The 72,089-nt window shown below is 36.9% G+C and overlaps 5 protein-coding genes and 1 pseudogene across 6 annotated transcripts; 3 read left to right on the forward strand and 3 right to left on the reverse strand.

The window, feature by feature from the left end:
- The first annotated feature begins 2,791 nt into the window (after positions 1 to 2,791).
- Positions 2,792 to 7,085, forward strand: LOC132049374 (5-methyltetrahydropteroyltriglutamate--homocysteine methyltransferase-like). Its single transcript, XM_059440137.1, has 11 exons — positions 2,792 to 3,145; positions 3,239 to 3,326; positions 4,144 to 4,271; positions 4,341 to 4,732; positions 4,828 to 4,991; positions 5,098 to 5,178; positions 5,271 to 5,437; positions 5,518 to 5,623; positions 5,706 to 5,956; positions 6,156 to 6,357; positions 6,447 to 7,085. Exons 1-11 carry the CDS (start codon positions 2,796 to 2,798, stop codon positions 6,813 to 6,815), a joined length of 2,298 nt encoding a protein of 765 aa, XP_059296120.1. The 5' UTR covers positions 2,792 to 2,795; the 3' UTR covers positions 6,816 to 7,085.
- Positions 7,086 to 7,783: 698 nt separating this feature from the next.
- LOC132049376 (blue copper protein-like) lies at positions 7,784 to 13,860 on the forward strand. The gene is made up of 4 exons (XM_059440140.1): positions 7,784 to 8,140; positions 9,453 to 9,527; positions 11,292 to 11,564; positions 12,748 to 13,860. The coding sequence occupies exons 1-4, from the start codon at positions 8,035 to 8,037 to the stop codon at positions 13,095 to 13,097; spliced, it is 804 nt and encodes a 267-aa protein (XP_059296123.1). The 5' UTR covers positions 7,784 to 8,034; the 3' UTR covers positions 13,098 to 13,860.
- A 132-nt stretch (positions 13,861 to 13,992) lies between these two features.
- On the reverse strand, positions 13,993 to 33,647 carry LOC132049375 (V-type proton ATPase subunit d2). 2 transcript variants are annotated; one of them, XM_059440139.1, is made up of 10 exons: positions 33,420 to 33,647; positions 31,155 to 31,275; positions 29,578 to 29,685; positions 29,398 to 29,500; positions 28,916 to 28,996; positions 28,736 to 28,821; positions 28,583 to 28,642; positions 28,450 to 28,498; positions 27,816 to 27,950; positions 13,993 to 14,231 (listed from the first exon to the last, which is right to left on the reverse strand). In XM_059440139.1, the coding sequence occupies exons 1-10, from the start codon at positions 33,598 to 33,600 to the stop codon at positions 14,100 to 14,102; spliced, it is 1,056 nt and encodes a 351-aa protein (XP_059296122.1). In that variant the 5' UTR covers positions 33,601 to 33,647; the 3' UTR covers positions 13,993 to 14,099. The 2 variants fall into 2 exon arrangements, with proteins under 2 accessions (XP_059296122.1, XP_059296121.1); XM_059440138.1 differs by lacking the exon at positions 13,993 to 14,231 and adding an exon at positions 27,169 to 27,628.
- Positions 16,933 to 26,759, forward strand: LOC132050693 (blue copper protein-like; annotated as a pseudogene).
- An 843-nt stretch (positions 33,648 to 34,490) lies between the features above and the next one.
- On the reverse strand, positions 34,491 to 41,171 carry LOC132049378 (uncharacterized). The gene is made up of 10 exons (XM_059440141.1): positions 40,957 to 41,171; positions 39,783 to 40,006; positions 39,560 to 39,668; positions 38,269 to 38,608; positions 37,700 to 37,769; positions 37,522 to 37,589; positions 37,305 to 37,420; positions 37,114 to 37,220; positions 35,663 to 35,799; positions 34,491 to 35,101 (listed from the first exon to the last, which is right to left on the reverse strand). The coding sequence occupies exons 1-10, from the start codon at positions 41,035 to 41,037 to the stop codon at positions 34,863 to 34,865; spliced, it is 1,491 nt and encodes a 496-aa protein (XP_059296124.1). The 5' UTR covers positions 41,038 to 41,171; the 3' UTR covers positions 34,491 to 34,862.
- Positions 41,172 to 49,638: 8,467 nt separating this feature from the next.
- Positions 49,639 to 52,390, reverse strand: LOC132050846 (nicotine N-demethylase CYP82E3-like). The gene is made up of 2 exons (XM_059442193.1): positions 51,398 to 52,390; positions 49,639 to 50,446 (listed from the first exon to the last, which is right to left on the reverse strand). The coding sequence occupies exons 1-2, from the start codon at positions 52,319 to 52,321 to the stop codon at positions 49,820 to 49,822; spliced, it is 1,551 nt and encodes a 516-aa protein (XP_059298176.1). The 5' UTR covers positions 52,322 to 52,390; the 3' UTR covers positions 49,639 to 49,819.
- Positions 52,391 to 72,089: the final 19,699 nt, after the last annotated feature.

A 72,089-nucleotide genomic window follows, 5' to 3' on the forward strand; every position in this document is an offset into this window, starting at 1 on the left:
AATTAACAGTTAATTGATTGAGATCGATCTTATACATATTAAACAATTTAAAGAAAAATCTAAAATCAAAATATTATTTTCCCTCACCTTTTACAACTATTTTTTTGATGAGAACTCACATTTAGATTATGTACATGATTATGACAAATTTTTAAAAATTATTTCAAACCAAGGAGAACGTTATCTTCAATTAAGAGTGAATAAACCGGAAAACATGCGTAATGTCGAGACATATATAGTGTATATGCCTAAAAGAAAAACAAAAGATTAAGGGACCTGTTTGGCCATGAGAATAATTCAATTGTTTTCGGAATTTTTTTTCACTTTATTTGAAAACGCGCCATGAAAACTTCAAATACAGTTTCAATTGTAATTTTGAATATAACATTAGGTCGCCGGAACTAAATTTTTAAAAATTGTCAAAATATAAAAAAGTAAATATTCGACAAAATGAATGGAAACACATTGTATATACACAAAAAAGTTATTTTTTCAATTTTTTTTTTTATTGTCGACACCTTTTTATGTGGCTGCACGCCTGGACTCTGTCACTTCGATTATTATTCAAGGAAAATGCGCGAAAACCATTTTTTTAAAAAAGAATAAAGTGAAAATATTTGATTTCCATGTCCAAACGCCTTTTAATCTTCTTTTCTTTGTGATTTTAGATTTCGTAACTTAAGAATTCTAACAAGTATAACATCACTGTAAAATTTTCAAAGGAATTTTATTTATTTCTTTTTTAGACTTTTGTTATTTGATTTTTTTTTTTTTTTTTTGTGATTTTTCTGCCTTTCGTTGCAAAAGTCTAAAAACAAATAAACAAAAAGTCTTTGTGATTTTCACAAAAATATATAAAAAAAAAAGTTATTTTCTATAATCCTACCTTTCATTTCAGAAAAAGTGTATTAATACTACGATTATATATCTTATGTCTTCACAAATCCACTTATTTGACTCTTGTTTCCCATTAATTCTTGTACCCCAGGGGAAAAAAGTTAATTGGATATTTGAAAGTTCTATTTCACATATCAAGAAAATAAGTCCAAAAGAACGTCAAAAAAATAAATTTTGAATGATAAATAAATAAATAAACAAAATAAAAGCACACCATAGGTATTCTACAACCTCACTTGTTGCTGTCAAACTTGAAAACAAATAAATAAAATTAGTTTAATAATTTTATAGTGATGTTATTAAACTTGTTAAAAAATTTTCTACCACACGATACCAACTTTTGTACAACCCTTGGTTCTATATAAACCAACCAAAGTCGCGCTTCAAACTCGCGTCCTCCAATAATCTCTTCTTTCATTCATCAACAATCAAGAACCAGTCCTTCACCCTTTTCCTAAAGGTACGCTTTGCCGTTACAAACCCCCACTCTCATTTCTCTTATTTCTGTTCCCAAAACACTTCATTTCTAGCATTCTCTTCAAGATTCTCTGTTTTTTGTTACTTCCCCGTTAATTTAATACTATTGGTATGAACTCATCTTTTATACTCCCTCCGGATCCAAAATAAGAGTCTGCTTAGCCATTTGTACACCCCTTTGAGAAAACACTAATTTCTAGACAAAAATAATTAATTTGATTAAATTATTCCTGATTAAATAGGCATTAGGATTTGATCATATAACACTTAATAGGGCAAATATGAAAAAATAAGGTTAATTCTTTCTTGATTTCCTAAGTGGATTCTTTTTTTGATACAAGAAAAAAAAGCTAAGTGGACTCTTTTTTTGATCCGGAGGGAGTAATATTTAGTCTGTGATTTTGTATTAATTCTTTCACACCAATTATGGATCTTTTTTGGGTTTTTAGTACTATGGTTATGGACCCATTTGATGTTAAGTTATACTTAAAAATACTGTTTTTGAATCTGGGGTGTTAATGTTTATGCATGGGAATTGAGTTTTAGATCTGTAATTTGGAGATATGTGGAGTTGTAGATCTGTAGTGAGGTTCTTGTTCTTTTATTAGATCTGGTATTGGGTGTTTGTGATCCAATTTTTATTGCTTTTTGCATCTCAGATCTGGTGTTTTTAAGTTCGTATATGTGATATATAGTTGCATTATTCAACTGGATGATGATTTTTTGTTTGGAATCTAGGATTTTGTACTACTAAGTTTTAGTTCTCTGTTAGTTGTACTAGGAAAGGACAAGCTCTGCTTTTTGTAATTGTGTACTTTCTAATTCTTTCTATATTTAATACAACACATCAAAATGCTCAACCACCTTTCAAAAGTTAAAAGAAAAAAAGAAAAAAATCAATCTTGGAGCCTTTTAAGTATCTCCTTCTACCATCTAATATCACCTTGATCTCACACCTGCGTTGTTTGGACTCTCCAAAAATATTGCCGCATCCGTGTCAGATCCTCCAAAGATGCACTACCGTTGGAGGATCCTACACGCAGCCGTAGATTTTTTTGAAGAGTCGGAACAACATAGTCTCGGACTGATTGGGGTCAGCTATATGAATCCTTTATATCCATTCTGTTCTATTTGAGCCTGATTTAGAAAAGGAGAAGAAAAGGAAATCAATCTTGAAACTCAAACTGATTGCGTTAGCCATATGTAGTGGGCGGAGCACTAATGGGATTCAACATCTATTATATATACATAAAATAGCTTTGCTCTTTGTATATAAAGTGTAATTTTCCGGCTTGCACCCCCCTTAGATCCGCCCCTGGCTATATGAATCCTTTATATGTATTGTGTTCTATTCAAGGATGAGTTTTGTTTATAATAAATGAATTTCATTTCTGATTGAGTGTTTTTGGTGAACCAGAAAAATGGCATCTCACATTGTTGGATATCCCCGTATGGGCCCAAAGAGAGAGCTGAAATTCGCTCTCGAGTCTTTCTGGGATGGAAAGAGCAGCGCCGAGGACTTGAAAAAGGTGTCTGCAGACCTCAGGTCATCCATCTGGAAACAGATGTCTGATGCTGGCATTAAGTACATCCCCAGCAACACATTTTCTTACTATGATCAGGTGCTCGACACAACCGCAATGCTTGGGGCCGTCCCATCTAGGTACAACTGGACCGGTGGTGAGATTGAGTTTGGTACTTTCTTCTCCATGGCCAGAGGAAATGCCTCTGTCCCTGCTATGGAAATGACCAAGTGGTTCGATACCAACTAGTAAGTGGCACATCATTTATTTATACTTTCCTTTTTACTGGTGTGATTATCTTGTTTGCTTACTGATTTATTGTAATTCTTTGTTTGATCCAGCCACTTCATTGTCCCTGAGTTGGGACCTGATGTTAACTTTTCGTATGCTTCCCACAAGGCAGTAAATGAGTACAAAGAGGCCAAGGCGGTATGTTATTCTTGCTTATGTATTCTTTTCATTTCACAATGCACGTTTGATATGTGAACTATTGGAAGGAAATATAATGTATGTGATCATTCATGTAATTTACTAAGATGGTAGATACAAATTGTGATTTGTGGTTTAGAGTGACATGAAATCAAAATATTTTACTCCCCGTCCCAATTTATGTGGCACTTTCTGTTTTTCAAGAAGCAAACTATATAAAGTTTGACCAACATTTTAAAATGTATTTTTTTTCCATCATATTGATATTAAAAGAATTGTATTTTAAGGCACTTTTCGTGTAGTTTTTGAATATCCCAATCTTAATTTTAAAATATTGAGTTGATCTAATCTAATTTAGCTTCAAAGAATAGTCAAATTGACTCTCGGGAACGAAAAGTGCCACATAAATTGGGACGGAAAGAGTATCTAATCTTCATTTTATGTTGGTGCAGGGGTGGGTTTGACCAACATTTTAAAGTGTATTTTTTTCGTCATATTGACACTAAAAGAATTGCATTTTAAGGCACTTTTCGTGTAGTTTTTGAATATCTTAATCTTAATTTTAAAAGATTGAGTTGATCTAATCTAATTTAGCTTCAAAGAATAGTCAAATTGACTCTCAGGAACGAAAAGTTCCACGTAAATTGGGACGGAAAGAGTATCTAATTTTCATTTTATGTTGGTGCAGGGGTGGGTTCTGTCTCTCATTGCTATTTAGTTACACCAATTACATTGTCTTGTTAAATCTTATTGTTCTTACGCATGGAATTAGAAGATTAGATAATTGATTGTTGATCTTATCTTCTTGCTCGTGCAGCTTGGAGTAGATACTGTTCCAGTACTTGTTGGTCCAGTTTCATACTTGTTGCTATCCAAACCTGCTAAGGGTGTTGAGAAATCTTTCCCCCTTTTGTCACTTCTGGACAAAATCCTTCCAATTTACAAGTGAGTATTTTTTCCCCTCAGTCCGCTTTATCTGAATGGACAGACTCTAACTTAAAATTGTCAATATAGGGAAGTTATTGCTGAGTTGAAGGCAGCTGGTGCTTCTTGGATTCAGTTTGATGAGCCCACACTTGTGTTGGATCTAGAGGCTCACAAATTGGAAGCATTCACTAAGGCCTATGCTGAGCTGGAGTCATCTCTATCTGGCCTTAATGTTCTCGTTGAGACCTACTTTGCCGATGTTCCTGCTGAGGCATTCAAAACCCTCACTGCTTTGAAGGGAGTTACCGCCTTTGGCTTTGACTTGGTCCGTGGAAGTAAAACCCTCGATTTAATCAAGGGTGGCTTCCCTTCGGGCAAGTACTTGTTTGCAGGAGTGGTTGATGGGAGAAACATCTGGGCAAATGATCTTGCTGCATCTCTTGTGCTCCTGCAATCTCTTGAGGGCGTTGTAGGAAAAGGTAATGTATTTGCCACCTCATCACTTGATAGTTGGTAGTGATCCATTGGTGATTTTATTGCAGAAGATGATTCCTTGTCTTGTTGAATTATGCAGACAAGCTTGTTGTTTCTACATCTTGCTCCCTACTCCACACTGCTGTTGATCTGATCAACGAGACAAAACTAGATGATGAAATCAAATCATGGTTGGCATTTGCTGCCCAAAAAGTTGTTGAAGTGAATGCTTTGGCCAAGGCATTGGCTGGTGCCAAGGATGAGGTATAGTTCATTTCGTTTTTAACTAAAGGTCTTCAAAGGATGACTTTGGAAAATGTTTGACAAAGTTTTTGCATATCACGGCTAAATGTGTTTGTTGTACTTTCAGGCATTTTTATCTGCTAATGCTGCTGCTCAAGCTTCCAGGAAGTCCTCCCCAAGAGTGACAAATGAAGCTGTTCAAAAGGCTGTAAGTGCTGAACTGAAGGACCGTCTTCTCTTTCTAATTAATGACTTTGTATTATATTTTACTTACTACCTTTTACTCTTGTGATATCTCAGTCTGCTGCTCTTCAAGGATCTGACCACCGCCGTGCTACAAATGTCAGTGCTAGACTTGATGCCCAACAAAAGAAACTTAACCTACCAATTCTGCCTACAACCACCATTGGATCCTTCCCTCAGACAGTGGAGCTTAGAAGAGTTCGTCGTGAATACAAGGCCAAGAAGTCCGTGTTATAATACTTGTTTTCTGCTTGTTAGTGTTGATGTTGTTGAACATCTCTTCTCATAATTCATTTATTTCCAGGATCTCTGAAGAGGAGTATGTTAAAACCATGAAGGAGGAGATCAAGAAGGTTGTCGATCTCCAGGAAGAACTTGACATTGATGTCTTGGTTCACGGAGAGCCTGAGGTATGGCAATTACCTACTTATATTATACACACTTGCATGCGTCTGTTGTGGATTGTTAAGCTTGAATGCTTGATGTATGCAGAGGAACGATATGGTTGAGTACTTCGGAGAGCAGCTCTCTGGTTTTGCTTTCACTGCTAATGGATGGGTTCAATCTTATGGATCTCGATGTGTGAAGCCACCAATCATCTATGGTGATGTGAGCCGCCCTAACCCAATGACCGTCTTCTGGTCCTCAACAGCTCAAAGCATGACCAAGAGGCCAATGAAGGGTATGCTTACCGGCCCCGTCACCATTCTCAACTGGTCTTTTGTCAGAAATGACCAGCCAAGGTAACTTTTATACCGTCCTCCTAATTTGAGTATCAAAATATTCTCCAATCATGTGTAATGAACTCAATGTTAATTTAACAACCAAGGGTTATTGTTGGGCGGGTTGGGTCATGACCTGATTATTGACTGCCCAAATTTAACCCAAACCCGCCCATTTGCCACCTCGAAATTTGTTAACCGCCATCATCACTTTTTCTAGGTTTGAGACCTGCTACCAGATTGCTTTGGCCATTAAGGATGAAGTGGAGGATTTGGAGAAGGCAGGCATCACCGTGATCCAAATTGATGAAGCTGCTTTGAGAGAGGGTTTGCCTCTGAGGAAGTCTGAACACGCGTTCTACTTGGAATGGGCTGTCCACTCCTTCAGAATCACCAACGTCGGCATCCAGGACACTACACAGGTCCCTTTCTCATCTTATTGTTTTAACTTTTTGAACTTCTTTTAACTGATACCTGCTTGTTAACGAGCTTATTTTTGGTGGCTTTGCAGATCCACACCCACATGTGCTACTCCAACTTCAATGACATTATCCACTCCATCATCGACATGGATGCTGATGTCATCACTATTGAGAACTCACGTTCCGATGAGAAGCTCCTCTCAGTTTTCAGGGAGGGAGTGAAGTATGGAGCTGGCATTGGCCCTGGTGTCTATGACATCCACTCTCCAAGAATACCATCCACCGAGGAGATAGTTGATAGAGTTAACAAGATGCTTGCAGTTCTCGACACCAACGTCTTGTGGGTGAACCCCGACTGTGGTCTCAAGACTCGCAAGTACATCGAGGTTAAACCAGCCTTGCAAAACATGGTGTCTGCAGCCAAGGCCATCCGCACTCAGCTTGCCAGCGCCAAGTGAAGTTGAACAAGCCAGAGGAGGATTCTTGAATCAACTATGCATGGTGGTGTTCTTTGAACTTGAATGAGAAATTTCTGTTGATTTTAATAATTTGTGCTGGTGATGAAATATTGTTGTGTAGATTAGTCTGCCCTCTGGGCCATTTGCTGATTTTTTTCGAGCTTTCCTTTTTATTGATGGTTTTGGGATTTCCTTATTACTACAATACTAGCAAGCGGATTGATGTATTCTGGAGAAGAAATCAGAGAAATGTTAGTTCGTTTATGCTCACTCTTTTTGCATTCCTTGTGTTTACTTTTATAGTGCACCTGTTTAAATCTTTACTAGAAGAAAAACTCTTAGTTGCCAAACCAAATGTCAAATTTCTTCCAAACCGTCATTTACTTAGGTGTATTCTATTATGTCTTTTGGGGTTAAAGATAAAACACATAACAACAAATCAGTATCAAATTTTACCTGTATAACAGTAGTAAATAAGTTCTGTGTAGTGTCTAGATGTATACAAGTGAAAAAACAAAAACAAAAAAAACAGTAATGGCAAGCCTGACTCGCTGAAGAAATTAGTATGTAATGGCAAGCCTATGCTCCACATTTTAAGGTGGATACATTAGTTCAAAGGTTGATAATCTATGTTTAAGTGATAATTATGTATGTTCAAACATATTAAATATTCATTAGTTAGATGTAAACATCAAATATAAGTAAATTATTATCTTAGTGCATATTTGTTACCTATTTTTGCTTTAAATTTGATTGTGGGAAAGGTTTCTTGTAAACACCAAGATGAATTTATTCTTTTTTTCTTTCTTTTAAATTTACTATCATTACAGTTAAACTGAGTGTTAACTAAAAGTGGGACATTTAAGAGAGATAAATAATCTAATCAGTATTATTAAGGCTGTTAAACGTCTTCATGAAGAAGCACACAAAAGTTGCAAAAGACAAATGGTATGGACCAAAAAAAATGTCTCAAAAGACAAACGGTATGGACCAAAAAAAATGTCTACTTACAATACTTAGTTACTTTACGAGAATATCAATGGAATATATCCCTTAGTTTACTCATTGGGGTTCACGTACTTAGAATTCAACGGAACCACTTCGTCATCCTCTATGAATTTTGTTGTTAAGTATAAGCTATAAATGGCCACACCAATTTTTCTTACTGCAAGGCATTCTAAAAGTTTTCTTTTAAAAAAGCTCCTAGGACAATTTTTCCATGGCTTCCAAGATTATTTTCTGTTTTATGATTGGGCTTGCAGGATTTTTGCCTACAATCACAATGGCAACTGAGCATTGGGTTGGGGGTGAGAAAGGCTGGACCCGTGATGTTGATTATCATTTTTTTGCACGGATTGCCCTTCTTTTGGGGTGGTCTTTAAATTTTCTTTTTTCATATTTGTGTTCTTTAAGTTTTGCCCTTCGCTTGGATACGAGGTTTCGGGTTCGAACCCCGCTCGGGCATAAAATAAAAAAATAATTTCGCAAGACAGTATTTCGGGGGAGAGTGTATGCCGGATCCAGATACAATCCTTAAGGAAAAACCAAAGTTATCGGAGGCGGACTTTGCCTTGAGACATTTTTTTTTTTTTTTTTTAAACTTTTCAAGCGCACACTTTTAGTTAAAGGCATACTTTTTGGTTATGCCTTAATTAAAAGTATGCCCCATAAGGCATAGTTCCTTAAGGAAAAATTTTGCCCCATAAGGCAAAACTAAATTATGCCTTGAGGAAAAGTTATGCCCCCTAAGCATAACTTTAGTTTTCCTTAAGGAAGTTATCCGGAGGGCAGACTTTGCCTTGAGACTTTTTTTTTTTTTTTTAACTTTTCAAGGCACACTTTTAGTTAAGGCATACTTTTGGTTATACCTTAATTAAAAGTCTGCTATAAGGCATAATTCCTTAAGGAAAAGTTTTGCCCAATAAGGCAAAACTAAATTATTCCTTGAGAAAAGTTATGCCCCTCCGCATAACTTTAGTTTTTCCTTAAGGAAGTTATCTTGAGGAGGGCGAGACTTTGCCTTGAGACATTTTTTTTTTTAAAAAAAAACTTTTCAAGGCACACTTTTAGTTAAGGCATACTTTTGGTTATACCTTAATTAAAAGTACGCCCCATAAGGCATAATTCCTTAAGGAAAAGTTTTGCCCCATAAAGGCAAAACTAAATTATGCCTTGAGGAAAAGTTATGCCCCCTCCGCATAACTTTAGTTTTTCCTTGGAAGTTATGCGGAGGGCAGACTTTGCCTTGAGACATTTTTTTTTTTAAAACTTTTCAAGGCACACTTTTAGTTAAGGCATACTTTTGGTTATGCCTTAATTAAAAGTCTGCCCCATAAGGCATAGTTCCTTAAGGAAAAGTTTTGCTCCATAAGGCATAACTAAACTATGTCTTGAGGAAAAAGTTATGCCCCTCCGGAATAACTTTAGTTTTTCTTAAGGAAGTTATGCGGAGGGGCGGACACTCCCTCCGCCCCCGCCTTGCGAAATTATTTCTTTATTTTATGCTTGAGCGGGGGTTCGAACCCAAAACCTCGGGTATCCAAGCTAAGGGCAAAACTTAAAGACCACAAATATGAGGGGCAAAATTTAAAGACCGCAAATATGAGGGGCAAAATTTAGAGACCACCCCAAAAGAAGGGCAATTCTGCGAATTGCCCGTTGATTATCAAGATTGGGCCAAGGATAAAACTTTCAAGATTGGAGACACCTTAGGTATGATAATTGATTTAAGTTATATACACTTTATTTCTTTACTAATTTACCAATTACACTACACTTATCAAGATATTTACTTGTAATAAGTGACTGACACAATCTGCATCAGCACACATAAGTTAAGCTCATGATATGATATAACAACTCGATTATCTAATATGTCACTTACCTTTTCAGTTTTAGTTCATCAAATGTTGAAAATAGGGGTGTCAAATGGGCGGGTTGGGCTAAAATTGGCCCAATTAAAATGGGCTGAGGTGATAAATGTGTTGGGCTAACATTGACCCGAAAGTTACTTGGGCTGAAATGGGCTAAAAATGGGTTGGGTCATGACCCGCCCAACTTGATCCAATTTTTTTGAAGGGTCTATTTTCTAGAAAAACATTTTCGTGGAAATATTTTCTAGAAATACATTTTTCGCGAAAAATATTTTTGCGGATTTTTCGAAAATATTTTTGAGGAAAACATTTTCCGTGGTAAATATTTTCGAGCAAAACTTTTTTCATGAAAAATATTTCCCTTCATATCAAACACACTACAAACTTATAAGATACATGATACAAGAAAAGTGTATACATAAAAAAAAATAATAAAAAAAAGAGTAAACTCAAGCAATAAAATTTAAGTAAATCTTAAAAACCGGCTAGAATTGGGATAGTATTGAGCTAAGTTGGAGATCACTTCAAAATGGTTTATATTGGGTTGGGCTAAAATCAGCCCAATGTAAAATTATCTTGAGCTCAACCTATAAAATTTTGGGCTGGTTAGACGGGCAATCACCTTTTGGGCCAAATTTGACACCCCTAGTTGAAAAGGTGGGACTGGAAAGAAAAAATATGTGTCCTTGAGAATTTCAACTATTTAATTAGCTGCACCATATTATTGCAACTATCAAACCTTCTTAGGCATAGGATCAGACATGAAATCTTTTCACTTTCTCGATTTATTACCATCTTTGGTACGTGAGATCAGTCCAACACAATCTGCTTGTTTGGTGGTGAGGCTGGACTGAATTCATTCAACCCAATTTAACCTAGCGTTTGGTCATAAATTTTGGATGCTTTTTGAAAACTTATCTTTAGATATCTGTTTAGACATAGGTTTAGGATAAGATTTTCGTTAAAAAAATTAAGTTCCAAAAACTCGTCCAGACCAGTTTTTGGGACTTTCATTCACAAAACTTCAAAAAAAATTCAATTAAAATGCATGTTTAAACACAACTTGAAGTTCTAAAATCACAACTTCAATTTTCAAGTTTCAAGTTTCAACTTCAAAATCTATGACCAAATCGGACCTAAATAATAAATGTGTGGCAACCTTAAACATTTGAAATGGATCGAAGGTACTCTCTCCGGTTCAAAATAAGTGTCTAATAAGCTTTTATCACACCCCTTAAGAAAATAATAACTCCTAGAAAAGAATAGATATTTTGACTAAACTACCCTTAATTAATAAGACTCTTGATATTTATTGTCTTGAGTAAATAAGGGTACATCTGAAAAAATAAAGTTAATTCCTTTTTGATCATGTAAGTGAACCCTAATTTTGAACCAAAATAAAAAGGCTAAGTGGACACTTACTTTGAACAGGAGGGAGTAGTATATAACTTTAAAAATTAAACAAGATACAACCAATTAAATGGTGACTATTATCTAAACTATTTTCCATCTTTTTTTTTTTCTCTAATTGCAGTTTTTAAGTATCCCCAAGGGAGTCATAATGTGTTCAAAGTGAACCAAACAGCTTTCAAGGACTGCAAAGTCCCTCCACCAAGTGAAGGACTTACTACAGGCCATGATGTGATTACATTGGCTAGCCCTGGTAAAAAATGGTACATTTGTGGTTTTCCTACACATTGCTCTGACCATAACCAAAAGCTTGTCATCAACGTCGAGGACGGAGCTCCGGCACCAGCACCTGCAGCTCCGGCACCACCAATGAAGTATTGGGTTGGAGGTGATAAGGGATGGACCATTGATGTAGATTATCAAGCTTGGGCCAAGGACAAAACTTTTAAGGTTGGAGACACCTTAGGTACGTATGATATGACCATTGTAGTAGTAGCTTTTTTCTATAATCATTTGTTATTCAGAATTCACTTGCTCAATTAACCTGAATTAGTGCTGTGCAAGATAAATTAAAAAGAGAAATGCTCCCTATTAGAATTTTCTTTCATTTTCGAAGTTTGAAATCAAAACCTTTGTTTAAGGGTGAAGGAATCATATTCTTCCCATTTAACTCTCGGTGGTGTATGAACATTCTATTAGTCTTATATTATGTATCACTATAAATAAACTAAATATTAGTGATTTGAAGAATTAAAATTTTATTTTCAATACGAAAGTGGATTCTATCCTACTATTTGTAATTTGGATATTAGTTGTTTCAGCAAATTGAATCATTTTTAGATGCATGACCGTTTTAGAGAAAGAAGAAATCATTTACTGTCATTATATAAGGCGCTTATAAAAAGAGACAAATGACAGTTTAGACAAGAACTCTTATGATTAAGGTTATTAGAGTGTGCAAGAATCTTAAATGACAAATAATAGGAACTGGATATGTAGTACTTTCTCCGGATCAAAAATAGTGTTCACTTACCATTTGCACACCCTTTAAGAAAATACTAATTTCTAGATAAAATAGGTAATTTGACTAAATTGCTCCTAATTAAATAGGTATTGAGGATTGAGCACGTATCACTTAATAGGGGCAAATATAAAAAAATAAGATTAATTCTTTATTAATTTAATAAATGAACACTCTTTTTTACCCAAAAAGAAAAAGCTAAGTGAACACTCTTCTTTTTTATCCTGAGAGAGTAATAGAATATCAAGAACTTATTGTAGAGTGTGGAAAGTAATCTCTCCTTTATTGACTTTTGTGTAAAATCTCTGTCCTATTTCTTATCAGTAGTAAACAACAATAACATACCCAATATAATTTTATAATTGGGGTCTGGGGAGAGTGGAGTATATGCAGGCTTTACCCTACCTTAAAGGTAGAGAGGCAGTTTCTCTGTCCTATTTCTCATCATTAGTCGATAGGCAGAATGTAATATCCACTTCTTTTCTTCTTTTCTTTCCTTTTCTGAATTAGCCAATAAGAAGAGTTATTACTTACAAATTGTAACACTTAAAAGGAAGCTACGTTTCACTAGTTAAAGAGTGCCTGTTACTTGAACTAATTCCTATGTTTTTATGTTTCTTTGATGCAGTTTTTAAGTATACCAAAGGGCATCATAACGTGTTAAAAGTAAACCAAACAGCTTTCAAAGACTGCATAGCTACTGCACCAAGTGAAGCTTTAACTTCTGGTAATGATGCAATCACTTTGACATCTCCTGGTAAAAAATGGTACATTTGTGGTATTCCAACACATTGCTCCGACCATAACCAAAAGCTTGTCATCACTGTGGAAGCCGGAGCTCCGACACAGGCACCGGCACCGGCACCGGGACCAGCCACTAAAGATGATTCAAACAATTCATACAAGTTTACTACATCTGCAAACAAGATTTTTGTTGGTGGTCTGGTTTTAATTTGGACAATTCTAACATTAGTTTAATCCAAGTTGAGTGAACTTTGGAATGTTACATTTGTGTTGGAACATAGGACTTTTGCCTTCTTCTAGGCAGGAATAAATGAATAATTTGGTTATCTTTTGAGGAGAGATTTTTATTTTGTGAGGGATGCGAGGGTGCTAATAATGCTAAGTCTTTTCATTGACTGTAACGATATTTCTACCTGTATGTGTACCTGGAATAATAACTTTTTATCCCCTTCTTTCATATAACTCTCTTAACATGTATTTATACTTGTCAGTATCTTTCTTCTACTATATATTTTGTCCAAGGAAAGAGAAAGAAGAAGGTGATGACAAAGAAAAATAATGTAGCTATTGTTTATCTTTTTATTGTTTGGTTCAACTATAAATAGAATAAATGAGCAACGCAGAAGGAACTCTTTAACCATATAACAAGAGTATTAATGTGAGAAAAAAAAACCTACTCTAAATTTTCTCCAATCCTCTTCCTTTCAGTGTCTTACACATGAACTTATCAGAAGAAATTTTTGACCCTACCTAGTCAAATATCTAAATAAAGTAGAACTTCAACATGATTTGAAACTGAAAGAAAAAAATAATAATCTGGAATGAATATATCAACACCAATACGAATTCTTTGTTCCCTTGATGTAAAGGTTTACTTATTGATTCAAAACAGCCATACAATTGACACTCAGGCATTCAGGTAGATGACAGCAGCAAAACTCAATAAATAGCGATACATTGATACACATCAATCCAAGTATCGTTCCAGATAATTTAACCAACTTACAATGACTTATTAAGAAAGAGTTGCAAACAAACGGGGTAATATCTGTGTGAAACTGCAAACCCACCCTATGGCTTTGGAAGGACATAGGAGATATGGCAAGTTCCACAGAGACTGCTGGGGTCTGGGCTTCTTAACCAAAAATTCAATAATTAATCAACAACTGGTAGTGAAAATCAAATTTACAGTGAGCACAGAGAGGCGAGCACATGATCTCAAATATGGCTAAATTACTAGAATATGAAAACAACACTGTCATGGACTCTGGATTTTTGGTTCTGAGAGACACATTCAAAAATCCACATTAAGTTCCTGATCTCCTGCTCTCTCAGCCTCATATATGAGAAAAATACACCAAAGTGGAACTGCAATGAAAAGAAAAGAGAATATAAATCAGGAAGTACATGAATTGAAAGGTCTTTCTGAGTAAAGAGAGATGACACGTTACCGGGATTAAGTCTCTCTTTTATATATATACTAGTTAATTGGCCCGCGCTTCGCGCGGCTAAGTATATTACTTTTGTAAATTAGTTCATATAAAATAGTAAAATTACATTATAAAACTAATTATATAATGTGTGTGTTTGTGTGTGAATATATATGTGTGTGTATATATATACACATATATATCATGTTAAAGTGACCGATAACAGATCACTAACTACCCATAATAAATTTAATGTGACATATATATATATATATGGTATGTGTATATATGTATATATACATGTATAATGATATATATATGGTATGTATATATGTATGTATGTATGTATGTATGTATATGTATGTATATATATCTATATATATGTGTGTGTGTATGTATATATATGTATATACTATATATGCACACTATATCATGTTAAAGTGACCGATAACAGAACACTAACTACCCATAATAAATTTAATGTGATAACCTAAAAGATTGTTTGCATTGTCAGTGGACAACAACAATAACATACCATTGTTTACATTATCAGCATTTAAGTTAAATTCGCAGAAGAAAAGGTAGGATACACGTTAGGGAAATAAAAGACAAGAGCGTCAGCAAAATATTAGATATTAACTACCTAAGTGTTGCAACAGCAACAATGCTTAGGCACTCAGATTTAGATCTTTGTGGTAGACTCCCGCCCTACTATGGCAACAATCAACAGTATTCATAAGCTGCTGGAAATACTTACTTGGATCTTCTTCGCTAATTCGTCCATGATTTACCTTTACGCCAATAAATCAGGTAATAAACTTTAATCACAGTCAAAATCATCTAAAAAATTGCAAGCACCAAATAAGTTTGAATAGCTGCTAAAAAGCAGATAAAATTTCTTTTATTTTGTTCCTAATGCATATTTTAGAAGAAAAGGATGGACCTTATAAGTTTATCAAACAAGTCTCCACCAGAAACGAAATCCCAAATGATGAATATATTTGTCTTGCTTATCATAACCTGCAGGCAGATGAAACTGAGACATGGTTGAACACTTTTAAGTGTGTAGGCAAATCTAGAATTTATAGTTTCTTTCCGAAAATAGTCTAATCTCTGCTTCAAAGTACACACGCACAAGCTTATAATTATTTTCGTGTGTAGAATTATGGATCGAATCAAAGGTGATGAGTTCAGTTGAATCCTTGACCATGCTCTAGATTCACCTCTGACTATGCTCCACTGATAGATGTTTAATTCTTCTCTTGAAGTTGAGATTAACTGTCTGTGAACAAAGCAACCATTGAAGAAAGTAATGATTTCTCAGTTGAAAAATATTAGCGGCAACTTCAGTAGGGTTATAGCATTCTCCAAATTAATTTTCTGGTTGCCCTTCAGACAGTTAACAAAATATATCATTGTAGAGAAATAGATGACTTGTAGTATAAATTTTTCTCATGGAAAATCACCATCACATCATTGCTCTAATCTTGTAAATTTCAAGGGAATCTTCTAGTACAACTTTTTTGGCACATGAACCACGACCTTCACCACAAGCCATAATGATACTTGTCCTGAGCACGTATGGTAACATAGCTTATTTCAAAACTCAGCAAACAAAATCTTTCCAGCTCTACTACTCGAGCTTTTCTTTTAAACATTTTTAGAGAATAATTTCCTTGGGGTCTAAACCTCAGATTACGGCATTCATGAATGGCACCACCAACCATTTGAATCTAATTAGCCTTGGATTTGAGACAGCGGAATTACAGAAAATAGCTATATGTACTATGCAAAAGTGGACTCTAATTGAATATGCAGAGCAATGTGCAGCCAAAAACTTAAAAAGGAATACATATGAGCATAACTATCAATCAGCCCATTGCTTCACATTTCCTAATTTTGTACTTTCGTCTGGATCAAAAAAATCTACAATAATGGTTAACTCTCACCATTTTGAAACCATAAGCTGATATCGATCATATATAGGAAATTGTGGATTGTTCAGTAAGGTCCAAATTGTAGCATTCTGCCTTTTATCATTGCCAGCAAGCAGATTCTCAATGAAATCACTGCATTTCTACTCAAGTTACCTTGGAAACTACATAGCATGAAAAATCCTTTTCCTGGAAATATAACTTTTAAATTAAAGGTTATTTTTTTTCTACCTGTAATCAAGTAGAAAGCTAATGTTTTGAAATTGTACAAACCTTCCAAGTTCTTAACTACATTGGTGTTCTACTTCCGTATTCGTCACAGTGCATTTACGCTTGGATTTCAGGCTGTCGCCAAGGAAAAGAAATAAGAATGTTCAGACAATACAAACACGTAAACTGAGAAAAGGCAAAGCGAAAATAGCATAAAGAAGGATAGAATATTAACAAAGCATGAAATTAGCTGTAGAACCTTGAGATGCATCATATGCATGAATATTAGAAGTTACCGATCCATCAGAGTGAAAAGATATTTTAGAAGATCAACCTGAATTGGAAAGTAACAAAGTGAATCATGTGTCAGGCATATTAAACATAAATACGTTGAAATGAACCCTAGAATTACACGATTTTAAGGGAACTACAAGAGAAATTAGAAAATTACAGTCGCGAGGATTGTTGAACCGACAGCAAGCATCATAAGCAGAGATGGACGTGGTCAAGTAATAAATACAATCACAGAAGAGGAAGTAGAGAACGATAACCGAAATTAGAGGAAGAGACGTAATTATTAGGTTTATATATATGTAACGTGGCTTTTGTTCCTTTTTTGTAATAACTGCTAGGGTAAAAATCAGAAATTACAGGAAAAAAGATAAATAAGTTTTCTGGACAGTGAGACATGCCATGTAAGCAGGCCTATGGCCTGCTTTTAGATAGATATAGATAGATATATAATTTTTTGCAAATTAATATAAAACGTTTACATGTACCGTACCACATTTGAGTTTGTCTAAGGTTGATTTACTTTACCTAATAAATAGGGCTATAAGAAATAGAGATCGTTGGTTTCAATATGCTATTTTTTATATTATTACTTCGTTTTTGTTGGCACTTGATTATATTATTATTAAAAAAAATAAATAGAAGATGTGAGATTAGTTCAAAAAATATTTTTTTAAGGTGGTAAATCAATTTCTTTAATAGGGCATTTTTAATATAGTGAACAAGTAAAACTGAACGGAAGAGTAGTTTTATTAAGGCTATTAAACGTCTTTACCAAGGAGCATACAAAAGTTGCAAAAGGCAAATGATACGGACCAAAAAGAATGTCTACTTACCATACTTAAGTTATTATCCTCTTCTCTTTCGTTGAACTCCACGAGAATATCAATGGAATATTTCCCTTAGTTAACTCATTGGGGTTCACGTACCTATAATTCAAATGGAATCACTTCGTCATCCTCTATGAATTTAGTTGTTAAGTGTAATCTTTTAAATAGCCACACCAACTTTTCTTATTTCAAGGCTGCACGCCACTGCCGTTTCCGACCAGCAATCCGCCCACCACGTTGCATCTTGAGCACTAATGTCTCTTAGATCTGGGCAAGTTTATTTATCTTTTTTCCTTATCAATTACTGTAATTTAATTACATCTTTGTTGATCTATTTTTATTCCGTCGGTAGATCTTTAAATCAAACTATGAAAAGTCAATATTTATCACATGGTCGTTTTTCTTTCGTAATATATGTTTGTTTCTTTGCCTACAATATCTTATGGATTTTAATGCTTTTTATCTATTTCCGACAGATTGTTACAACCAGATTGTGTCTGTGACTGTGAGTTATATGCCTGTTTGCGAGTTGTTTCCTTGATTCTGTTTGTAACTTCTTTTAGCCACTTTTGGTAACCTTTTGATATAATTGCTTGATTTTCGTTCCTATTATTTCCTACTATGAACGTATGATAGGAGGAGCTTTGAATATTTTGTTTTTAAATGAACACATATGATGTTGACTTCTTAATTTTAATTTTAAAGTGAATAAATTTAATATTGTTAAAAGAGAAACCTACAAAGGGCTGAAAGGTGTGCCTTGCAAGAAGTTCAGAGAGGTAAAGCTACTGAAAACTGTGTGGCCGTCTAAATTTGCTTTTATAACTATGTGTTGGTATTGTACTAGATGCGTGTTTTATGTCTGCAATGTACGAATAGCTGCAATTTATTTGGCTTGTGAACAAGTCATATTGAAATTATACTATGGGGATCAACCAAAGGCGAAAACAAATCAATCGTGATTCATTTTTTTTTTTTATAGCAGTTCGTTGTATGTACATACTTATACAGTTAGGTGCTCTATTGGACTCAGTTATGTTGATATAAGGTGGAGCTATACAAATATGGTGATTATTAACTGACATCTCAGTTAAATGTTTCAGTCTTCATTCCATTGTAGAATCAATTCAATTGTTTGTTGATTTTGTGGAATCGACTTTTTATTTATTCATCAAGTAGAGTATTTGAGGTTAACGTATTTGAGGTTGATGTGTTGAAAATTTGATTTTCTCCTTTGGTTAATTGTTTAAGTGGGGTTTATGTTTTGTGGATTTTTCTATGATTCTCGGATTTGATTTTCATTTATCACTTCCCAAAGTTTGAGACTATGTGGTCAATGACTTTAGGGTTTTAATTAACAGATGTGTCTGATTAGAGTTTGAAATTAATTCATGTTTTCTTTTCGATGCCATTTTGATGGATTTTCTCTTTCGATTAGTTCATCAAGGTGTTGAAGTTTGCTTCTTTTCTTACTGTAGGTTTATTCAGATCCTACTGTCGTGTGAATATTCTTGGAGGGAGTTATCAGAGAATCATGGCTTAGGGGTAATTAATTAACAAGGATCTCTTTTCATTACTTTTTTAAGAACTGAAATGAACCAAGGACCAAAATAAACAACTATAAGGACCAAAATATTTATACTGGCAGTGAAGGGCTTTTATATTTCCTGGCATTTATACTTGTTGATCTCATTTCCTTCATGTTTGTATTAGCAGTAATGTAATTAGCAAATCACATGGTAATACTTCGATAATGAATTACTTATCCTCTTCATGTACACTAATTTTTAAGGTGTTCCTTTTTTCTCTTTTGGGTTTCTTGTGGACGGATTTGTTTTCCTTTCTCTGAAGTTTGTTATGGACACATTCTAGGTGTTTCAATAGATCAATGCTTGAAGAATCCTCATAGAGATGACAATTGGTCCAGACTTCTAATTTTGTAATAGTTGTATTTTTGCAAATTGGATCATGTTGATTAAACTGCTGATGAGACTGCATAAAGTTAGCTTTGTTGTGTTCTTAATAATAAGAGGTTGTATTGGTAGTCTTTAGTGAGAATTTTTGTTTATTTTCCTCTTATCTTCAAGTTATCCTTTTCTCAATTAACAGAAATCCTTCTTCTTTGGATAATTTACAATAAGTATCTGGAAAAGAAGTTCCATATTCATCTTGTAGTCACTTATCACATCCTTTCTTTTTTCCTGTTAATAGATTATTTTCATTCTTGATCAATGATAAAACTCTGCTATATTATTTTCATTCTTGATCAAAATTATATTGGTTTGGATGTCACCTTTATACCCGTCGGCCCTTGAAGGCATAGATCTCTGCTGATGATGGCGCAGTTGATCCTAAGGAGTATGAAGCTATGAAGCATCAAGTTGCTCAGCTAACAAGAACACTTAATTCCTCGGAGGCTAGGATGTTGGGTATGCAAGCCCAAATTAATAGATTATGATGGATATGTTTAAATGGATATGTATATTATCTTTAAGGGTTTGAATGTAGTTTTAGTTCGAATTAGAAGTACTTTTAAGTTTATAATGTTTAAGTGTTTGAATGATGTTTATGATGTTTAAGTGTTTGAATGTAGTTTATGATGTTTAAGTGTTTGAATGTAGTTTTAATTTTAAGTACTTTGAGGTTGAATTTGATTGTTTATAAGTGTTTGAATGGACAATGTTTAAGTGTTCAAGTGTTTGAACATTGTTTATGGTTGTTGTGTTGCATTGTTGATGAATTGGATGGCTGTTTTGGTTGATGAATTTGGTTATTTGGAAATTGGCAGGTGGGCTGCCAAAAGCAAGCAAATCTTTGAAAAAAATATTTCAGATTTTCGACCACGGTGGTCGAAAATCGACTTGACATTTCACAATTTCGACCACATGAGGTCGAAATTGTACCCAGAAAAATTCAATTTCGACCACATGTGGTCGAAATTGAATTTTTATTTTCTTTTTATATTTAAATATAAATAATGTTTTCGACCACACGTAGTCGAAAAAGTTAAATATAATTTAATATAAAAATATTTTTTTCGACCACATGTGGTCGAAAACAATTTTTCCCTTAATTTCGATAGAATGTGATTTCGACCACGTGTGGTCGAAAAAAAATTTCGACCAAGCTGTTATCGACCTACGCGTGTGGTCGAAAAATTGGTCGAAATAAAGGCTTTTTTGACCTCGTGTGGTCGAAATTTTTGGTCGAAAATCCCTGTTTTTTAGTAGTGGCCTCATTTGCTTGCACTTAATGGAGGTCTGAATCTGAATGGTTTAGACCTTAAGTCATTAAGTGCATTTGTTTTACAGTAAGATCTAAGCACTTATTTGATCTGAATAGGTCTTAATATCATTAAGATCTTGAACCAAGTCTTAATATCATTAAGAGACACTTTGTATGAATAATTTTTAACACCAGCTCCACCCCACTCCGCACTCCCACCACCCACATCAAACCTCCCCTACCCCTTCACCACCCACCCCAACCCTCTACTACCCTACCCCCTATACTAACCCCCCACCTACCGACCACCACTACCCTCCCACCCCCACCACCACCACCCACCTACCTTACCCCCAACCACCCCCTCACCCCACCCACCCCCACCCACCTACCTTACCCCCAACCACCCCCTCACCCCACCCACCCCCACCCTACCCAGAACCATGGCACCACCACCAAGCATCTACCCCACCCAACATCAGTAGAAAGCATCTCCGTCATTATTAGCGAACATAAATGTTTCAGTTTTTATCAAATAATATTTTTATTTTATTAAATTTGTATTTATTTTCTAATATTTAGTTACTTTTTATTTGAAGTTTGTTATATTTATAATAGTTAAATAAATATATTATGAACATTCAGATGTTGAAAAACAAGCAGTCTTAATCATTCAGTGTTCAGATCTAGAGACAACATCTTAATCATTCAGATGTGCATTCAGATTTAGACGTCTTAATTTTAATGAAAACAAATGAGGCCTAAGTAAGCTCCTAAGAAAAATTTTCCACGCCTTCAAGATTATTTTTAGTTTTATCATTGGATTTGCAGGATTTTTGCCTGCAATCACAGGGGCAACTGAGCATTGGGTAGGGGGTGAGAAAGGCTGGACCCTTAATGTTAATTATCAAGATTGGGCCAGGGACAAAACTTTCAAAGTTGGAGACACATTAGGTATGATATATAACCATTCTATGTTTCTATTATTCTTATGTATACACAGTTTATAAGGGGGTCTACTGAGAAAATAATGTTAATGTTCACAAGAATTAAAGTTAAAAGTGCATCCTATAATACAACTTGTATATTTCCTCCGGCCTGCTTCGTCAATGTTTACTTGTCCATACTTGGGATACCCCTTAAGAAGCAATAAGTAAAATGATAGGTTTATTATATTATCCCTAATTATTATATATTCAGAAATGAATTGAAGTTAATTATAGTACTTAATTATAAGGGTAAAATAGGTCTACTATGGTAAATTACCTCCGTTTTATATATTTTTGTTACTTTACTCCAAATCTAACCCTACTGTCCACATTTGTAGTGTTAAACGAGTAAGATGTTTAACGAGAGATAAAAGGTAGTTTAAACAAGTACTCTTTTGATTAAGGCTATTAAATATCTTTCTCGAGAAGTGTATAAAAACTTTAAAACACAGATAATAACATAGGTCAAAGTAGTAATAAAACATCAAAGAACTTATTGTGGAGTGTCAGAAGTATGTGATTTACACTTCTTTTCTTCTTTCTTTCCCTTTCCTCAATTAGTTAATACGAAGATTAGTTACGTACTTATATGACTTAAGAGAAAGCTATATTTCACTAGTTAAATTGTCACTTTTAGTTGAACTAATTTCTCTCTTTTTTATTTGTCTGTTATGCAGTTTTTAGGTATACCAAAGGGCATCATAATGTGTTAAAAGTAAACCAAACAGGTTTCAAAGAGTGCATAGCTACTCCACCAAGTGAAGGATTAACTTAGGTAATGATGCAATCACTTTGACATCTCCTGGTAAAAAATGGTACATTTGTGGTGTTCCAACACATTGCTTCGACCATAACCAAAAGCTTGTCATCACTGTGGAAGCCGGAGCTCCGGCACCAGCACCGGGACCAGCCACTAAAGATGATTCAAACAATTCATACAAGGTCACTACATCTGCAGACAAGATTTTTGTTGATGGCCTGGTTTTAATTTGGACAAATTCTAACATTAGTTTAATCCAAGATGAGTGAACTTTGGAATCTTACATTTGTGTTGGAACATAGAACTTTTGCCTTCTTCTAGGCAGGAATAAATGAATAATTTGGTTATCTTTGGGGAGAGATTTTTATTTTGTGAGGGATGGGAGGGTGCTAATAATGTTATGTAAGTCTTGGATTGACATTTAACGATGTTTCTACAATTTCATCACATTTGGATTCCCTTTGTTAGTTTCACTCTTTCATTTTCTACATGTATTTAGAGCCCGTTTGGTTTAGCTTATAAGTTGCTGAAAACAGCTTTCAACTTTTTTGAGTGTTCGGCTGACCAGCTTATAAGTCATTTTGTGCTTAAAATAAGCCCAAAAAAATAAGTTGACCGTTTTAGAATAGGGCTTAGTATTACTTAAAAAAAGCAGCATTGTCTTTATGAAATTATTAGAAAAACGAATAAACTTACATGAAAAAAAAGAAAAAAATAAGTTTGGGCTACCCCATCCAAACAGGCTCTTATACTTGTCAGCATCTTTCTTATACTATATTTGGTCCAAGGTAAGAGAAGAAACAAGGTGCGGACGAAGAAATTAGCTATTGTTCTATCTTATAATTTGGTTCGATTATAAATAGAATAGGTAGTCTAAGTAGAAAACTTTTTAACTATATCCCAAAAGGAGTATTACTGTGACGGAAAAAGGAAAAAAAAAGCCCATTCTAACCCTCCTCCTTTCATTGTCTTAACACATGAAATTATTAGAAGATAGTCTTGAATACCTAAACAAATGTCTAAATAAAGTAGAACTTCAACATGATTTGAAACTGAAAGAAAAAAATATGATTTGGAAAGAATATATAAACACCAATATGAATTCTTTGTTTCCTTGATGTAAAGGTTTAATAATTGATTCAAAACAGCCATACAATTGACGCTCAGGCATTCAGGTAGATGACAGCAGCAAAACTCAATAATTAGCGATACATTGATACAAATCAATCCAAGTATCGTTCCAGATAATTTAACCAACTTACAGTGACTTATTAGGAAAGAGTTGCAAACAAACGGGGTAATTAATATCCGTGTGAAACTGTAAACCCCATCTTATGGCTTTGGAAGGACATAGGAGATATGGCAAGTTCCCCGGAGAATGGCCTCACAATTACTGTAACCCCCATCCTACGGCTGGGGTCTGGCCTTCTTAACCAAAAACTCAATAGTTATCCAACAAATGGTTGTGAAAATCAAATTTACAGATGATAATGGAGAGCACATGCTCTCAAATATGACTAAATTACTAAAATATGAAAACAACACTGTCGTGGACTCTGGATTTTTGGTTCTGAGAGACACACTCAGAAATCCACATTAAGTTCCTGATCTCCTGCTCTCTCAGCCTCATATATGAGAAAAATACACCAAAGTGGAACTTCAATGAAAAGACAAGAGAATATCAATCAGGAAGTACATGAATTGAAAGGTCTTTCTGTGTCTGCTCCCATTGAAAGGTAGGGGCGTGGTTTTATTGGGTGTGGTTGAAACTGAAAGGATACCATTAGGTGTAATGAAGAATCGGTTCAGGGAAAATAGAAGGCGAAACGGTTTGGCATTAGCAATGGATTAAGCGGTGTTCTGTGTAGTACGTAGAACATGGGAATAGACTGAAGACTGCAAATGACCGAGAAAAAAGATATCAATTATCTGAGTAAGGAGAGGTGACACGTTACCAGGCTTAAGTCTCTCTTTTATATAGATATATAGATTTTTTGCAAATTAATATAAAACGTTTACATGTACCGTACCACATTTGAATTTTGTCTAAGGTTGATTTACTCGAGATCGTTGGTTTCAATATGCTATTTTTTATATTATTACTTCGTTTTTGTTGGCACTTGATTATATTATTAAAAAAAAAAAAAAAAAAAAAAAACATAGAAGATGTGAGATTAGTTCAAAAAGCACTATTTTAAGGCGGTGAATCAATTTCTCTTTAGTAGGGCATTTTTAATATAGTGAACAAGTAAAAGTGAACAGAAGAATAATTAAGCCTATCACACGTCTTTACGAAGGAGCATACAAAAGTTGCAAAAGACAAATAATATGGACCAAAAAGAATGTCTACTTACCATACTTAGTTATTATCCTCTTCTCTTTCGTTGAACTTCACGAGAATATCAATGGAATATTTCCCTTAGTTAACTCATTGGTGTTCACGTACCTAGAATTCAATGGAATCACTTCGTCATCCTCTATGAATTTAGTTGTTAAGTGTAATCTTTTAAATAGCCATACCAATTTCGCTTATTTCAAGGCATTCAAAAAGTTATCTATTAAGTAAGCTCCTAAGAAAAAATTTCCATGGCTTTCAAGATTATTTTTTGTTTTATGATTGGATTTGCAGGATTTTTGCCTGCAATCACGGTGGCAACTGAGTATTGGGTAGGAGGTGAGAAAGGCTGGACCCTTGATGTTAATTATCAAGATTGGGCCAAGAACAAAACTTTCAAAGTTGGGGACACATTAGGTATGATATATAACCATTCTATGTTTCTATTATTCTTATGTATACACAGTTTAAGAGGGGGTCTAGTAAGAAAATAATGTTAATGTTCTCAAGAACTGAAGTTAAAAGTGCATCCTATAATACAACTTGTATCTTTCTTCCGGTCCTGAATAAGTACTCTCTTCGTCCATGTTTACTTGTTCATACTTGGCACACCTCCTAAGAAGTAATAAATAAAATGGTAGGTTTATTCTATTACCCCTAATTATTATATATTGAGAAATGAATTGGAATTAATTATAGTACTTAATAATAAGGTTAAAATAGGTATAATATGGTAAATTATCTCTTAATTTTTCAAACTGGACAAGTAAAAGTGGACATTTTATTTTTAATATAGTGACAGGTAAAAATGAATGGATGGAGTAAATATTAGTCGTCTCAACAAATTGAATCATTTCCAAATATTTTACTATTTTAGATGGTTTTGTTACTTTACTCCAAATCTACCCTTACTGTCCAAAATTGTGGTGTTAATCAAGTAAGATGTTTAACGAGAGAAAAAAGGAAGTTTAAACAAATATTCTCATGATTAAGGCTATTAAATTTCTTTCTCAAGAAGTGTACCAAAACTTTAAAAGATAGATAATAGCATCGATCAAAGTTAGTAATAAAACATCAAGAACTTATTGTAGAGTGTCGGAAGTATGTGATTTCCACTTTTTTTGTTCCATCTTTCCTTTTCTCAATTAGTTAATAAGAAGAATTATTACCTGCTACCTATATGACTTGAAAGGAAGCTACATTTCAGTAATTAAATTATGACTATTACTAAAAAATTAAAATATTTTGTTTCTCTGTCTTTGATGCAGTTTTTAAGTATACCAAAGGGCATGATAACGTGTTAAAAGTAAACCAAACAGCTTTCAAAGACTGCATAGCTACTGCACCAAGTGAAGCTTTAACTTCTGGTAATGATGCAATCACATTGACATCTCCTGGTAAAAAATGGTATATTTGTGGTGTTTCAACACATTGCTCTGACCATAACCAAAAGCTTGTCATCACTGTGGAAGCCGGAGCTCCAACACCGGCACCGGCACCAGCACCAGCACCGGGACCAGCCACTAAAGATGATTCAAGCAATTCATATAAAGTTACTACATCTGCAAACAAGATTTTTGTTGGGGGTCTGCTTTTAATTTGGGCAATTCTAACATTAGTTTGATCCAAGCTGAGTGAACTTTGGATGTTACATTTGTGTTGGCAGCAGGAAGAAACGATAATCTGGTTATCTTTTGGGAAAAGATTTTTATTTTGTGAGGGATGGGAGGGTGCTAATAATGTTAATTGACTTTTAAAAATGTTTCTACATGTAGGTGCTGTTGGAATAATAACTCCGATCACATCACTTTTTTATCCCCTTCTTTCATTTGAGTCTTTCATTTGGTTACATGTATTTATACTTGTCAGCATCTTTCTTCTGCTATATTTGGTCCAAGGAAATTGAAAGAAGAAGGTGATGACGAAGAAAAATAGTGTAGCTATTGTCATCTTATGCTATTTGGTTAATTTATAAATAGAATAAATGAGTATAACGTAAGAGTAACTTTTTAACCATTAAACAAAAGGAATACAACTGTGAGGGGGAAAAAAGACCCCTCAAATCCTCTTCCTTTCAGCGGCTCAACACATTAACTTAATAGAAGGTAGTCTTGAGTTACCTAAACAGATTCTAAACAAAGTAGAAGTTACAACATGCTTTGAGACGCAAAGAAAAAGATAATTTGGAAAGACCAACAACACCAATATGAATTCTTTGTTCCCTTGGTGTAAAGGTTTTACTTATTGATTCAAAACAGCCATACAATTGACACTCAGGCATTCAGGTAGATGACAGCAACAAAACTCAATAATTAGCGATACATTGATACAAATCAATCCAAGTATCGTTCCAGATAATTTAACCAACTTACAGTGACTTATTAGGAAAGAGTTGCAAACAAACGGGGTAATATCCGTGTGAAACTGTAAACCCCATCTTATGGCTTTGGAAGGACATAGGAGATATGGCAAGTTCCACGAAGAATGGCCTCACAATTACTGTAACTCCCATCCTACAGCTGGGGTCTGGCCTTCTTAACCAAAAACTCAATAGTTATCCAACAAATGGTTGTGAAAATCAAATTTACAGATGATAATGGAGAGCACATGCTCTCAAATATGACAATTACTAAAATATGAAAACAACACTGTCGTGGACTCTGGATTTTTGGTTCTGAGAGACACACTCAGAAATCCACATTAAGTTCCTGATCTCCTGCTCTCTCAGCCTCATGTATGAGAAAAATACACCAAAGTGAAACTGCAATGAAAGAAAAGAGAATATCAATACGGAAGCAGACGGATTGAAAGTCTTTCTGCTTCTGCTCCCATTGTTCCTTTTATTTCTATTATCTTGGGGAAACTTTCGGGGTGGGAAATTTTGAAGTTGTTCGATACAAGAGATATTAACAAAATAAGATTTCAACGGATAGCTCAAATGAACAAACCTGTTGTTCAAAAGCTAAGCAGAGGCGTTTGACTTCCTCTTCATAGAAAGCCTTGTCGAGCATCTGGCTCTCCCCATAAGCCAACTTAGAAAATATAGCTTGATAAGGGGGGTACTTTTCCATGACACCACGGACCTACAAGAAGAAGTATAAGAACGCTTACAAGACACCACACCATGTAAGAAAAGACAGAAGACAAATAGACTACTTCCTAGACGCAGGAAAAATATTAATTTGCTTGTATCTTATTCTGCAAACAATATTCTACTCTACACTTATTTTCCAACTTTTCTCTTCTCCTCTTATACATCCTCTCCCTTCAAATAGTATTTGACCCCTCCACCATCACACACACCCCACCCCCCCTTTCCCCTCCCCCCAACACCACCACCAAACAAAAGAACTAGGAAGATTTATTGCCAAACTCCAGCACAATATGATGCTTCACCACTTCTCTCTTTAAAGGGAAAGTTGGTTCACAATTGACAGGGAGAAGGAGAACTGCATGCAACATAGTACCCAACAACAATACTGAATCCCCTTATCGAGCTAACTATTATTTAACCAGCGGAGGATCTTCCAGGTGCATAAAAGCTGCAAAACGAAAAATAAACAAAAGTTGGCCATACAATACCTGATCTATATCTTCGCATATGGCAAGTTCCTCATGACCGTACGGATAACTATTTAACATAGATAGTGTCAGAAAGAGAGATTATGTAGCATCCGACATCAATAACATAAAAGATTGAGCTGCATGAACTTACAGTAAGCCAAAGTTAGAGTACAACTTTCTACGGTCATCACGTGTTAGCTCAGTGCCAATGCTGCAAATGGAAAATATTTGTAGTTATAGTAGAAGTATTACATAATTTACATTATTCAACAAGATTATGAGAATTTCTGAAACCATGACATGCCTGTTTATGGTAATATTAACAGCTCTTCTGTCGGCCTCAAACGAAAGCAAATCAGACATGATCTCTGCAGTAGCACCGCCTAATTTCTATTCGGAAATATTTTGACAAGTGAAATGAGTGTTAACTTTATTAAAATGTGGAGTAGGAAAATGTAATAGAAAATTTTATAAGAACTGGTACCTGGCAAAATCTGTAGAAATCTTCAAGATACGCCTTGTATAGTGTGTTTCTCATAATCTCAATGTTCATGTCATCCAAGTCCTGCTCAAGAGTAAGTCCCACAAATGAAAGGAAATATTGGTACATCAAAGAAAACAAGCTGATAAAAGAAATTGTTGGATGATTAAAGATACTCTAAAATTGAAAACCAAACCTACTTGGAATGTGCACAAATAAGATAACTGTCGTCAGATATGCAAGTAAATCATGACAAATATACTAGGGTCTGGTATGGTGGTGAGAGGATACTGGTTAACTACTTATGAAGTGCAATAACCTAAAACCATTTACTTATTGATTTCTTCAAAAGGCAGGCATAGAAAGGATCAATGTTCAGGAAAATAAAGTATAGGCAACCTTTTTTTTTTTTTTTGGTGGAAGTGGAAATATGTAGTTATTGATCACCTATCAAAGTTAAAACAAAAGGGTGAAGCATTTGATACCTCTGAAGTAATGCACTCAGAGAAGTATGGAGCTAAGGGCGTGTCAACAAGCACCAGCCTGTATAATTCCCTCATATTCTGGGCAACTGCCAGAGAAGCAATGCTGCAGAATAAGTTAGAATAGTTAATACATGCTTTCACTTATTTATAATAATCCAAGGCAAGCATTTGGAACAATACCTGTCAAACATGCCCAAAGGATGGCATTTCTCCAACAATTCTTGGACATCTCTCTCGTGCAAAGTTCCGGTGACAATTAAGACAACATTATCAATCATGTGACCATACCTGAACCATATGAAGAATACAACAACTTAGATTCAGTACTGACCAGTATTGTTTCCCCAATTTCCATACAATACTAAAAGTTTAAAATCAGAATAATAAGCACAACAAAACCACCCTACATTTAGCCATGCATATACTCGTTCAGGTGGTGAAACATCCTCTTCTTTGTTTGTTTTAAGTTATTGGAAAACAATCAGAGAAGATGATAGCCCAGGAAAGTTCAATTTAGTTTAAAACATAGCATGACTCATTAACTTCAAGATCTAAGGTGCACTTGCGATTCACATGTTCTTTTTTTTTTTTTTTGGTAAGAAAAATGCCTACATTATACCCCCTTGGGATGCGGCCTTCCCTGGACCCTGTGTGAACAACGGATGCTTCGTGCACCGGGCTGCCCCTTTTTTTGGTAAGCAAAAGGAAAATGTGACATGTTCTTTTCTCTTCTTTCTTTTTTACACTACTGCAACTACATGTTGCCAAAATAGAAAGCTTTGAGTGTTTCATTTAATAAGGACTGTAATGTATTTTTTATATAGATACACTTTGACTGGGAATTAAGGTTACACAAAGGGGAAAATTTTGAACCTAGAACAAAATAAAGTTTTTTTTTTTTGGGGATAAGATAGAATAAAATGATGTTACATGCCTACATTTGTATGCATGACTCTCAAGTTCCATTTTTCGGATGTGCAAATAACAAAAGAAGATTTAATAAGCTTAGAAAGGATGCCACAGAGTATGTTCCTTTTTCTATATGGAGCATCTTGGTAATGCCAAGAACCGCGAGACTGTTCAGCTATCTGGAGAGGCTGCCTAGTGTCAGTGTTAGGAAACTTTAACACAACTCCTTACGCATCTTATGGAAGCTATGGGAAGAAACGAGTAGTAGATGCTCCAATGGGTTCAGATGCACAGAAAGATGGAAATATAGATGTATTAGGACTGTATTTATTTATTTATTCATTTATTTATTTGTGTAATCAAAATGATGCAACTTGTGTACAAGATCGTATTGATATTCTCAGCTCTTTAGAGCTGTAACTAACCGTAAGGATGCATAACACACACTTGATGTTTATGGCTAGATACTGACTAAAAAAGTATTGATCTTTCCTACAAGCGGCACAAACTTGGTATTGTTTCATCCTTCTTTTAATACAAAAGTTTTGATACAGTTACCTAAAATATACGGGTAAAATTTAAAGGTGTGATACAAACTGGTAAGTGGTGCATGGCCATAAGTCCTATTGTGACATATTACACGTGTTAATGGAGTAGTAAAATGAGTTCTCAGTTCAATTATACAAAGATGTGCCCTTTAATGACGTAAGCTACAAGTCTAAATATCATTCCCTGAAAGAATAAGCTTGTTATCATATTTCTCTAAGCTAATTCTCCATGAGTAGCAGAACTAAAAAGTGGGATAGAGTAAAGAAACAAATTCTCCCCAGCAACACAAATAAATTTACCTGATGTACTCCAGAAAGGTCGACAAGGGCTCTGTGGCTTGGCAGAGCATGTGGTTGAACTCATCTACAAGTTTGACAGTGCATTTCTCCACAATTGTGGTTGTGTGCAAAGGGGACGGCTCTGCAAAAGGTCAGCAAAACTATAATAACTAAAAACCTGACAGTGATCTGTATTAAGCATAGCAGACGAAAGGTGTATTTTCAAGAGTTCCTAAAACATTGACATTTAAGCAGCGTTTTAGTATATGCTGCTTAGAAGTCCTCCTATCCAGCAAATTCTGGAATCCAAACATTCTAAAAACAGACTCACCTTGAGGAATGACATTGGGATATTGGGCTACCATTACAGAATGTTATATTACAATATAGTGTAACATGAAAACAATATTACAACGTTATATTACATTATAATGTAACATATTGGGACTGCTAAACGTTAAATATATAAGATATCCACAATACCTCTCTATTGAGAGCCGAGGGTCTATCGGAAACAGCCTCTCTACCCGTCAAAAGGTTGAGGTAAGGTCTGCGTACACTCTACTCTCCCCAGACCCCACCTGGTGGGATTATACTGGGCATGTTGTTGTTGTTGTAATACCTCTCTATTGTAATCCAATAAAAGAAAGGCTCGTTGTTTCCATTAAACTAGTTACAATACACAATGACTACTACATAAGAGTTAAATTGATCTCAAGACAATCCCCGAACCTACAGAAACAAACTACATCATACCTTTTAAATACATCTGAGTCAAACATCAAATATATAAGATATCCACATTACCTCTATTGTAATCCAATAAAAGAAAAGGTCGGTCGTTTCCACTAAACTAGCTACAATACACAACAACTACTATGTAAGAATTTTTTTTTTTTTTTTTTTTTTTTTTTTTTTAAAATAAGGAACTACAATGTAAGAGTTAAATCGATCTCAAGCCAATCCGAACCTACAGAAACAAACTATTTCACTACCTTAATACTTACAAATCTGAGTCAACTTCAAACAATCCAATCGATACAAATACAAATGCCTAATCTATCACGAGGCTTTAATTGATTTAAGATCGTATGCAATACGAAATTACGACTACTCAAGCAAATCGAGTACCTACAGAAAACAGCCGATCTCATTACCTTTCTACTTACAAATCTGAGTCAACTCCACATAACTCAATCAATACAAATACAACAAAAACGCCTAATATGTCAAGAAACTTCAATTGATTTATTATCATAAAAGCAACGAAATTATGAAATACGGACTACTACAAAAGAGTTAAACTGGTCTCAAGCTAATCCTGAACCTACATAAACTACCTTACTACATTTTACTTACAAATCTAAGACAACTTAAAATAATCCAATTGATACAAAATCCAATAAAATGCCTAATGTTTCTATAGGTTCGGGATTAGCTTGAGATCAGTTCCTTATTTCATAATTTTGTTTACCATCTCAAAAAAGAAACCTGAGTCAAGTTCAAATAATCCAAACGATACAAATACAACAAAATGCCTAATCTATCACGATCCTTCTATTAATTTAACGATCGCACGCAATATGCAATCATGAAATTAGGACGAGAAACTCACCATTTTGGAGATAAGGACCGTATTCAGTAGCAGAGAGGTGCATCTTAATTTCATCATTTCCGTTAAACTAGCTATAATACGTAAGAGTTAAACTGGTCTCAAGCTAATCCCGAACAAACTACCTTAATACTTACAAATCTGAGTCAGCTTCAAACTAATCCAATTGATACAAATCAATACAAATGCTTAATCTATCACGAGACTTCAATTGATTTATAATCATAACATAAAAGTTAAATTGATCTCAAACTACCTTACTACTTTTTACTTACAAATCTGAATCAACTTCAAACTAATAATACCATTAAATGCCTAATATATCACGATCCTTCAATTGAATCACGATCGTAAGCAACAAAATTACGAAATAAGGACGAGAACTTGTTGAAATCACGAAATTATGATCTCTTGCTAATACCGAACCTACAGAAACAAACTACCTCACTACCTGTTACTTAGAAATCTGAGTCAACTTCAAATAATCCAATTCATACAAAATACAACAAAAATGCCAAATCTATCACGAGGCTTCAATCGATAACTACCTTTTACTTACAAATCTGAGTCAACTTCAAACAAAATCAAATTGATACAAAACACAACAAAAATACCTAATATATCACGATCCTTCAATTGATTTGAAATAACGAAATAAGGACGAGAAAACTAACCGTTTTGGAGATAAGGACCGTATTCAGTAGCGGAGAGGTGCATTTTGATGTCATCTAGGGTTTCACACTGGCAGAGATTGTTGTAATCAGCAGCAGTAAGAAGACCAGATCGATGACCTCTAACAATGGCTTCCAAATAGCCACTGTGAATGTTGAAACTAAGCGCTTCGAATCCGTACATATTGGAAGATCCAGATAATGATACAGATCTGAAGCGTATATTTGGAGATGATGAATAGAAGTTTGTGGGTATGTATGGAGTGGTGCGTTGGGGTAACGAACAAAGGGATATCAATCAACTTCCACCATATCTCACGTGTTCCGTTGACAAAACGACATGTATCCATTTTCTTTTTTCTTTATTATTAATATTAATTATTATTATGGAGATCTTGTGTGATCGGGAGCCGGTTGGACATGATTTGAAATTCTGAGATTAAATTATGATTTGAAATCATGTTTAGATATGTAATTTGAATTTCTTAAGTTATATTTTTTTCTATAGACATAAAAACTTCACAAGTTATGAAAATTATCAAAACATTCTCAATTTTTGTACAATCTTACCAAATGAGCAAGTCATAGTTCATAACAAAATTAATGCGCTACTAGAAGGCCTTTCTAAAAAATATAACATTAATTGATCAAACTTTAGTTCAATAAAAAGGAAAATTTAACATGAATAATAATGTAACTACTCCTGTGAAGATAATGAAGTTGATAAATGATTGATAGGCGTACTTGTTAAAAATATCTATCAACTTATGGGTCTTTTTTACAAAATATAAACTTATGAGTTTAAGTTTTACATTTAAAATTTTTAAAACTACAGTTTGAAATCCCAAATCATGCCTTATTGAATGATTTGTGACTTCATCTCGTGACATTCTTGCTGAATGAAAGGATTCAATAGTCAGAAAAAGAGCTATGTCAATCGCTAACTTTACTATGAATATGGTTTTAGCTTAACTTAAATATATAAATTCAATGAGAGTATACCACGGAATATTTTTCAAGGGGAAAAAAAGACTTCCTAGGCAGAAAGAAGTATTCAAAGCCATAGCTTATAGGTAATTTGTACTCAAAAACTGTAACGTGCAATCAGTGGAAAAGAACAGTAACGTTACCAAACATATTATACAGATTCAAAGAACAATTGCGTTAAACAGAAAACATTGCCATTACGAACAACAACAAAAAGAGAAGAAAAAGGTTTTATGAAAAAAAAGAAACTATTCCAAAATTGTCAAAAGAAATTTATAGGTCCTAAGATTATCAAAATTATATACGCATACAATGACTCAGAAATAAAACAGCCATTGGGACCAAAAAGCATACACAAGCTGCTGATATTACAATGTTACAAATCTTTTTAGCGCCTTATGATGCCTGCTGCATCTCCACAAATTCAGCTTGAATGTATAGTGGTTCCTATCACAAATTTTATTGTGTAGTTTCATTCTTGTACCCTGATGCCCTCCCACTTTTACCAATTAAAAATGGCTCGGGGAAATTATTTTCAGGATGAATATCAAGCCCGTGATATGACCTAGCCGCGAAGTACTCTGCACCAGATTTAGCAGTTCCAGTTTTTAGAGTTTGCGAGTCCTTGTCACGAACACGCAGTGCCTTCTCTGTGATGTTTACTAAAGCAGAAACTCCATCCTCAACATCTTCAATCTCTGAAGAAAAGACATTTAAAACCTTAATAAGAAGAACACCTTCAAGTAATAACAAAAGAAAAGGCACCATATGCCGGCAGAAGTAATCACACACACCCACTAGATCAATATAAATGAACAACAAATACGCATCAATCCCAAACAAGTTGGGGTCGGCACAAGATCAATAGAAATTAAATGAAAAAACAGAGCTTCCCTTCTTCTGAAAGCCTCGATCCAAAAAAAGTATTGGAAGCATAGCTATGAAATAAGCAAAATTGAATTTGCAGGATCAAAAAGACTCCATTTACACTGCTGAATAGAGGAAAAGAGAACTTCCAAGACCCAAAAATATATCATGAAACTATATCTTAAAACAAACCTAATTCCTGAACTTAAAAAGTATAAAGACCATCAATAAAACTTATGTTGTAGTAATTGCTTATCCATAACAGTCATAATCAAAATCACGCTTATCCAGAAGTAAAGAAAAATGGACAGTATAACTCATTCAAGAATGATACTCGACAGTTTTATGGTAGATTCATCTTGATAAAAAAACATGTAAGCAGAAGAATCTACCTTGCTGTTCAAAATCTTCCACATATCCACCCTGAATGAATGAAAACCGTGCTTCTGACTGGTCTTTCGCTTCCATGGGGGAAGATGTAATCAAATCCCGAAATTCTGTCACATAAGCCCCAGTCCATTCGTTTCCTCTGGAAAAGATTGATTAAACGATTTAAAAAGATTGCTGCTTCGTCTAGACAAATCAAAAGAAATATCGCCCGCTTGTCTGTATAAACGTGACTATTAGTGATATATTTCATCGATTTTTCCAATTTATTGAAGCACATTATTTAATCAGACGACCTTTTTCCAAATGTAACCAACAAATAGAGGCTGGCACGCACTTGTAAAGAAGAAAAACTTCAGTCCTTTTCTCATTTTTCTGCATTGACTCCTTCCAGTAATGTTCACAACAATTATCTTATAGTGAGAAAAATTAGAGATTCAAGTCATAGTCATGAACCACAAGAGAAGGATTTCAAATTACACCAAATTGATGACGTGAGTTTCACTTAAATGGCTTTTGGAAATCATTATACGATAGAATTAAGATTTGAAAGTAGTAACAATTCAGAGGATCCTATCCTACGAATATATATTCAAAATGTAATATTAGTTTAGGCTGGAGTTGTCTTTTTTTAATTCCCTTCCCCTCCTGGCTTACTCAAACTCCCAGCCCTTAGTTGGAAGTCAAGAGCTATCACCACTAAGAGCACCCTATCTAAAACAAGCCATAAACATTTGTGTGGCTATAAATCATCTCGTTAAGGGTAAAATGAGAAGTTTAAAGTTAAATTGTTTCTAAATATAGAGAAGTGTTGTTTTTTTGGGACATATTAAAAAGGAATGTGTCACATAAAATGGGACAGAGCGGGTGCTGACATAAAAGGTAGTACAACAGTCACAAATTTATAAATTAAGAATGCTTTAAAAATCATAATAAAAAACTTTTGTCTAGCGTCTCCGCTTTTCTTTTCTTGACTTTTTTGTTTTTTCTACTTGTTGTAGCTCCAACCCTCCAAATGTACAAAGCTCACATATCCTAAATCTCCAAGCAGTTTAATTGAGCCAGAACCTCAACACAGGTAAAACTCTCTAGAAACCCAAAAAGCTATGATTGAGTACTTCAACACTATTTAATCTAGCTAAAGTACTGCTTCAGTCTTCGAAATCCTAGAAAATACATCCCCAACTTACCTACATACAACCCCATTGTCGCCTAATTTAATCCTTACTTTTATCCTACATCAAGAAAAGCTACCAATCCAGCTACTCAGCAGCACATGATGCAATGAGCTTCCACCGCACGTGGATGAAGGCTAATAAAATAACTTCTTCTAAAGAAAAGTAGTGCTAACAGAATAGCTTTTTTCTTTGAACTGGTACTATTAAAGCTAACAGAATATCTAATCACTAAAAGAAACGTGACTGAGCTTAACTTGGAAAGGAGTTCGAAATACTACCTGCCGAAAGCAATCATTGCTTCATAAGGAGTAATAACTGGAGCTAAGAACTCTTTACTATCCAATAGAGCAGTTTGTGCACAAGAAACATAAATGAAGACATCGCACTGCAGAAATACAGCAAGAACTTCAGCAAACCAATAAATCATAAAAAAAATACCTCTGAACATCATGAAACTTAGGTGATTTACCTCAGGAAAGTTGGCAAGTTTTGCAGGGTTAGGTCTCCCCATAACAAAAGTATAGGCTTTCTTCCCAGCTCGTGTTATCAGGTCTTTCATCTGATGAATCATGTGGAGGTAACCAGCTGCACCAATAATTGAAGAATAAAAGCCTTAGTCTACCTACTGCAAAGGAATAAAACATACAAATCCAAATCAGATAAGTTGTATGTATACTAGAAAGTACCTACTCCAAGTGTTCCTACCAAGATCCCTATGATGCTAGCATCCTTTGCTTTCTCAATAAGAAAGTACCTGCAGAGACATCATTAGAACAGAATCTGTTAAAAGCATGAGTATCAAAGAAAGAGAAAGCTAACAAAGTTGAAACTAAGGGAATGATACATAAGAGTTGCTAATAATACCTACGCTTAAGAATCCTTTTCTGCTGAGAAAAGTCATTCACCAAAAGATCTTCAATAGCATCATATCTGACTGGGAATAATTCAGAGAACATAGAAGACAACAATCAGTAACATCCAAAAGACAGAACTAACAACAGAGAGAATTGTCTACAGATAAATCCTACTGAAAAAACGAATCTTCTAATCAAAGAGACAATGATTCCTTTCTTTCTTTTTTTAAGAAGAATAAAAGAGAGAAATTTCAGCAACACAAAAAAAGTTAATACTTTTTTCATCTTCAATATTATTAACTAGGAGAACCGTTTGGACTGACAAAAAGTTAAAAGCACATCTTACTAGACCAGCAACGGAAAAAGAAAGGAACAGTAATCATATATTGTTGAGATCAGGAAGTGGAAGAGATATGAAAATAAATAGTATTAGATGGAGGATTTTTACAGACTCAGAACATTAAGACAATTCCCAGGGAGAAACAGACAATTCTAATGTATCTGAAAGACAGTCTTCACAGCCATACAATTTAAAGGAAAACAATGACAACTTTACATACAATTAAATAATATCCACACCTAATTCACAAGTATTATATGACATTAATGTATTGGCAAAGGCTGAGTCATCTGAACCAACATAGAAAAGCAAGTAGTCCTCCATCCTGTGTCCCACAGGAAACGACCACGTCAACCCTCCTATACGGTACGATGCATTGTTCTCCTCAGTAGAACAGCCATTTGCACATTGACCATCACTTAATTCTGGTTTCTCAATCATCGAGCTAAAAGTTTCTGATGGAGTTATAACTGGAGACGTGATATCTGCATAACGAACTTCCAATTTGGAGCATGATTGAGTACCAACTGATGCTTTGATTTCTGTGATTGCATGTGCATATTCAAGTCCATAAAGAACCTGCAGTTATAAGCAAAACACTTCAAAAAACATTTTAATGTAGAATTTAGACTATCAATTTTTTTGGAGACATTTGAGTGGCATAGAAATCCTTAACTAGTCCAATAGAGTATTTAAAATTCTGACAGTTCTTATTGCTGTATGAATAATCAGAAATCATGATGGTAAAACCTCCCAGCACTATGAATCACATAAGGAAGTTGTAAAAATATGGCACTTCGGCCTAACTAAACCCCAAAAGCTAGCTCATGAGGGGAGGTTTGTCCAAGTTCATATATAAGCAGACTAACAATCCATTCCCCAGCCAGTGTGGGACTCTAGCACCCCCTTTATGCCCAGGCCCAATTGGAGCGTGGACAATATAACATAGGTTATAGAGGCCCAAACAGGGAAGGACCTGGCTCTGGCTCTGATTCCATGTAAAGATATGGCCCTTCAGGTTTAGAAAGGACCTGCCTCTGATACCTTGGAAATTGGGGCCTAAAACTCATATTATCCAGACACTCGTTCTTTCCTAATGCGGGAAAAGATTTGAAGCTTCTTGGCCTTTTGTCCTGTACTTGTGACATCTCAATATATAAAGTTTTGTTTTATCTACAAGGGAAATTATCATTCAATTTTCCAAATTTCAAGAAAGCATTATTTACTTCTGTGTTTTAAACAAGAAATGTCAAATAAAGGATCAGCGAAAGGTAACTAGATCAATCTTACTATTTAAATCAACCACTAAACTGAACCAAATTGATATAAAATAACCATCACAGACCAAGCACTAATAGCTAACAATAAGCTTTTAGTGTCACTCCACAATACGTACCAATATTAACCAGAGTGAAAAAGAAACATTTTCACGCTAATATTGTACTAGACAATATATGCTTATTGCAATTTCCCAATGATAAACCAATGCAGAAGCAAACAATAGACAAAGGAAGTAGCAGTTAATCATACCAAAATAGGTTTTCCAGCTTTTATAGCATACTCGCATAGTTTTTGAGCACACAGTGGCACATTTAGTGATGCTTTCCCGAGGACAAGAAATGCGGGAAGAGTTGACGTCCTGCAGCAGAAATAGTCAAAATCCAAACACTAACTTAGTCAACCGTTTAGAAAGAATCACAAAATAAGCTAAGTGTGATCACTGTGATGAAAATCATAAACATGAAATACTCACGGACTGAAGCAAGTATGACCATAATGGATAACGCAGTCCGCATTGGCATGAGATGCTCCAACTTCATCAACACAACAATTTCCATACATAGTATCCGCCATTACATACAGCCTCACATCCTTTACATCTCCATTACTTCCGGTATGTAACTGGTTGAACGAGCGAAGTTTTTCCTGTAGAGCAGCAACTATCCTCGTCGAATCTTTCAATAGTTCATCTGGGAACTGGCAGTTTAAACAAAAAAACTTATCATTTACCATTCAAAGGCCACTGATCTTCCATAACATGCACCTTTAGCAAGCAACTGTACTACTTCTCAAATGATTTGGAATAGAAAAAGAAACAGAAAGAGAAAGAAAAAACTCTTGCTCTACATTCCTCAGATATATTGTTTTTCCAGCAGATGTTATATATGAAAAAACTTTGAATAAATGCACAAGTTGCTCTCAACAAGGAAATTTGAGCTGTGTATCAAATATTTCCACAAAGAAATGGGGTTCGAATGCTTTATCATGATTAAACTAGCCATGAAACGGAGAAGCCCGCACACTGTAGAAGCAGCGCTCACAACCTTCTTGAAGCAACAAGCTTGTCAGAAGAGATTATTTCAACTCAAGAACATATTTACCCCTAATATTCTTCTTATATATCACCCACTACTCCTCACCACTACCCAACCCCACCCTACCACCCACTACCCCCACCCTCACCACCCACCCCTGCACCACCCCCCAACACACACTCAATGACCACCCTCACCCACCACCTACTTATTTTTTTAAAGTTCCTATTTTATCCTTTAACTAAGTTTTATTGATATATATAAAAACTAATTTCCAATTAAGAGTTACGGGTATTTTAGTAAACTTACAAGTTATTATACAGTACCAAACAGTCAAACCAAACAATAAAAATGTTATTAAACCACAACAAACTATACAGTGCATCCAAACATTGTGTTCATTAATACAATACAATACAACACCATACTGTATCATACCATACTGTACATTAATGAACCACGGGAAACAAACATCCAAATTCAGAATATCAATTTTATGTCATTCAGTTTAATAGGAAAAAAAATAAAGTATTTATAGGATTTATGTAGACAATATCAAATGTATTTCTAAAAAATAAAAACTGTAAATTTGGAGAAACAAAATATATGTACCTGAAGTGCAACTCGACGGAAACCTTTAGCTGAGATAAATTCAGCAACACGGTCAATCTCATAAATTGACTCCATATTCATGGAGAAACTAAGTCTCAGTAAATAACAAGCAAAATCCTAAATTACCGATACTAATTACTAATTAGCAAATGACAGCACTAAATTCAAACCCAGAAAATAATTTAAGCCTGGAGCAATCAACAGAGGCTGCTTGGGGAAGCCATGGAAGGTTAGAATATGTAATTCCCTTGTGAAAAATGACAAATATGGTCCCTTATCTTCCATAGTAGATTTAAAATAGTCCCTTAAGTATCATCTAATCATTTTTGGTCCCTTAAGTTTTTCAAAAGTGAATACTTTTTATCGCTTCCGATGTCTACCAAACTTGCAAACTCTGATTCTTAAATTTAGTTGGAATTGTGAAAATAGAAAATATTTAATGAAACTCGCATTTGAAGTACAATTTTTATAATAAAACTCGCATTTGAAGTACAATTTTTATAATGAAACTCGCATTTGAAGTACAATTTGTGCTATGTTTCGTCTATTTTTAGATTTTGGTGTAATTTTTGAAGTTGCAAATTATGTTATTTTTTGGTGTATTTTTTGCGTTTGGTGTAACTTTTTATGTTGGGGTTTTTGGTATTTTGATGAATTTTTTTAGTGTTTCTAATTAAATCTATGTTTTTTTCACAACTTCAATTAAATTTAAAAAGTCAAAGTTTGATTAATTGTTGTGGAGACCAAAAAATATTCACTTTGGCAAACTTAAAGGATAAAATTGCTCAAATGATACTTAAGGACAACTTTAAACCTACTACTAAAGAAAAGGTACCAGTCATTCGAACGAATGCCCTTGTATTGGGGTGGTTTATTTTTTGCCCCTCAAATGTGTGGTCTTTAATTTTTACCCTTCAGCATTTAAGTAACAAAAAGTGGCCAAAAATTTCTCTGACATCGAAAAAACAAAAAAATCATCCGGCATAAGTTTATATTTTCGTATTATAATATAACACAAGTTGTGCCTTACAAGACATAACAAGTTATGCCGTTTAATTCCTACAGAGGCATAAGTTCAGTTCAAAACCCACAAGTTTATATTTTCGTATCATAATATAAAACAAGTTGTACCTTACAAGGCATAACAACTTGTGCCGCTTAATTCCTATGGAACTTATACCGATAGAGGCATAAGTTCAGTTCAGAACCCACAAGTTATACCTTACAAGGCTTAACTTAGTTCTTACATAACTTATTCCTTGCGAAATTAGGTCATAGATAAGGTTACTTTGACCTACAAATTTTCATTAAATAAGAAGCAGGGACAAAGTTAAAGACCATCATATTTGAGGCAAAAATTAAAGACCATCCAAAATGGGAAATCAGTCCAAAAATTAAAGACCATCCAAAATGGGAAATCCGTCCAAAATTTACTTTTTGCCTGAATACATATATAGCCCCTTAAACTTGTCCCATTTTTTCATTTAGACCCCTCAACTAAACCTTGTTCTATGTAACACTTTATCTTGTTAGAAACGTACCTATTAAACCCCTAAAAATAGTCAGGACTAAAATCTAAACGCCCGTGAAGTATCTAAGCGGATGACATGGAAACAGACCAATTAAAAAAAAGACATATCAGCAAAAAAAAAAAAAAGAGGTGGCTACAAACCCACAAAATGACTTGAACTCTTTACAAGCTTCAACTCAATCCGGCGTCCACCATCCCTGCTTGGTCCTCTACTCGACTATACCTTCACCCACAACGATGCTCTCTGCCACACTAATCATATCCCAAACCCTTCAAACTCATTATGGACACTGAAATTTTAGCCGATTTAGGTCGGGCCTCTGCAAAACAAGCCGAATATCCATTAGGTTTCTTGGAGCCCTAAACTCCAAATTAAGCCTATATAAAAGACAAATATTTACTTTAAGAGGCATCTAGAAATATCCCATAGACTCATGAATATTCAACAAGAGATCAATATGTAGTCGGATATTTCTTGACAACCAAATACTTTAAGATGATCCACAATATCCTTTCATGGAGATCAAATACATCCCAAGAAAGTCCATATATTCAAATCCAAATCATCCTACGTTCGAGAAATAAGCTACTAATGGCCCTCGAATTACGGAGAAATATTAGGAGAGAAAAATCAAGGGAGTAAACAGATCTTGTACCCGCATTCTTTATCAATAAAATCTCTATTTCAACATATTTGTTTGTGATATGCAGTTTATTTCTATCACTTAAAATTTGTTGTAAACACTCATCTTTTGTATTTATAGAAGTTGGGGTAATTTTAGGAGACCCAATTATCAAAATTAAGTTTTTTTTTTTTTTTTCAATTCTCCAATTGAGTTGTTGATCTTCCTATAAAATTAAACTTTTAGTGTATTTAGCATTGGTTCCGTTCAAGTTTCAATTCGGTTGGAATGCAAAAATATGTTGAAATAGGACCCATATGGCTTTCCCAGTTCAAACTATGTATTTAAGAATTAATCCCACTAGCTTTATCAGCTGGAATACTAGAGGCACTAATAATGACACCTTCAGAAGAAACTTCAGGGAGTTGGTTAATACTCATAAACCTTGCCTGGTGGCCCTTTTAGAAACCAAGATGAGTAACCACCTTGGTCTTAAAATGGATTTTGGTTTTGATGACTACATAGAAGTCCCCTCTCAAGGTCAGTCTGGAGGAATAGTTCTCCTTTGGCACACTAATATGGTGACTGTTAATTCCCTTAGGCAATCTGACCAAGAAATCCATGCCATGATTCAGGTACTCCCCTCTAACATTAGCTGGCTTTTTACTACTATTTATGCTAGTAACTTTGTTCAGGAAAGATATAAATTATGGGATAGATTAGCCAACCTTGCTTCCACAAATACTAACCTATGGTTGATGACATATGATTTTAATGAAATTCTCACACATTCTGACAAATGGGGTGGGAACAAAATCCATAGGACTAGATGCTCTAAATTTTGGTCTTGCATTAATCAGTGTAAGCTTATTGACCTAGGCTTTAAGGGATCTAAGTATACTTGGTCCAACCATAGATATAAGAATGGTGGGTTAATTCTAGAAAGATTAGACAGATGCTTTGCTACTGAAAGGTGGATTGAGCAATTCCCTAATGCTTCTGTCATCCATCTGCCTAAATCATGCTCAGACCACAACCCCTTACTTATTAAGCTTAATAATTCTTACCAAGCTCCTAGAAGAAAACCCTTTAGGTTGGAAAACTACTGGTATGATCACCCTGATTTTACAGGCATAGTGAAGCAATGTTGGGAAAATACTGATATGTTAGATACTATCCCTCTTTTCCAAAATACAGCTACTGCATGGAGTCAAGCAACCTTTGGAGACATTTTCCTTAAGAAAAAATAGGTTCTAGCTAGACTAGCAGGCATCCAAATATCACCCCACTACCCTACTAGTAAATTCCTCCAAAATCTAGAACAGGACCTTACTAAAGAATATAACACCATCCTTAAAAGAGAGGAGGATCACTGGAAGATCAGATCTAGAATAAACTGGTTACAGTATGGTGATGCCATTATAAGTTTTTCCAGCTCTCAGTCCTTAATAGAAGGAGAAGGAATAGAATTAGTTATTTTAAAGATGAGAACAATAATTGGATTACTGACCATAATAACCTTCTTGAGCATACCAAACAATTTTTTACACAAATGTTCACCACTAACCACATTAGTACCACTCTAGACACCTTGAAAACTCCTACCAGCTTCCACACACTTGACCTGTCAATTCTTGATGACCCTTTGCAAGATCAAGAGATTGTGGAGGCTATATTCTCCTTTAAACCACTAAAGGCTCCTGGGCCAGATGGTATTCACCCTATGTTCTATCAAAAGCACTGGCATATTGTGGGAGACTCAGTCAAGAAGTTTTGCCATCACATTTTTCAAACCCATACTATCCCTGCTGATCTAAATCAGACTTACCTGTGTTTAATTCCTAAGTTTAAAAATGCCAATCACCTGAAATTTTTTAGACCTATAGGTTTGTGTAATACAGTTTACAAGGTTATCACTAAGATTATTGTTAATAGGATTAAGCCTTTTCTTAATAGGTTGATTGGTCCCTTTCAAACTAGCTTCCTTAAAGGTAGAAGAGCTTGTGACAATGCAATTATAGTCCAGGAACTAGTTCATTACATCAATCAGACTAAAGACTCTACTGGTAGTCTCATTTTAAAACTTGATTTAGAAAAAGCTTTTGATAGGATGGAATGGTCCTTTATTAAAAGGGCTCTAGTGTATTTTAAGTTGCCTCCTCGAATTCAATCTTTAATCATAAATTGTATCACTACTGCAAAAATTGCAATTCTTGTTAATGGATCGCATCGAATATTTCACTCCTACTAGAGGCATAAGACAGGGTGAATCTATGTCACCTTACCTATTTATCATGTGCATGGAATTACTATCTTCCTATATTAGTTACCAAGTAGATATTCTCAAATGGGACCCTATCACTGTCAAAAATAATTGTCCTTCATTCTCCCATTTATTTTTTTGCTGATGACTTGACCCTGATGGCTAAAGCCAATAGCAAAACCTCATACTGTTCACTATTGCATGGAGTATTTCTGCGAACGGTCTGGTAAAAAAATTGGAACCTCTAAATCTAAAGTACTATTCTCCAAACTCTGCTCTGACCATATTGGACACTTGGTCTTTCAGCTAATGAATATTCCCACAACCACCCATTTTGGGAAATATCTAGGCTTTCCTATTGTCAATCATTCTCCTAAAGCTTCAAACTTCCAATATATCATTGATAATATGAGAAAGAAGGTGGCTAACTGGAAAGTCAATTTCCTCACTCCAGCTGGCAGAGTAACCCTTGTCAAATCTGCTTTAAATGCCATCCCAGCTTATACAATGCAATATTTTTCCCTCCCTATTAAACTATGTAAACAAATTGACAAGATCCAAAGGGATTTTTTATGGGGCACTATTTCCTCCAAGAGAAAAATGCATTATATTAATTGGGACATGGTCACCTCCCCTAAAAAACATGGGGGATTAGGTATCCCTAAGGCCAGAGACAGAAACTTGGTTTCTTTAGGCAGCCTAGCTTGGAGATTATTTACAAATGTGCACTCTCTTTGGGCTTCTATCCTGATAGCTCGACATAAACATAGAGCTACTAATCCCGCATCTTCCTTCATCTGGAAGAATATTCTTTAAGGTGGCACCATTTGTTCTAAAGCTATTGTTTGGGCCCCTACCACAGGTCAACATATTGATTTATGGAACTATAAGTGGATACCAACCTTACCTCTTCTTAGAAAATTAGTTCATGGGCCCCTGACTTCTACAGAGAGCCATCTAACTCTTTCCAGTCTATGGAATGACACTCAATGGGATTGGGAGTCTTTTTCCTTTACCATTCCAAATTCAGTTATCACACTAGCATCCTCTGTAAAACCCAATTCTCTCCTTCACACTCCGGATACTCCTTATTGATCTCTAAATCCTAATGGATTATTCAGCACCAAATCTATATATCCACTGCTCCACCCCACCCTCCTAGATCATAACTACTCCTTCACTTGGATTTGGAAACTACCTACTCTAAACAAAATCAAGTTTTTCTTATGGCAGTGCTCTCATAATAGACTTCCTTCCAAAGCCTATCTTCACCATCTTAACATCACCAATGACTCCACTTGCCCTATATATGTCCACCCCTCAGAAACTATTGACCACATTTTATTTCATTGCCGCATTGCTAAGAAATTTTGGCTTGATCTGGGTCTAAATTTACACCATCTTAACATGCATAACTGGTTTCACCAGCTTCATACCATGACTATTCCATTCAGCCATCTCACCTTAATGTGGGATGAATTTTATCCCTTTGCATTATGGCACCTCTGGCTCACCAGAAATCATAATAACATTCATCATAGTCATCTCTTCTTGTCCCAGCCTTTGGTGCTAGAACAAGCTAAGGAATTTAAACAGGCAAATGAAAGGTCTCCTGTCACCTCTTCTCATATACAAGTTGGTATCCAATGGACAAAAACACCACAAAGATATTTTAAACTAAATACAGATGGTGCTCATTCGACGGGATCGACCAATGGAGGTATTGGTGGGGTCATACGAAATGACGCTGCTGATTGGATCATTGGCTTCTCAGAAAATATCCCAGCACACAACCATTTATATGATGAACTTGAGGCCCTACACAGAGGACTTCAACTGGCCTTTGACCACAATTTGTTCCCTCTCATAGTGGAAATTGATTGTACTGAATTAATAGATGTTTTAAATACAGGCCATCCTATTTATCACATTCTTCTTGACTCATGCAGGTCCCTGTTGAGGAGGTTGGGGACTCCAACTTTGCAGCATAATTTCAGAGAAGCAAACAAGGTCGCAGATATTTTGGCAAAGCAAGCATCCAAAAGAAAAGGCCTATTTCATCCATCTTTTGGGATACCTCCTAATCAGGAGATAGAAGTAGTAGTATTAGCCGATAAAATAGGCTCTACATCTCATAGGCTTATTTCCTTGTCTATATGTAATAACCTAGCTAAATATGGTAATAGGGTTGTAATACCCGGTAGTAGGAGCGACCTTGTTGATAATTTATCTACGCATGTAATGCCTTATTTAAAGTATCTATGTTTCCAAAAAAAAAAAAAACTTTTTGTTTCTATTTTTATATTTCTGATACATGCTGAATCAAAAATGGTGATGGTGGAGTTGGGCGGTGGTTTCCGTGATTAGGAAATAGTAACCTTCCTTTTTTGGGGGTCGATTTTACTGTCATAGGATCCGTCATTGTTTTTGTTGAGGGATAGTTCTGTTCTTAGTAGACACCAAAGCAAGGCAAAATCCTTAGCTTTCAAGATTGCTGTTTCTTCGTCTGAAGTTTTAATTTGTAGGAAACTAAATATGAGCCGAACATCTCTTTGTTCATGTGGCTTTAGCGTTGTGGTGTGCTTTTCAGAAAACTATGTTTTGTTGGAAAACGGTTTCATCAAGGAAAACAATTTTCCAGTATTTGGTTACCTTTAATTGTAGAAAATAAAGTAATTTTCACGGATAACATTGCTTATGGAAAATAGTGGAGACAGTTGTTGTGATGGAGGAAGTTGTGGCCAAGGAGATGGTGTATAGCAATGAAGAGATGATAGCAAACTGCAGATGATGGAAAGATAAGAGAGAACAGGGAGAAAGAGAAAGGGAAAAGTTTTAAAAGAGAAAAAAACAATGGCGCATTGTGCCATGTCAACAGTTTGTGTCTAATTGACACATTTTTAAAATAAGTTTAAGAGTTCAATAGGAACAAATATTAGTTGAAATATCTAAATGAAAACATAAGACAAGTTTAAGGGTTACATATGCATTCAACCTTACTTTTTTGTCATTTTCTCTATTTCCCTTTGAACCTACTGCCAAAGATCAGTCCATTTGCTGCGTGGTCTTGAAATGAGGCCGAGCAAAGATACCGCTATGCCCATTTTCTTATAAAACAAAATTTCACTCATGTATAATACTCCATAATTCTCTGACGGAAGGAAAATTGATCATCTTTGGACAAATATGGCTCCACCACTATATGTAAATATGATTGTCGAGGATATAAGGAGCCTGGCATGGGCCTGTTTTTTTGTAAGATAGTGAAACAACTGTGCAATCGCTAGCAAATTGTGTAATTTAGCATTTGTCGTTGAGGAACCTAACATAAATTGGTTTGGTTTTTTTCCCACTTTGTCTTTGGGATATTTTAATTAATAGCTAGTAAAAAGATTTAACTATCGATAGTTATGGCAGAAAATAACAATTCACAGTACATATTATTTTAAGACATGATCGATTGAGAACACGACGTACGATCAAAGATTGACTCGAGATACATCTTTGATATAATTTTCTTCTATTGTTTTCAACATTCTTTCTAGCGACCATACTCTTTGTTTTTTCCTATCAATACTGAAATTTTTGTCTGATTTTGTGCTTAGATGATGCTACTGTAAATAAGTGTATATGATTTATTGATTAAATTAAATACTCGTTTTTGTCCCAGCTTAATTAACCCTTACCCTTTGTAAATAAAAAGGACTCAACAGCTAACAGGTAGTAGACTAGAAGCACATAACTACATTTTTTTTTTAAATCTAGAAATCCTGGACCGTCCTTTGGGTTACGCTCGCTCCTTTATTTTTTTTCGCTTAAATATCAAAGTTTAGTTCGTTTGGTGAATGACTCGCATCTATGAACTTTAATTTGGTGAATGACTCGCATCTATGAACTAAGACACAAGTCTCTTTGCCAATTGAACTAACCCCTCAACTATAATTTACAACCCTTATACCTTCCAAAACAACAAAAAAAGGGGGGGTGGGCGTGGGGTGGGGTTGGGGGGGGGGATATATTATTGCAACTGATGTAATTTTTTTCCAGAATTAAGACAGATTTTTTATGGAACGTAGAGAAGTTTAGCTTGTCCTTATAGAAATGTGTCAATTGGACTCTTCATAATTTGAATAGAGAAAAATGATCCTGCAAATTAAAGATCTCTTGTATGTTTTTTCAAGGTCTCTCATATATCTCTTTATAAAAGAAGACATGAATTAAAAATAAATTTATAAAAGCCTACAATACCAACTCTTGACAGAAGATTAGTAAAACGTAAGAGATAACTAATTAAATCACATAAAAGGTTCGGATAAGACCACTCCATATTACAACAATTGTTCTAGACATGATAAGTACTAAAGTTTGAAAAGAGTGGCTCTTAGATTTCTTATTGCAATTGACAAAAGATTATGCTGGAGCTTTATTTATGGAATAACCTTCACATTAAAGTTCATAAAGCACAGAATTCAAACGTGGGGTTATTACAACTTCCACAGGTTTTGCCTTAGGCATAGTAATCCCTTGACCTTCAGTCATATCCACTGGCATATTTGATGGTGCACCAAAGTTAAATCCTTGAATTAATCGACCAATCGTGAGATGCGCCACTTGCGTCGCGAAATTAATTCCAGGACAAGATCGTCTTCCAGAACCAAACGGAATAAACTCAAAATGTTGACCACGAGCATCCACATTCGAATATTCGTTCAAGAATCTCTCTGGCATGAATTTGTCAGGCTCTGAATAAATCCGAGGGTCTCGTTGTATCTTCCATGCGTTCGGGAACAAGCGAGTACCCTTTGGGATGTTGTACCCTGCCACTGTACAATCTTCCACAGCTTCGTGTGGGACTAACAAAGGTGCTGGTGGATATAAGCGTAACGCTTCTTTAACAATAGCTTGGAGATAGACAAGATCTTTGATATCAGATTCTTCTACCCATCTCTCTTTACCAACTTTGGTGTCTATTTCTTCTTGGGCATGTTTCATGACGTGAGGATTGTTCAATAACAGGGACATGAGCCATGTTAGGTGAACTGCAGTTGTGTCTGAACCATCCAATATCATACTCTACAAAATTTGTTGTGGTAATAAAGATGGTTAGAAAGAAAGAAAAACAGTATATTAGAATCGCTGCATATAAAGCTTAAACTTCTAAGGATTCTTTATTTTTTGCTTCTTTTACAAGTTGGTCAAACTAGTATTAATATATTCATATTCGAAATATTAAGAAAAAATATAACTTTTGTTCGTTCCCGGCTTATAATTATCTTGCACTCTCAAGTCAAGGTAACCTAATATAACATGTATATTTACATATTAGTAGTAGACCTAAATTCACAACCTAAAAATAAGAGTTGACTTATATATACATGCCGACACTGTAAAGAATTTTTAGCTATCGGTGCATTTTCTTGTTGTAGTAGGTAGTTTCTTTTATTTTCTAGAGTTTAAATTTTGTACATTGTAAATGTATTGAGTTTTTCACCTTTTTTTTCCTGCAAATTCAGGTTAAGTAAACTTGCAACAATAGATAAATCAAGATTGATGCCGTAACCTAGAAAATAGAAGAGTAACCAGCTAAAATTAATTAAATTGACAACGTTGTAAAAAAGATTTACATCGACAGTGTATATAACTTAATTCATATTTTCTAGGTTATTAATTAATCCACTTATTATGGATTGTTATCCCGTATCCGCAATGTTTTTTATAAGTGATTTGATAGTATAATTTTTTTTACACTATCAGTGTATAATGTTAAACTTAAATAAGTTGTTTTAACCAGTTAAAAATACACGAATAGCATAAAAAGCTTACACTTCTTGTGCATATAAGAAAAGATAAGAGTGTCGGCATCCGAAGGTAGTTGAGAATCATAACGTTTCGATTAATCGTGAGACAAAGTTACCCGATCATTTATAATTCTAGCAGAGATAAATATATTAGTAGGTAATTTCTTGCCATCTTTGATCATAACGATTGTTAGAAAAGAAAGGATAAGAGTGCAGAAAGACATACCAATACTGTGGCCTTAATAACTGTATCTCGTGTATAACCATAGGCTTTGAAATCCTCAGGCTTTGTCACTGAAAGCATTGCATCTATACAATCTTGTTCATCACCTGTAACCTGTTTTTTCTCCATATGTTCATTAACCCAACTTTGAAGAATGTCATCCAAGTCCTTGTAAATTTGCTTCATGGTCTTAATATGCCCTTGAAAATCCACATATTTGAAAATTCGGAATGGAATTGCATCATACAAAATAAATTGCCCAGCAAGGTACATTATCTTAGCAAAAGCCCTTCTAAAACATTGTGCCTCTTCTTCTTTCTCCAAAGATTCATATCTTTTCCCAGCTATCATCTTCACAATTATATTCAAAGTCAATTTTTCGAACCATTTACTAATATTAATCACTTTGGAATTTTCATTATATAATTCTTTAATGCTAATTTCCACCTCGGAAATTCGGACATGTTTGACTTTCTCTAGCCTAGCACTAGAAAGAACATTTTGTAACACGAGTTTTCGTACTTGACAATAATATGGACCATAATTAGCAAAAGAAAATCTTGCGTAATTATAACCATAATGTTCAGCTGCTAGACTAATTGGTCTAGCAGCAAGTTCTTTATCATGAATTGTGAAGCAATCTTTAGCTGCTTCCCAATTATTGATCACACAATAACGAAACATACCGAGTTTAATAGTGAAAATTGGACCATATTGATCGGACAATTTTCCAAATGTTCGTGCTAGAGGGAGGCTTTCACCATCGCCAAAACCACGGAGATGGCCTATAATTGGCCATGATCCTGGGATTTCTGGGGGTAGTTTTAGACTTTTCCAATTTCTTGTCCATAGAATGATTGATACAGCAAAAGTTAGAATTACTGCAAGTATAATTTGCAAATCATAGAAGTGAAAATTGTCATACATTTTTTTCCAAAGGAAAGATAATAAGAAGGAAGAAGGAATATGAGCTTGTTTCTCAAGCCAGTATGCTCTGTTAGTGTATCATGTCAAATCTATTTATAGAGAAGCTATTAGTCGAACTTTTATTTTTAGCTAGGGTTCTTTTGGTCCAGAGAAAGGTTATGCATGGATTAATAATGCAGTTATAATATAGGAATCATAATTCAGGGATTATTAATGTTGGAATATTTTGTATTGCCGGGATTAAAATATGTAATCAATTTACCTTTTTTGTGGAAAAAATTGTTTAATGCATGAATGGTATTTTGGCTAATTTTAACTATTCTTATCTATCTTTTATCGCTTATAAATTTGCATAACTTATGCAAAAATTATTTATGCCCGTATGAAAATGAGGCAAAGAAAAATCACAACCAAATACTACATTGTGAATGGTGAATTTTATGCAAGTATCAAAATGCTGACAAACCATTGTATTGCTAATGCTAGATTTTACGTCGATATTATAGTCATACTTTGTACCTGAAGAAAAGAAGAAGAAAAAACTAATATTATCTTGTACATGCAGCAAAAGGACCCCTTAATTTTTTAAGTATGATAGGTCGATATTTCTTCAATATTTTTAAACAAAATGATTGCAGTTTGCAAATGTCCATGCAGCCCGCACTCTTTTCCATATATTAGCCTATCTATATTCTTTCAAACATATATTTCACTTTATTTATAAACTTGTATACGGGTAAAACCGAGGACACAAGCACGCTCGGTTTCCCGTTGTCATGGTTATGCTCGGGTGCAACACGATCACCTCACCGGGAACGAGGTCTTGAGCCCGGGCCAGTACGAGGCGATAAAGGAAGGGTGATTGACTGCCATTAACAGAAGACAGAAATATCCGCCCTCACCCGGATATTTCGGCGTCAATCCCGGCGATGCAGCTGTCACCAGATTTACTTGCTTTATTTAGAGTTGTACTAGGTTTGAAACTCCTCTACTATATAAAGAGGAGGTCTTCATTCATGAAAGGGGTTGGCAACAATAAGGAGAGAAATAGTTCATATCAACAATCATAAGAATTTATTGAATCGCCCCATCCGTTCTTGAGTTTCATTTTATTTGTACCTCGTGATAGCTTGTAACGAAAGGATATCGACCTCGGTTTCCTAGCCCGAAGTCATACGTATCCAAAGACTTGGTTTGATTCGATTCTTCTGTCCGTTTTTCCTCATGCATCTCATTATTTAAATCCGTAATTGAATTTAGTCACATATCTTTGGCATCTCATATAAATTTAACTGTTCTACGTTTTAAGGTTAAACAGTTTGGCGCCCACCGTGGGGCCTTAGATAGTAGTGGCGGTTCAATATAACATTCTGGTCACACTCAATATTTTACACTTGTTCTTTAGGTTTGATTTCGGTAAACCGGAAATGTCGGATTCACATTTTGTCAACTTCAAGTGGAACCAAGCCATCACGAGTACGACGATGGGGACGTACCAAACAACAACGCGCCCCCATTAATCCAAAAGTTAGTCATCTATGGGCAACATTCCGGTTCAGGAGAACAACCGGGTCATGCCGCAACAGCTACCCGTAACCAGTTAGACATGGCCATGGCTCGCCTGTGCGCCAAAGAAGAGATCATAGTGCAATTGCAAAATCAGGGTCATGCACCCGATGTTGCCCCATCGGAACCGACCCAGGATACAGAGGAAAGACATGTCTCACGGGGTAACGAGGGACTTCCCGGGCAAAACACCGAATTAAAAAGAATGCTCGAAGAACTGACCAAACGAGTCGACCGTTGAAAAGAAGATGAGGCGAATGATAAGAAGGCGGAGAACTACAACTCGAGGGTCGATCAAATCCCGGCTCCACTCGTTGTCAAGGTCCGGATTCGAAAAAGTTTGTCCAAATGCCGTTTCCTCCAAGTGCGGCGCCGATGAAAATCCCCAAGAGATTTCGCATGCCCGATATTCCAAAGTACAACGGGACAACAAACCCAAACGAGTACGTGACCGCATATACGTGCGCTATCATGGTAACGACCTCGCCGACGACGAACGGGAATCGTTGTTACCGAAGAAATTCGGGAAACCTTGTCGAAGGGAGCTATGATTTGGTATCATAACTTGCCCGAGCACTCGATTGGTTCATTTGCCATGCTCGCTGATGCCTTCGTTAAGGCCCATGCCGGGGCCATCAAGGTCGAAACCCGAAAGTCGAATTTATTCAACATCAAGCAACGAGATGACGAGACCCTCCGCGAGTTCGTGGCTCGATTTCAAATGGAGCGCATGGACTTACCTCCAGTTACTGACGATTGGGCCGTTCAGGCATTCACCCAAGGGCTCAATTCGAGGAGCTCGATCACGTCTATGGAACTGAAACAAAGCTTGATAGAATACCCGAAAATCGCCTGGGCTGATGTGCATAACAGATACGAGTCGAAAATTCGAGTCGAAGACGATAAGATTCTCTGGATCGAGACCGTAGCCGTCGATTGAAAAGAAAATGAGCGTAACAACGAATCGGGCAAGAATGATAGGAGAAGCGATCGAAGGAATGATCGAGGTCCAAACAACCGTGGATTGGTAAACAGAAATATTGTCGATAGAGTTCCAGGAAACAGAGAAACTCCGAGGCTATCCGAGTACAACTTTTGCGTCGATGTAGCGACTTTAGCGGCAGCCGTTAGCCGAAACAAAGAAACGAGGCATCCGAGGCCAATCCAATCTGACCCGGAGAAGCGGGACAAAAGTCTTCTTTGTAAGTATCACCATACTCATGGTCATCGGACCGAGGATTGCCGACAGCTGAGGGAGGAGGTGGCCCGTCTGTTCAATTTGAGGCATCTTCGAGAATTCTTAAGCAAATGAGCAAAAACCCATTTTAAAAACCTAGATTTCAACAAGCGGGATAGGCCGGAAGAGCCCCATCAGGAGATACACATGATCATGGGAGGAACCGACGTGCCCATGGGACCGGTTATGAAGCACACGAAGATTTTCATAACGAGGGAAAAGGGCATCCGAAACGATGATCCCGATGGCCCCATCACGTTCGATGACGAGGACATGGAAGGCATAGCCCAGCCGCATAATGACGCACTGGTAATATCTGTCCTTGTCAATAATTTTAGAATTAAACGTGTGCTGATTGATCCAGGTAGCTCGGCTAATCTCATCCGATGGAGAGTCATCGAATAGCTGGGAATGCTAGATCAGGTCGTGCCGGCCATACCAGTCCTCAATGGATTCAACGTGGCATGCGAAATGACTAAAGGTGAGATCACTCTACCAATCAAAGATGGCGGTAAACTACGCAATGGGACGAAATTTTATGTGACAGAAGAGGATATGGGATATAATGCACTGCTGGGCAGACCGTGGATTCACCTCGTAAGAGCAGTTCCCTCGACTATACATCAAATGTTGAAATTCCCTACTCCAAAAGGTATCAAAATCGTCCGTGGTGAAAAGCAGGCCGCAAAAGAAATGTTCGTTGTCAAGAACTGGGCCGAGACCATAAAAGCTCCAAGTCGGGGTGAAGGGAAGAATGCCAAATAGCAATCACAGACCCCGATCCCGGAATCTTCGAAAGATCGGAACGGGGACGCACTAGACGAGGAGTTAAAATTCGGAGTACTGAGAACCTTTGTGGTGCCCGATGATTCTGACGCCACCAAGTCCATCGTTGAAGAGCTCAAACAAGTAACACTGTTTGCCCATCTGCCAGAGAAGAAGGTATACCTGGGCACAGGGTTAACACCCGAGCTCGTGAAAGAATTTACCGAGTTTCTTAAAATTAACTCAAACTCGCTTTGCTTGGTCCCATTTAGACATGATGTATCCCACCGGACGTGACGACACACAAGTCGAGCATGGATCCGAGTTTTTCCCTACCAAATAAAAAAGCGAAGGCCACAACCCGAGGTAAAGCATGCATTCACAAAGACGAGGTAACCAAGCTCCTTAATATAGGGTCCATTCGAGAGGTAAAATATCCTGATTGGTTAGCTAACGTTGTGGTAGTGCCTAAAAGGGGGAATAAGTTTAGAATGTGCGTAGATTATAAAGATCTAAACAAAGCCTGTCCGAAGGATTTGTTTCCTTTGCCCAACATTGATCGCATGATCGACGCTACCGCCGGTCACGACACGTTGAGTTTTCTCAATGCATATTCCGGATACAACCAAATACAAATGGACCCGGAGGATCGAGAAAAAACCTCTTTTATAACTAGGTTCGGCACATATTGTTATAATGTAATGCCTTTCGCCCTTAAAAATGTCCGTGCAACCTATCATTGCCGTCTAGTCAACCGAATGTTTGAACACCAAATAGGGAGATCCATGGAAGTTTATATAAATGACATGGTCGTTAAGTCCCTCATGCGAGCAAAGAACCATTTGAAATTTTTGCAGGAAACTTTCAGCATATTAAGAAAAGATAACATGAAGTCGAACCCGTAAAAACGTGCCTTCGTGAGTCGGATCGGGTAAGTTCCTCGATTCATGGTGTCAAATAGGAATCGAAATCAATCTAGATAAGATAAAGGCAATCGAAGATATCACTATGATAAACGACATAAAGGTATTACAGAGATTAACGGACGGATAGCCGCCCTAAGCCGATTCATCTCCGTATCCTGATAAGAGTCACCGTTTTCTTCTCGTTGCTAAAAAAAGACTAATTTTGCATGGACCCCCGAATGTCGCGAAGCTTTTGACAGTAACTCAAAAGATACTTATCAAGTCCACCTCTACTCCACACACCAAAGACGAACGAGCAAATTGTATTTATACCCGGCGGTGTCCGAGATCATGTGAACGGTGCTCTGTTCGAGAGAGAACGGGAACATGATCCGGTTTACTATGTAAGTAGAACCTCATGAGGCTCAAAACTGTGTACCCAACATTTGGAAAAGCTCGCTTTGGCTTTATTAAGTGCATCTAGAAAATTGAAACCTTACTTTTAGTGTCCCATATGCGTTGTAACATCGTACCCCCTAAGGAACGTGGCGCATAAACTCCGAACTCGTGTCGACTAGCAAAGTGGGTCAGGGAGATTAGCGGGTATGACATTGAATACAAATCCCGAACTACGATCAAATCCCAAATATTGGTGGATTTCGTGGTCGATTTCGCATCGCCATGATCCCCGAGGTCGACAAGGAAATGCTTCTTGCCCCGGGACTAGCACGGGAGTCCGGACCCTTCACACCGACAAAGGCGTCTAATGTGAAAGGTCCGGGTTGTGGATCGTTCTCAAACCCCCCCTCGTGTGACATATTAAGACAATCTATTAGGGTCCGCCGATTTAACCAACAAACGGCCGAGTACGAGGCCATGATCACAGATTCGAACTGGCTAAAAGCTTGGGAGGCGAGATCACAGAGGCCAAGTGCGATTCTCTCTTGGTGGTCAACCAAACGAACGGAACCTTCGAAAACAAAGACGATAGAATGCGAAGATACCAAGAAAAGTTACAGGTTGTCCTTCGTCGGTTCAAGGAGTGGACTTTGGAGCACGTATCCCGTGATCAAAATAATGAAGCGACGCCCGGGGCAACCGGGTCTTTGGTCGAATCGGAAGGGTTCACCTCCAGAGCTGTGGTACAGTTAACAAAATCAGTCATAGAGACCGGCCACGCCGAGGTAAACTCGACTAGCCTCACTTGGGATTGGAGGAACAAATACATAGACTATCTCCAAACAGAGAAGCTCCCATCGGATGCCAAGGAATCAAGAGCCCTCCGGACTAAGGCAGCTAGATTTTATTTGGTCGATGGCCAGTTGTACCGAAGAACATTCCACGGCCCCTTGGCGAGATGCCTAGGACCAGGGAAAACCGACTACGTTCTGAGGGAAGTTCACGAAGGCACTTGTGGAAACCATTCGGGGGCCGATTCATTGGTCCACAAATTGATCAGAGCAGGATACTACTGGAACAAGATGGAGGGAGACGCCAAAACCTTCGTTAAAAAATGTAACGAATGCCAAAGGCACGCCCCATCCATACATCAACCCGGGAGGAGCTTCACCCGGTCCTCTCCCCATGGCCATTCATGAAACGGTGGCAATGGATAGCAAGGGGACCTTGCCACGGGCTCCAAGACGCAATTTATCTTACTTATGACTGATTATTTCTCTAAGTGGGTCGAAGCACAGGCACTCGAGAAAGTTAGGGAAAAAGAGGTCATTCATTTCATTTACGATCATATAATCTGTCGATTTCGGGTACCTGCGGAGATCGCGTGTGATAACGGGAAGCAGTTCGTAGGTAGCAAGGTCAACAAGTTTTTTGAAGAATACAAAATTAAGAAGATCTTATCAACCCCGTACCATCCAAGCGCGATTGGCCAGGCCGAGTCTACCAATAAAATCATATTGTAGAATTTAAGGAAGAGACTGGCCGGTTCCAAGCACCGATGGAAGGAGGTTCTGCCCGAGGTTTTATGGGCCTACCGCACAACGGTTAGATCAAGCACCGGGGAGACTCCGTTCTCCCTCGTATATGGAGCCGAGGCCCTGATACCCATTGAAGTTAGTGAGCCGAGCCCGAGATTCCGTTATGCCACCGAGAACTCGAACCATGAAGTAATGACCGTCACCCGGGATCTCGTGGATTTGTGAAAGAAGGAAGCCGCACACATATCCGGATAGCCGCAGAAAAACAAAGAATGCAAAGGTACTATAACCGGAGGACAAAACCTCAGACATTTCCAAATTGGGGACTTGGTACTAAGGAATGTCACACTTCATACGAAGAACCCTCACGAAGGGAAATTAGCCCCGAATTGGGAAGGTCCATACCGAGTAACCGGAATAACCGGAAAGGTTCTTATCACTCGAAAAATGAAGACGGACACCGGCTGAAAAATAATCGGAATGTGTCAACCCGAAGCGATATTATTGTTAAAGCTATGAATAACTTTCTTTTTTTCTTTTTATTCGACCTAACCATGTAGTGACGTGCACCGAGGGAGCCGAAACGCACATCTACGCTCGAAAGTCATAGACTTAGGACAAAGCACGTGCTGCACTCTTTTTTCCCTCGACCGTTTTGTCCCGAAGTGGGTTTTCGACAAGGTTTTTAATGAGGCAATGGCCATTAACAACAGGATGTTACGAATGTAGTAGCATAGATCGTAGATAGGAAATCGGGATCGCATATTCGATCAAGTAGTACCCGAGCCCTCATACTTCAAACTCGAATACTAGGGGACTACTATATCATAAGTTAAGTCGAAACTATGTAAAAGCCAAGGCTTGAACAATAGGATCAGATGTAAGGACCAAACGATCGATTGAATCGTGTCTACTTAGTTTGTTCTTGCCACGGCAACAATTACTAATCATCCCTGGCCGGTTTTTTCAATAAAAAGCTTATTTCGGTCAAAAGGATCCGATGTTGCCAAATACCAAAAACAGTTAAAGACTACGATTTAAACTATTGCATAACAGTTAAAGACTACGGTCTAACCTATGGCATAAACAGTTAAAGACCACGGTCTAAAAAATAAATGCAGGCTCGAAAGCTGCGACCCGAAACGATCAAAGACCTCGGTCTAAAAACGCGATATTATCACAATCGGGGCTGTCTTGCAAATTATGAATAAAGCAGCGACTAACGACAGCACGAACCAAAGCCCGATCATGGGCCGTTACCATTCAAATTTTATCTTGGGCGAATATGGCAAATCATAACGAAGACATAACCAAGCAAACAATGAAACGTGGAAATACCTTGCAAAATCAAACACAAAATTCTATTCGTTTATATATAAAGCAAGATTTACAAAGGCTCAGACAGTGGCCTCAAAACAAGTATGCAAAAACAAAAGAGGGGGCGCGAGGCCCCCAAACTATTCTTCATCCGACTCCTCGGCTTCTTCATCGGCCGACTCGAGGTCAATATCCGAATCCTCGGGGTCGAACGCAGCCTTTGCTTCTGCTTCAAGCTTTTTTGCTTCCTCGATCAAACTTGATAAGTCCACACCAGTGGCTTGAACTTCTTCGAGGGTCCTCCTTCGGGACAAACATCGCTCGTACTCAGCTCTAAGATTACTGGCCTTTTCGGCGGTAGTCACATCGGCCTTGTACTGCTCGAGCATGTCATCATAACCCGAGATCTAATCAAGAGCCTTTCCATGCTCTGGGCCTTGCGCATCGGTAACGACCTCGCTACTTGATCCTTTCCACTTCGGCCGCAAAGAAGGATGCGCTAAGGCTGTTCATTTTTTCCTCCGACGACCGAAGCTGCTCCTAGAGAATATCACGCTCGGCCACAGCACCGACGGTTGTTTCCTGGAAGGAATCAAGCTCGGGTTTGATCCTATCGAGCTCGCCCGAGTTGGGATCAACTGGGCCGACATAAGCTCGGTCCGAGAAGCGAGGGCATTAGCATCGCTAGTAAAGATTGATTGTAAATTTCGAAATCCTTTACCTTCTCTCGCCAACCGGTCACGTTCCCGTTTGGCTTTGCGTTTTCGCTCCGAGCCGTCGCTAGATCCGATTTAAGGAGGAAATCGCATCGTGGAGTGACGAGATATATTCCAATTTCTTTTCGTATAAGGCCCCGAGCTCGTCCACCTCCCGACTCTTAATTTTGAGTTCCTCCGAGTCGATCCACTTCGTGCCTAAGTCGTGGAAGCTCGCATATTGAAGCACGGAGGCCTATAAGGGAAAAGTGAACGGGTATTAAAATGAGGCATGAAATTAAAAGCCGAGTAAAAAGAATTCAAGGACTCAGATTTTACCCGATTCAATGCGTGCTGAGCCTCGTTGAACAGGCACGATTCACCAACCTCGGTCATTTTCTGACGGTCCTCTTAGGATACCAAAGGATACAGATAGCTGGATACCCCAATAGGACCCGATAACATGTTCATGTCGACCGACACCTTAAAGGTAGTTAGCTTCTTCCGACTCGGGTCGACACTAGGGGCAGGAAACGATTTCTCCAATCTAGGGCCAGAATTAACCCCAAAACGCTCCGCTACAGGGATGGGCAAATACTCGAAACTCGATATGTCCGGAGCGGGTATTTCGTAATCTCCATGACCGGTCGCCCTTCGCTCGGTCACCCCGCCTTTAGCTTTTTCATCATTGGCAGGAATGTCCACTAATGGCGGCGGAGAATCCTGTATGTAAATTATCGTTTCAGATGAGGCCACAGCTTGTGTCGGGAGGACGGAGCCAATACCGTACAAAGGCGGGATAGTAGGTACCTTAGAGCCTAATACCGAGGAAGCTGCCTTCGATCCGGCGGTTCGGTGGCGTCGGCAATTTTTCAAACCGGCGTCAAGTATGGTCAGAGACCCCAACTTTCGACCCGGAGATCCCGACATCGGTCGACTTCGAGATATCACTCAGGATTCGGCTTGAACTTTCCACCAACGGTGGAGTAACTGCAGCAGAACCAGGTAAATCATGCTCGAGGAGCTCGTCAATAAGACGATGCCCACCCAAAACCTGATCATCGTCATCTGAATAGTCCAATAATTGACCAACGACCTCAGCACCCAGAGCACGGGCCGAGATATCTTCAAATGAGGCCTCTCGAGTGACATCCCTCGATCTTTTCTTAGCCTGGGACAGGGCTTGAAATGACTCGGAGGATTTTCTTTTCGTCCTTACAATCAGATCTCCCTAACTGTGGAGCTTCGATATCCCGCTTCATCACCGAGGCTCCTCGGGCAGCTCTTTCCGGCCTTGAATTCGGTGGCGTTTGACAAGCACCGTGAAGCAAAGGGAAGAACAGTCGTTATTTAACTAATATGGCGTACTGCACAGGGCAGAAAGGATGACACTCTAAGGAGAAGGCTTACCATGGGTCCCGGCCTCCCAATGGGACCGGGATAAACGCCTCCAGTTGCGTTCGGCATAAGTGAGTTGGGAGCACATTTTCCCAATCCATTGGTCGAGGTTGGGAACCGCACTAAGGGTTTGGATCACCGTTGCATACACACGAACAAATAAAAAGTTTAGAATCGGTACGGGCACGCGGCCGAACCACACGGATGTAAATTTACTTACATTTTGGGTTTCATTTCTCGGAAAAAGGTAATTTGTCAACAGGGATCAGGTCCATTGTCCTGATTCGGACATACCTGCCTTGCCAGCCTTGATCCCTATCTTCGTCTAAACCGGAGAAGGGCGCTTTTGCGGCTCGTTTGGAAAGTTTTATCATTCCCCCTCTGAAGACACGAGGGTTGTACAGGCGGAGAAGGTGTGGCACCGTGAACGGAATATTCGCGTTTATAGCGAAAAAGCGGAGGAGCACAACAATTCTCCAAAACGACGGATGGATTTGGCCGAGGACGATCTCGTACCACCTGCAGAAATCGACCACCACAGGGTCGAGTGTGGTGAAGGTGAAAGGGTAGATATAAACACTCAAGTACCCATCTACGTGGGTCGTTATGGATTCATCTTGGTCGGGAATAACGACCTCCTTCCCTTTTCACCCACAATCTTCCTTGACTTGTTCGAGTTTATACCGGGGTATCGTGCATAGATAGGCGAATATTTCGATACCTCGATTCCCCTGCTGAGAAGGTTTCTCAACATTGAAGTTTCGAACTGTCGAGTAGTCTTGAGGAACGAAGTCAGACAGCAGCGGCTCAGGTTTAGGAGCCGAGGATGTCTCACCGGCCTTAGCCTTTGAAGATTTGCTCGTCATTTTGAAAGTGTGAAGATAAAAATGTCTAAAATGAAGGTTTGAAGATTGGAACGGCAATTAAGAAGAAGAGATGAAGATATGAAGGTATGAAGGTATGAAGGTTTGGAGATATGAAGATCAAAGAGCTCAGAGCACACGAAGGTAAAAATTTCCTTTGGTAAAAATCGAAAAGTGAAAAAAGAAGGAGGAAACTCGCTTTTATAGAGTGGGACCGAGACAGTTAATCTTTCGCAACGCTTGCCGTCAAAGCCAACGAGTTCCGACACGTGTCGGTGTCAGACGAATGTGACGGATGGGACCTTGATCCTATCTGATCATGGGAAGCGTACGAGAGAAGCAACCGGGAGGGGGGTCCGCTCAACCAATAGGTCGTGATCGAATAGATCGACCTTCCGAAGAGACCTAGGTCGGCACCTCGTACAAATCCCTCCATGATCAGGTAAAAGCTTGCAAATATCTCGCAAAGGGTGTTGTTTCGAACCGATCTTGGCCGAGTTTACTAACCGGATACTCGCTGTGGGATGAATGTTTATGAACTATGAAATTCAAACCAGAAGCAAGACACGCCGGGTTCATTCGAAGTATGGAATAGACAATTATTGATAGAATACAACAAAGGCATATGCTAAAAGTTTGGGTACAAAACATCACACGGGGAATCCTCGATAAAGTCCAATAACAACCAGTTGCAAGATTCCATTAAAGATCTTTTCTCATTTCATAAAACCCCGACTGTGCCGGGTACATTGGTACATCAGAAAAAAAATAAGAAGAAACCCTACTTTACAACCGATAATTGGAAAACAAAAGTAAAGCAGCCACATCCTGGCTTGAACTAACAAGTCGGAGAATGAGATCTCCGAGTATAGTCACGGGATGCGGCAAAGTTGACGATGATACCGATTAGCTCGTCCCCATGACTTGCACTCCGAGGTGACGACCGGATATCCGGCTCAGCAGATCTTCTCGTCACGCCCCGAACCATGGTTTCGCGAAACACGCACTTTGCTACATCGTACGTGACCAAGCGAACCACATGGCTTGCTGATTCATCATGAGGCATACATGAGCAGAAATATAGCATGAACGTGATGAGCTTTTATAAACATGAGATATCATAATAATTTAATGAAATACTTGTTTAAATCATGAATGCGAAAATAACATGAGTTGAACCAAAGATGGCTAAACACCTTGCATGTCTAACATACTAAACTAACTAGTCTATGAAACCTCTAATCGTGAATCTTGACTGGAAAACGTACTTGCTGGGACAAGGCCCCCCAGCATACCTTTAAATGTATGACTAGTAAAATAAAGATAACTGACTAAACCCCGAATGAGATGGGGCTCACCAATGAGCGACACAGCAAATCCTACCGAGCTGGATGCGGACTGTATAAATACGTACCTCGCATCGTGAAATGCAGCCCCCGGCAATGTGGGGACGTCAAGACATTGAATGTACCGGTATGTAAAGCAACCGAATGAAATAATACGGGACATGAAATAACATGATAAGAATAAAACCGAAAACCGGATATGAACATGAGCATGAGCATGGGTACATATATATATATATATATATATATATATATATATATATATATATATATAACATAATAATTAGGGAAAGCATTTCATAAACCGACCATGTGATATCACCACGTGGGTACGCGGAGTCCGGTACCGGGACTGGGACCAGCAAGAGTTCCCCCATACCGTTGCACTGGGTATAAGTGGTAACGTGCCGATGGATCCATTCGTTGTAAAATTAAGGTATCGTCCTAACTCGGGCGGAGCGATCCTTGTCCTACGGTGGCTACGTAGTTTCAAAGTTATCTCGAGCGTTCTCGGTAATTCGTGCAACTCCCAAAAATATGAACATAATATAGTTGGCTAAGAAGCCATGATTTTTGTGAATTAACTTGTACTTGTCTTGTAGTCATGATTTCACGAAATAGCTTGTAAACATGGTTTCATGAAATAACTTGTAAACATGGTTTCATGAAATAACTTGTAAACATGGTTTCATGAAATAACTTGTATTTAGCATGTATGTATCTTGAGTCATGGCATGAACATAGTTATAAAATACAATTGCATGAAAACTTGTAAACATATAGGATATTCATGAAATAATCATTCTTAGTCAAAAACATGCATGCAAGAACCCATGGAATACAAAATATGGGTTTTCATGGATTACGATGTATTCTCAATAATCATAATGAGTATCAAGAACACAATGATAGAATAATAACAATTCAAACATAATATAATCATAGACATGGACCTAGGGTTATCATGAGCATAGTATAGACTAGAAACCCTAGTTTTGTAAAGTTTCATACTTTATGGATTAGGAGGCGTGGGGAAGAATAATTATATTCCCACACGTAGATAGTAACTCTACATACCTTAGTCGCTCCAAAACTTGAATTAAATACTTGAGCTTTGAAGAGGATTTCCAAAATCTTGAATACTTGAACCTTGAGATGGTTTTCTTGAAAACCCTAGTTTTAGGAATGATGATTTCTTGTTTAGATTACAAGGATATGTATTAGAATTGACTTGGAATAATTAGAGTAAGCTTACCTTGGTGTTCTTGAGGTTTGGGACTTGTTCTCTATGGATTTAGGGTGATTTTTCGTGAATGGGGTGTTGGGGAAATAAACCCCAGACCTTAAATATAACTTAAAACGCGTCTTGACCCGAAACCCGACCTTTTGAGCATTGGGTCCACGATGCGCAAGCATTGCGTGACATCCTGCAGTTCAATATTCAGATTGTGCGATCGACCCACGATGCGGAGCCATCGCACGTGCCCGCACGCGCGACACGTATCGGTTCTGCATAGTGTTCGGTAAAATAGGCATAACTTCTTGTACATAGCTCTGTTCAAGACCCATAATATACCGTTGGAAATATATTTCAAAGGGATACAACTTTCATGTTTTAAGTTTCCTCAAATTCCCAACGGATTTTCATGAAATTCGACTGGAAGGCAGACGTATCAAAACTTAGCCGATTCTATAGCCTTTTTAAACGCCTTACTATTAGCCATATTGAGACGATCATATCTCCTTGCTCTTATCTCTGATTGGCCTGGTCCTTATATCGTTAGAAAGATATTTTCACGTACTACAACTTTCATTGAGGGTACTTTCCAAAATTCCCAACTAATCAAGGAGTTATCACTGCCCGAAGTAGGCCTATCAACCATTTTCGCAAAACGTTCAAACCTTCAGTTTTTCCACTAAAACTCTAATGATATGAGTCTAACCTTAGTTCTAAGATACGGGGTGTAACATCTTCCTCATCAAGTACAATCACTGGTGTGCTTTCACCCAAAGGCATCTCCCGGCGAGTCCCCATAATATGGCGAGTTCGGACTCGAGATCCAACTAGGGGTGGGCGTTCGGTTGTTCGGTTCGGTTTTTTCAAAGTTCGGTTCGGTATTTCGATTTTGATTTTTTCAAAGTGGAAACCGAACACCGCACCGAATTACTTCGGTTCGGTACGGTGTTTTGAAGTTCGGTCTATATATATATATATATATATTATCTAATTCGATTTTTTGGCATGGTAAGCAATAGTCACCCGTTACTAATTGATTCATGATCAACAAAGAAGAAGACTAGCCAAGAAGAAGAAGACTTACCAAGAATTCATGATCAAAAGACTAAAGAAGAAAGAATAATAAAGAACTGGCAGAAAGAATCAAAGAATCGGCCAAGAAGTTAGCCACCGACGCGCAAATAATACCGCGGGCCGCCAGAACCGGCAGAGATTCCTTGTTTAATTTATTAAAGTGCTATTAATATCTGTAGATGATCATGATATGCATGATTGGTACTAAATTTAGTTTATTCTTGATTCTCATGACAAAGAACAAATTACTTGTTTAGGTTATCTTGTTGGATTTCCTCTTACTTCGTATCATTTTGTTTTAGGAAAAGATTTGACATTCTTTTGCACGAATTATAAACCTAAATCCATAGGAATCTTAGTAGTATTTGTTTAGTTAACGACTACTTAATGAGGGAAAGATGCATAAGATGAGAGGAGCTTATGAAAATACTTTACATATTTTGGTTAAACCGAAAAACCGAAACTGAACACCGAATTTGCTATTTAAAAAAATCAGAACCGAACCGAAACACCGAAAACCGAAAAACCGAATTCATTCGGTTCGGTTCGATTTTTCAGTTTTTGGTATTTATGCCCACCCCTAGATCCAACCCCCGAATGCACAATGGGAAAACTGCCTGCGAATTGCCCTTCTTTTGGGGTGGTATTTAAATTTTGCCCCTCATATTTGTGGTCTTTAAATTTTGCCCTTCGGCTAAAACTCATAGGTTCTGGGTTCGAACCCCCGCTCAGTCAAAAATTTAAAAAAAAATTGCAAAGCAGAGTTTAAATTTCACTATGCCCCCTCCAGCAGACTTTTAGTTATGTTTAACTAAAAGTCTGCCGGAGGGGGCAGACTTTGCCTTGAAGCATATATATATATATATATATATATATATATATATATATATATTTTAACTTTTCAAGGTAAACTTTTAGTAATGCCTTAACTAAAAGTGTGCCCCATAAAACATAACTAAAAGTATGCCCCATAAGGCGTAAGTTTTCCTTAAGGCATAACTAAAAGTTTGTCTTATAAGGCAAAGTTTAAATTTTGCTACAGTTTTTCCTCCCATAGACTCTTTAGTTATGTTTAACTAAAAGTCTGCCGGAGGAGGCAGGCTTTGCCTTGAGGCATATATATATATATACATTTTTTTTTTTACTTTTCAAGGTAAACTTTTAGTTATGCCTTAACTAAAAAGTATGCCTCAAAGACATAACTAAAAGTATGCTCATAAGACGGAACTTTTCCTTAAGGCATAACTTAAACTTTGCCTTATAAGGCAAAGTCTATGCCTTAAGGAAAAGTTCTTGCCTTATGGGGCATAATTTTGTTATGCCTTAACTAAAATTCTGCCCCATAAGGCATAACTAAACTATGTCTTAGGAAAAATTCTGCCTTATGGGGCAGACTTTTAGTTATGCCGGATCCGACATACACTCCCCCAGTCCTGCCTTGCGAAATTATTTTTTTATTTTATGCTTGAACGGGGGTTCGAACCCAGAACTTCATGTATTCGCCCACCTTTTCAAGCGAAGGACACAACTTAAAGACCACAAATATGAGGGGCAAAATTTAAAGACCACAAATTTGAGCGGCAAAATTTAAAGACCACCCCAAAAGAAGGGCAATCCGCACAAAAAAATGAACTGCCGGCCTCCCTGCGCCTGGGCGGCCTCGGTGGAGCATGTGTTCTCCTTCCCCGAGCTATATCCTCAGTTACCGATCTCTCCTTGGGAGCCCTCCTCGACCGAAGTCCTGGAAACCAAAGATATTGAATTAAGATATGATGCAGAGAAATAAAGATCGAAACATTCAGGTTAAGAAGTTACCGTGGTCCTTGCCTTCAATTCTTCGGGTGCCATTCTTCTCCAAGAGCGCCCTAGGCTACGAGAAGCCCCGATAGCGGCAATCACCCACTCAAAGATAGCAGCTTCGAGCATGGGCTCAATCGGGGTTCGGTGAAGGGTTCCACACTTCGGAAAATCGACAGCGAGGGGCGGCGAGTTGAACAGTGCATACCATCACAAACCGATTTAGCCACCCTCGATCATAATCGACTTCAGGGTCGATGAGGCTTCGGCTTCCCCTGGGAATCAACTGAACAATTCCCCCTCGGATCACCCGAGGTACATAAATGAAGCAAGTGATTGAGGGTAAAAGCCACTCCGGCCGCGTTGGCCAACTTCTCAATACAGAACACGAGCCTCCAAATTTGCGGGGCGATCTGCCCGATACATACCCGATATCGACGGCAGAAGTCCTCGATTATTCTATGAACTGGGAGGACGAACCCTATGGCAAAGGGATACGTGTACAACAATGAATAGCCAGGAACATAATGAGTTATTTTCACACCCTCCCCAACGGGGAGAAGGTCAACATCCGCGCCTAGAAGGCAATCTTCCCTAACCATGGTAATGGCGCTATCACACAAGAGATTCGAAATCCTCCACCGGTCAAATGGTGAAGAACTTTACAAAACATTCGTGTAACTAAAACCCGACGGGGACAATGCCCGCTAAAGAATAGATTTTAACTCCTTATCAGACCTTCTTGCCGTACCGATGGCATGAATGAAGACTGGTCTTCACCCTGAGTCAGTAACGGTACGTAAGCCATGACCGTGGAATGTTCTCCTCAACAATACGTATCTTCACCACTGGAACACGAAGATTGAAAATTTAAGAAGTATTGTGGGATTCAATGCAGGAATATCAGTAGGTTTAGAGGAGGAACAAAGTGAGATTTGGAGAAGTGAGGATGCATGGGAAAGAAAGAAGGTATGGGCTTTATGTAGAAGGAGATTTAAGAGATCCTGTAGCGTATCAAAAGTTCTGATTCAAGGAGGATTCCCCAAAAAGTTTTGGCGGCCGGGTAATGATGACCCAAAGATCGGTGTAGTGAGATTTGACTTAAAGGTTCCATCCCCCGCCGTCGAATCGCACCACGGGAAATGGGGGGACTATCTCGTATACGGTAAAACCAAGGACACAAGCACGCTCGGTTTCCCGTTGTCATGAGCATGTTCGGGTGCAACACGACCACCTCACCGTGAACGAGGTCTCGAGCCCGGCCGTACGAGGCGATAAAGGAAGTGGTGATTGACCGCTTATTAACGAAGACCGAAATGTCCGGGTGAGGGCGGATATTTCGGCGTCGATCCCGCGATGCAAACCGTCACTCGATTTACTTGCTTTATTTAGAGTTGTACTAGGTTTTGAAACTCTCTACTATATAAAGAGGGAGGTCTTCATTCATGAAAGGGGTTGGCAACAATAAGGAGAGAAATAGTTCATATCAACAATCATAAGAATTTATTGAATCATTTTCCATCTCGTTCTGAGTTTCATTTTATTTGTACCTCGTGATAGCTTGTAACGAAAGGATATCGACCTCGGTTTCCTAGCCCGAAGTCATACGTATCCAGCACTTGGTTTGATTCGATTCTCTGTCCGTTTTTCCTCATGCATCTCATTATTTAAATCCGTAATTGAATTTAGTCACATATCTTTGGCATCTCATATAAATTTAACTGTTCTACATTTTAGGGTTAAACAAAACTCGTATAAAAGAGATTGATCTAACCTCTTGCACTATAAGGTAGATCTAATTAAAAGCATTTATGGATTTGGAAACTATTGATCTTGAATGTTGAAATCAACAAATTAAGTGAAAAAACAATTCATTCACTGAAAGATGAAAACTCTCACAAAACTCGTGTTTCGGGCCAACCTGATTCTATCGATGATTATAAGCAAGATGACCACGTGAAATCATTACTAAGTTTAATATTTCTGTTGCGTATACAATCATTTGATATTGAAATTTTTGTTTATTCTATTAGTCATGAAAATAATATTTGTTGAGTCTTCAATTATCACCCTTAATTTCTAATAACTTATCTCCTCAACATCTTAACGTTTTCGGGATAAACTCTCTTTTTTGGCAACTTTTCGCGACAAACTTTCGAAACAATTAAAAACCAAAGAAACAAACAAACTTCCAAAACTTATTCTACACGATCAATTACTTCCAAATTAAAGATATAATAAAAAATAAATGTTACTAAAAATAAACTGCAAAAGACATAGATTGACCCCTAACCTATACCTGAAATCTCGATATCACACTCAAACTACTAAAGCAACCTATTGCACACCTGACAATTTTAATAGTGAACTTAATACCACTCCATGAGCTGATGTGACACAAAAAAAAAATTATGATTAAATAATAGGAGAGTGAAGTCAAAATCAAAGTAAAAATAATTTAATTTTAATAAAAAACTGATTGTGGTTTTTAATTTTAAAGTATTGGACTAATACATAATCCATATGTTACGAATATTTAAATTCAACAGATTTATAGCACTGAATTCATTGTATATTTAAAATTATGAACTTATAAATTATTATTTATTGAAAATGTAGTAGTAATATATATAATATTTGTATTCCGTGTCGAAAATACTGATTAGTTTAAACCCGTAAAAGTTATGATACATCCACCAGTGCATACGACCACACGATGCAAATTGAAGTTCAAGCAATTCTAGCTTATGTATAATTCTTGTAGAAGCTTGTTACCTCCGATCCCTTGCATGCATAGAAGAAATTTTAAGCCTTATGCTCATTCGATTGTCAATATATCACCTGGAAATCCAATTTCATGTTATTATCCAATTAGTTACATTTGTCAATTTTTTATTATTCTTTTAACGCTAATAGCTAATTATTACTATACCAAATATACCATTCTATTAATTCTAGCTTTTTCATATTCCATGTCCCACCATGCCATCATAGAAGCATTTTCATATTCCAAGACTTGTTTCTATCTTTGCATTTCTGTATTTTAAGACTCAGGTCTTTATTCTTGCTTTTTCATAGTTTAAGATTTTATCTTTATCCTCGCTTTGTCATATTCCAAGATACACTGCATATTATTTGTATAAAATTATGTGTAACCATTATATATCTTTTTCTCCTTGTTTATTTCCATATGTTGTGCATCCAGTTCCAGTAGTTAATTGTTGTAGGAAAGATTCTTTGGTAGTGGAAATCAGCAGATTTAAGGGGTAAAAGTGAGCTATGCTAGTTTTATTGGAATATTTTTATGTGTAGGTGATAATCTGTTGAATAGTTTCGTATTGATTTTACATATACTAGATTAGGTTGGCCTGTGTAAATTTGAAACTCATAATTTCTTTTGATTTTTCATTCAATGTTCGGTATTCGCTTTGGGATCGATTAATTTGAATTCATATTAGAAAGTCCCACTGTTTAGATAAAACACTTCTTACTAAAAGTGATTCCATATTCAGGGCTCAAACATCAGATCTCTAGTTAATGATGAAGAAATACTTAGCACTTCATTGCAGCCTTTGATAGTTTTTGTCAGTTAAATATTGCGTTAAACAATTAAAAGTCAACCTATAATACT

Source organism: Lycium ferocissimum, chromosome 3 (assembly GCF_029784015.1).
Source record: "Lycium ferocissimum isolate CSIRO_LF1 chromosome 3, AGI_CSIRO_Lferr_CH_V1, whole genome shotgun sequence".
NCBI lineage: Eukaryota > Viridiplantae > Streptophyta > Magnoliopsida > Solanales > Solanaceae > Lycium > Lycium ferocissimum.

Coding starts and splice junctions, on each gene's coding strand:
- LOC132049374 (XM_059440137.1), top strand. CDS start 2,796: ATGGCATCTCACATTGTTGGATATCCCCGTATGGGCCCAAAGAGAGAG. Junction 5,438..5,517: donor CGTGAATACAAGGCCAAGAA/GTCCGTGTTATA, acceptor ATTTATTTCCAG/GATCTCTGAAGAGGAGTATG. Junction 6,358..6,446: donor GCATCCAGGACACTACACAG/GTCCCTTTCTCA, acceptor GTGGCTTTGCAG/ATCCACACCCACATGTGCTA.
- LOC132049376 (XM_059440140.1), top strand. CDS start 8,035: ATGGCTTCCAAGATTATTTTCTGTTTTATGATTGGGCTTGCAGGATTT. Junction 8,141..9,452: donor GGGTGAGAAAGGCTGGACCC/GTGATGTTGATT, acceptor CCCCAAAAGAAG/GGCAATTCTGCGAATTGCCC. Junction 9,528..11,291: donor CAAGATTGGAGACACCTTAG/GTATGATAATTG, acceptor AGGACTGCAAAG/TCCCTCCACCAAGTGAAGGA.
- LOC132049375 (XM_059440139.1), bottom strand. CDS start 33,600: ATGTACGGATTCGAAGCGCTTAGTTTCAACATTCACAGTGGCTATTTG. Junction 29,501..29,577: donor CCTTTGGGCATGTTTGACAG/GTATTGTTCCAA, acceptor CTTATTCTGCAG/CATTGCTTCTCTGGCAGTTG. Junction 28,499..28,582: donor TACTCTAACTTTGGCTTACT/GTAAGTTCATGC, acceptor TATGTTAAATAG/TTATCCGTACGGTCATGAGG.
- LOC132049378 (XM_059440141.1), bottom strand. CDS start 41,037: ATGAATATGGAGTCAATTTATGAGATTGACCGTGTTGCTGAATTTATC. Junction 37,590..37,699: donor AAAAGGATTCTTAAGCGTAG/GTATTATTAGCA, acceptor ATGTCTCTGCAG/GTACTTTCTTATTGAGAAAG. Junction 35,102..35,662: donor GGAAGATTTTGAACAGCAAG/GTAGATTCTTCT, acceptor TCTTTTCTTCAG/AGATTGAAGATGTTGAGGAT.
- LOC132050846 (XM_059442193.1), bottom strand. CDS start 52,321: ATGTATGACAATTTTCACTTCTATGATTTGCAAATTATACTTGCAGTA. Junction 50,447..51,397: donor TTATTAAGGCCACAGTATTG/GTATGTCTTTCT, acceptor CAAATTTTGTAG/AGTATGATATTGGATGGTTC.